This window comes from Abramis brama (assembly GCF_963993115.1).
Source record: "Abramis brama genome assembly, chromosome: 4".
Taxonomy (NCBI): Eukaryota; Metazoa; Chordata; class Actinopteri; order Cypriniformes; family Leuciscidae; genus Abramis; species Abramis brama.
The window spans coordinates 2871256-2938165 of NC_139966.1; the positions used below are offsets into that span (position 1 = coordinate 2871256).

Consider the following 66910-nt stretch of genomic DNA (forward strand, 5'->3'; position numbering starts at 1 on the left):
TTTATCCACCTCTAAAGTGCGTTTATCCACCTCCAAAGTGCGTTTATCCACCTCTAAAGTGCGTTTATCCACCTCCAAAGTGCGTTTATCCACCTCTAAAGTGCGTTTATCCACCTCCAAAGTGCGTTTATCCACCTCTAAAGTGCGTTTATCCACCTCTAAAGTGTGTTTATCCACCTCTACATTGCGTTTATCCACCTCTAAAGTGCGTTTATCCACCTCCAAAGTGCGTTTATCCACCTCTAAAGTGCGTTTATCCACCTCTAAAGTGTGTTTATCCACCTCTAAAGTGCGTTTATCCACCTCTAAAGTGCGTTTATCCACCTCCAAAGTGCGTTTATCCACCTCTAAAGTGCGTTTATCCACCTCTAAAGTGTGTTTATCCACCTCTACATTGCGTTTATCCACCTCTAAATTTCACGTTATGTGAGCGGACTTTGCTTTTCCAGTGCGTGATCGCCGATCGGCACATGATTCGAGCATTTGGGCCGTTAACTACAGAGCAGAATGCGCAGCGCGCAAACACGGAGCAGAGAGCGCAGCGCGCCGACACACACACACACACACACACACACACACACACGGAACAAAGAGAACGGCGCACACACGTAGCAGAAAACACACGCTCATGAAGTTACTAAACAAGCTGCGCGAGAATGAAACTTGATCGCAGCCGCAACAGGAAATCATTAAAATGATGCAAAAAAGGGATTTTTTAATTTCATCACAGGCAGCTGGTTTAATGTAGGAGCATGTCAAAACCCAACTGTTCAAGAGATTCAGAGGGAATCAAGCCTGCACCAGGTTTAAGACTTTTCCCTCTACAGGGAAACACTGATCCACATTTTTCTGATAGACCAAACAATCAATTAATCGAGGAAATATTCAACAGATTAATCGACTATGAAAATAATGCCAAATCCCTAATCATTATGCACAAGTGCATTGCATTGGAAGCCCTGGATATAAGCCTCCCTCTCTATCTCTCATAAATATTTTAGTTCTCTCTGTTTTGTCATTTAGTAAACTTCAATTTCAACCATATTATTCCTTTTTGAGTCTCTTTAACAAGAACTTAGATATAATGTATGAATTGAATAGTGATTGTGTGACCTATGATGAGGGAACAACCAGTGATACCCTTGGTAGTACCATCAAATGATAGCCTATAGCGATGTCATCAGGATACACATACACCGGAAGGCAGTGTCCCACCTTACCGGGTGACCACGTCGTGGTCCACCAGAATTTATAGTTTACCCACCTCTTTGTTTACCACTACACCACTGCCTGTGTCAGCTGTGTTGTCGATGCCTCGAGAGAAAAGAAAGTGCGGAGCGTGAAAGCAGGAAAGTGACTGAAGGATTGCCGTAAAGCAGTATCTCTGGTCGTACAATGTGTTTGAAAGGTGTTATCGATCTATGAGGAAAAATGAGGAGCCCCACACACTTGAGGTTATATGTAATATGCCTGTTGGCTTATATGAGTTAGTCAGATCGTTCTGATATCAAGTTACTGCGGTTGCAGATTTTTTTCCCTTTATTTTAGTTTCACCTGTCTTAAGGTTTACTTTGTTGGGTTTTAGTTATGTCTCTTTCATTGCTTCTGCGGTTGCAGACTACAGCTGTCTTTCTTGCTTTTGCTGCTGTTTGCAGCTTTCAATTAACAGCACTTAAAGGGATTTTTCTCTTCAAAATAAAAATTCTATATTTGTACATAGTTTGTTGATCACACATGGTGATGGGCTTAGGTGATGTCATCTCATTGGGTGTCTTAAAGAGCTACCCCATTAATATGTATCGTACAGTTGCAGGATCCAAGTTATGTCAAATACCCGCATTGCTTTTCCCTCCAGAAATGCATAACATTCAGCCTAACAAAGATTCATAGTTTATCCAAAAAGCAATTTTAAATCTTCAAAAGTGTCAGGAGGGAATTCAGCCTCACCACACCCTAAACAATGCATAAATATTTACAAGAGCACTCAAGATTCTGAAATGTAAGTTATTTTGTATACCATAAAAATAACCTAAAATTATAACTGAAAGTAATCAGAATTTGCCTAAATAAATCAAAATATGTAATAAAATTAGCTCTTTGAAATCTGAAAATGCCAAAAATGAAACCAGCATCCTCTAAAACCACTCACATATTGTAGAAATTGGCCATACAGTGTAAAATATCTGCTAAAAATGTACGATTAAGCTAATAATGCTAATTATGCAAATTGCTCAACATATGCGAATTAGCATCTGGCAGTTTCTGTATGCTGGGGACCCATACTTCACATTTCTGCAAAAAAACTTTGGTGTACTCAACATTTCCGGGTTCACCTAGTTGGCTACTAGACTATATATATACACACACACACACATATATATATATATATATATATATATATATGAAGAGTTCAGATGCAAAAGCCTCTAAGTGCCATCTAAAATTTTCTTCTAGAATGGTCATTTTTATAAAGCTTGTATATTTAAAGGTGCTGTATGTAGCTTTTTTACCAAAACGAATCCTTTTTTTACTGCCTGTGTGTGAAGGGGTTGTAGTCTCACATTCAAATTATCCACTTTGCGGGTTTTGCTATTACCTCTGAAAGCAAGTATTCTTATTTTTATGTAAAGGTCCCGGGTCGGATTTACCGCCAGTGACGTCACCTGCATGCGCGCTCCCGAGCCTCTCGCCTCGTCTAGCCTACTGACTTGCACTCAACAGCGACGACACTGCAACTTATGACATGGACTTACGACTTATGCAACTTATGACATGTTTGATAACACTAAGAAACGACCTGCGCCCAGCACAACACAGACTCCAACACAAACTCCACATATTGATAAAAAAAAAAAAAAAAAAAAAATTTCTGCCGAAGCTCGTAAGGCCAGACGTGAATCGGATGAACTTCGGGTGAAAAAACACGGATCAACATCGGCAGGGCATTTGAATCATGGAGAAACCTTATCTACAAACCTAGAATGTACATTTCCTGAAGAAAATGTGAAGTGGTGCTTGCAGTGGCAAAATTCGGCACGGTTGATAGGGTTTCATACTTATCATGGTACGAGCATGGAGCATTAGTTCAACGTCAAGCTGATAAAAGTAGCCTATTATTGTAACGTTGCAGTGGGAGTTTACCTGAGTTTCCAGCATGTTGTGTGATGCTTTCTCCGGTGTGTTGCGTCTCAGTCTGGAAGGTACCCAGTGCTCGCTCATAAATTCGAGCACGCGCAAGAGCACACGCTTGAAAAATTATTGGTTGCAATCTGAAACATCACCGCTAGAGGTCGCTGAAAACTACATACAGCACCTTTTTTTTTTTTTTTTTTTTTTTTTTTGTACTCAGTTTTTATTGTCTTGTTGGATAACAATATCAAAGAGGTATTGTGACAATACAGAGATACATAGCAATACATTCACCACCCTCCCTCCCACCCACCCACCCCTACCGCATGGGATACAACATAACTATTAGTGTAGCACAGTCAGTGTTATAGAACAGTCCATTTAGTGCCTTTCTAGTAAAATGTCCTGAACTCTGGCAATTCCATTGCTCCATGTTTGTATAGTCCGAGATGTAGCGCCGTTGATCTTGGCAGAAGAAAGTTCAAGAAAAAGAATCTCTAAAAAAGTATTCAGCCAATGCTTATGGGCTAAGTTGTGGGGTGGAACCCAAACTTGAACAATGATTTTCTTGGCTGCTGTAAGACCAGCTAGCCAAATTTTCCTAGATCTTTCATTCATGTCTTCAAGTTTAGAGTCATCATTGAGAAGGTGTAAAACAGGGTCCATAGGGAGCTGAATATCAATCAGATCAGACAATGATTGTAACACCTTGTTCCAAAAATCAGAAATCTTAGGGCAGTCCCACATTATATGCATAAAAGTTCCCAAAGCATTTTGTGAGCACAAAGTACAGAATGGATGAGGAACATGACCAATTAAGTGTCTGATTCTAGGAGTAAGATACGCCCTATGAGATATCTTCATATGAATAAACTGATGATTTGGATTATGAGAGGAGCTACATATATTATCCCAGCTTGTGTTCCAGTCTATTTCTCTACTTCTGAGTGCCATTGAGCGATCCCAAGCTAGCGTGCTAGGTTTAGGAGATAGATATGATAGAAATTTGGCATACAGAAAAGAGACGACACTTTTTGGGGCGACCTGTATCCAGCCGACTACTGGATGTTCCTTCATCTCTGAGCCCCATACAACTTTGTGTGCTTTGAGAGCTGATCTAAGTCTGAAGTAAAAGAATAAGGAATGTCTAGGGATACCATAACGTGAAACCAAGTCATTAAAGCTTAGTAAAGAGTCTTCACCATTCAAGTCTCCAATGACCCATATACCCTTCTCTGCCCATACATCATGAATGAATGGCTTGTTTCCAGATAGTAACTTGTTATTACGCCATACAGGGGATGATTTATGCCATTTTGACGTAAGACCCACTAATCTCTCAGCTTGTCTAATGATCTGAAGCATGTATGTCAACACTGGGCCATACCTCAATGTACAATGGTTAATGGAGAGACCAGAAAAAAGAAAATCCCTAAGCCTAATGGGAGCAACTATGTCTTGTTCTATTGTCTTCCAAGGTGATATACAGTTTGGATCCAACCACTGCTTTATTGGACGCAAGATAAATGACCAATGATAGTATTTAAAGTTGGGGAGTGCCCAGCCTCCTTCAAGTCTGTTATGCTGTAGTGTGGTCCGTTTAATACGTGGTCGCCTTCCACTCCATATGTATTTTGTGAGTAGAGAGTCAACCTTGGACCAGTAATCCTTCGGCGGAGATAGTGGTAGCATAGAGGAGATAAAATTAATGCGTGGTAATATATTCATTTTCACCACTGCTATGCGAGACGGGACAGATGCAGGGAGAGCAGACCATCTTTTTGTATCCTCCTCGACCTTCCTCAAAACATTTGTGTAGTTTAATTTAGTTAAGGCTGTAATAGATGTTTGAATTAACACTCCTAGACATTTGACCTCTTTGGTAATTGCAATATTAGTAGGTAAAACTAACTGACTTCTATCCCTGTTAACTAACATCAAAGCAGATTTAGAGAGATTAATTTTAAAACCGGATAGTGTACCAAACATATTTAATGTTTTAATAGTGTTGGGAAGAGAATTCTGTACATCTGACATATAGATTAATGTATCATCTGCATACATTGACACTTTGTGAGTAGAAGTGCCAATGTGAATAGGAGAAATAGTTATACTGTTACGAATATATTGCGCTAGAGGTTCTATGGAAAGATTAAAGATCAAAGGGGACACAGGACAGCCCTGTCTTGTACCACGGTTTGTAGTAAACAAATTTGAAATGACACCTCCTATACAGACTCTAGCAGAAGGGTTCGCGTACAGCACCTGAATCATTTTAATAAACTTAGGACCAAACTTGAATTCTTTAAGGACACGCCATAAGTACTGCCACTCAAGCCTATCAAAGGCCTTCTCTGCGTCAAGAAAGAGAAGGCCACAAGAAGAGGGGATTTTCTGCGCTTCACCTAAAATGTGAATTAGTCGCCTAATATTGTCTGCAGCCAAACGGCCCTTCATAAATCCTGTTTGGTCAGGATGTATTAAATCTGGCAATACTGACTCTAGCCTGCGAGCTAATACACGGGAATAAATTTTTAGGTCAGCATTAATAAGTGATATTGGCCGGTAACTTGCACAATCAGAGGGGTCTTTGTCCGCTTTGTGGATAACTGATATAAGAGCAGTGTTAAGGTCTTTGTGGAAATGCCCTTGTTCGATAGCGAAGTTTATAGAATCCAGCCAGAAAGGACCTAAAAATTCCCACAAAACTGAATAAAGCTCAACCGGCAAACCATCGAGGCCTGGGGAGCGCCCTCTCTTCATACTTTTTAGCGCTAATTGTAATTCCTCTAATGAGATAGGTGAGTCAAGATGTTCTGCATCCTCTATGGAAAGAGTAGGAAGATTCAAGTTGGAAAAGAAATGTGTATAATCGTTCTCAGAGGGCTGACAATCGCTAGAGTATAGTTTTGCAAAAAAGGATGTGAATGCCTCATTTATATCTAGAGTAGTTGTCACCGTTTCTCCTTGATCTTTTTTGATGTACGCTATTGATCGGCTCTTCTCCTGACGTTTCAGAGTAAGGGCAAGAAGATGACTTGGACGGCTACCTTGCGAATAATATTTGTGCTTAGTAACGTGCATTAAATACTCTACTCTATGTCGTAACAGATTGTTCAGTTCAGCTTGATGTGTCTTCAATTGAGATTCCATGTCTTTACTATAATTCCTTTTAAGTTGACTTTCTAATCGTTCGCATTTTTTCTCTAAATCTGAAATCTGACGTAGTCTATTATGCTTATTGTGACATGAAAATTTGATTGCATTGTTCCTGAGGAATCCCTTTATGGAGGCCCATAAGAACATTGGGTTTTCTACACTGCCCTTATTAATGTCTATGAATTCGCTAAGTTCAAGTTTTAGTTGATTAAGGAAGCTTTCATTCTGTAGTAATGAGGAATTAAACCTCCACCTAGAAGACTTATTGTTTCTGATATCTCCAAAACTAAAAGTTGCTTCAATAGGGTTATGATCTGAGATGTGTCTAGAAAGAAGATTTATTGAAGAAGATGTAGAAATCAATTCACTAGAAATAAGTAGGTAATCTATCCTAGAAAAAGACTTATGGCTTGAAGAGTAGAATGTGTAATCTCTAGATGAAGGATTATGTAGTCTCCAAAGATCCACCAAATTAAGGTCCTTTGCTAAATCTCCTAAAGCCTTAGAAGAGGTTATCTGAGTGCGAGTAGCGACAGCAGCAGACCTGTCTAGGGTGTTGTCAAAAACTGTATTCATGTCTGCCCCAATAACCAGGTGGTACTCATCTAAAGTTAACAACTCTTTTGTAAGGTTCTGAAAAAATGCACATTCAAAGACGGCTGGGGCATAAATACTAATAAAGGCTACTTTCCTTCCTTCAATAGAGGCACAACAAAATGCTAGCCTTCCTGAAGCATCTGAGCTTACTTTAATTATATTTATAGTCAAATTACGTCTCAATAACACAGCTACCCCCTTGGTGCTACTACCATCTGATGAAGCAGCTACCATTTTATATCTCCTGTTTTGTAGTCTTAAAGTATCATTAGGTTTAAGGTGGGTTTCTTGCAATAGCGCTATATCAACATTTTTACGATGAAGAAAATCTAAGACCTTGGACCTTTTGAATGGGGAGTTGAGCCCTCTCACATTAAGTGACATAACATTGTATCTATCCATTGTCCCTATTGAGGTATGCCAAAAACAAACTGTGAGTGATAAGGTTAAAGTAAACTGCCGATGTGTATAATGAAATAAGAGAATTTACTGTCATGAAACACTCGCCTGTGCTAAAACATATCAATCCCATGCGGAAAAAAAACCTGAACAGCCCTCCCCTCTCCCCCTCCCTCCCCCCCGCCCCCGTTTTCATCTGTGAGAACCACGAAGCGATGTCTAACAATGAACATATGCCTATTAGCCCCTAACTGGGATTGCATCCACTGTTTCCATAACTGAAACACAGTTGTAGAAGTAACCTTGGTTCACGAGATAAAGGAAAATACAAAACGGAAGATAACCGCGCTGATGGGTAAACTGCTTTTACATTACACCCAGTCCACAAGCTACTATTTAGCGCCCCCAATGCGGGATGATAAAACACTGCATACTAAAAAATAAAATAAAATAAAAAATCAAACTAAACGTGCATAAAAGCGTCATCATAATTCAAATAGAAAAGGTTTAAGTTCAAGCATCATATGTCTATACATGTTGACCTGTTTGTAGTCATTCCATGTCTGTGAAGTGCAAGGATTCTCTAGCAGTAGACCTGGCGTTATTTCCCTTCGGTTGAGTTGAAGGGGTGTCTTGTCCCGCGAAGAACATTTCAGCTTCCTCTGCTGAATCAAACGATAATTTATCCCCATTGTACGTGAGCTTCAGGATGGCTGGGTAGATCAAAAAAGAGTCGATGCCTTTCTGTCGCAGTTGGGCTCGGATCGTTTTGTACTTGTTTCTTCTCTGTACTGTTTCGGTACTGTAGTCAGCGTAGAATTCAAGTTGAGTGTTGTCTGATAGTTTAGGTTTAGCGTTGCGAGCTCCCTGCAGTATGGCTTGACGATCGCGGTAACGGAGCACTCTGAAGATCATTGTTCGCGGTCTGGAGGGGTTAGCAGAGAAGATTCGGTGGGCTCTGTCAATTTCTATGGATTTTCCGGCCAGTGTCGGGATCCACTGAGGTAACATTTTACAAAGAAATCCGACTGGATCATCTCCTTCTGCACCTGTTGGTAAGTTTACTAATCTTACATTGTTCCTTCTTGACCTATCTTCCATCTCGGTGACCTTCCTTCTGAGGCTGTCCAGCTCAGTGAGACAGTGGTTGGTATCTTTTTTATTCTGACGAAGCACTCCTTGCATTGTATCGACTTTAGCGGACACCTTTTCCATATTTTTGGCGTGCGTGTTGATGTCGCTATTCAGTGATCTCAATAGCGTCCCATTTTCAGCTATTTGACTTTCAACCGTAGTTAGTGCTTTCGTCAGAGTCTCACTCAGCATTTCGGTTACAAGGTCTCGTAGTGTCTCCCTCTCCGCCTCTACCGTCTGCTTGATTATCAAGGAGATTTCCTCAGGGAGTAAACTAGCCAACGAGGTTCCCGAGCTAATGCTAGCTTTGAATCGCTTGCCCGCGTCTTGTTTTGCAGGCGAACTTGCACTTTTCTTTGACGCCATTTCACGATATAAGTTTCAAAACTATCCAATATGTTAAATGAACGCCTGTATTGCAGGAAACAAGCAGTTTAGCTGCCAGTCAAAGGGCTTTTGGCAGGAGCTCAGTGTAGAGCGACCATCTCGCTGCGCGTCTCACCGGAAGTCCCTACATACAGCACCTTTAAGTTAAATTTAATTTCACTTAAATGACAATTAAAGGTAGGGTAGGTAGGAATTTTATAAAAAAACTTTTTTCCAAATTTGTTTAAACTTTCTATATATATCAATACATAATTAAAATGTAAGTACTCTGAAAAAAAGAGTATAAAAATCGAGTGACTCTAGACCGTTTAATCTGCATTAAACACAGCTCATTATTTCCATTCGGGACGAAACAAAGGATTGGCTTAGGCGACTGTCACTCTCTCTCGCAACCATGGCAACCACCCTGTTGATAAAGGATCTGCCCACTTGCGCGCACCCGTTTGATTTGAGGAATTCAAGAGGCACGGAACCTGGGAATAGCAAAACAATGGCAGAGAAAGAGCAATCAAAATTCACATTACCGGCATATGCAGTTAGCAAAGGCAAACAAGGCAAAAAAAGGAAGACAGTACTAGAAAAGGTAATGAACAAAAAGTCTTTGGATAAACAAAGAAATAAAACGCATGTCAATATCCTCGGACCCTAGTTGCACGGCCTCTTGCACGACCTCCTCTGCTTCGCCCTCGACCCCGGACCTGTCCTCGAGCTGACGATGCAGTACTTGTCTCTGGAGTGTAGTCCTCATCAGAGTCCACAATGCTTTCATCATGGAAACTCTTACATGCAGAACACCATATATGTTATGAATCTTACACGAAATTCATCTTCATCACAGTGTAACTGATGGTAATGGAAAAACGTGTATCAATGCAACCTGTTTTTAGCTTTGCCTTATAGATAACTAGCTCGTTAGCGAATAAAAAATATATATATTTTAAACTTTACCAATATCAATATGCTAGCTTGATAATGAGTACTAAAATACATCTTATTTGTTTATATTCATAATGATAAAGTTAGATTTTTTTTATTACATGTGATTCTGACATGATGTTACTACATGCACTGCGCTCCTTCCTCTCCACTCATCTCAGGTAAATAATGTGTCTTCAGCTCAGCGGTCGGAGTCTCGAGTTCATGTGTTTTGGGGGCGTGGCTTTGGAAGGACCCCAGAAGGGAGGGGGTGGAGTGAATGGAAATAATGAGCTGTCTTTAAAACAGTCGTGAGAGGTCTACATACATTCGATTTTTATACTTTCGTTTTCAGAGTACTTACATTTTAATTATGTATTGATATATAAATAAAGTTTAAACAAATTTGGAAAATACGTTTTTTAGACAATTCCTACCTACCCTACCTTTAATAGGTCATTTTCATTGCCATTTAAGTGAAATTAATGAACTTAAATATACAAGCTTGATAAAAATGATCATTCTAGAAGAAAATTTCAGATGGCACTTAGAGGCTTTTGCATCTGAACTCTTCATATATATATATTATATATATATATATACTCACACACACAGTCTACACAGTTATCACCGAAATACACAAGCAAAAGTCAACATAAATGCTTACCGGCAGGTGGGCGTGCCAGGTAGTATATGACTGGATTCATTGGGTGCATCTTCTGTGACCACCGGCTGCTCCCGAACACGTACATCCGCGCCAAGTCGAACGGCAGATCTCTCAAAAGCTGATAGTCTTTGAGGGAGTACATAGAAATTGTTCCAAGGGAAACGACTGGGAATGACACCAACCTTCAGCCGCGAACTTCCTGGAATGTAACGTTACTGTGCGTTCACACCGGACGTGAATAGCGCGTCAAATTCGCGCCTGCCGCGTCTAGTTATACGCGTGACCACTTTGTGTGCATTCGTGCATCAAGAGCGAAATTGACGCACGTAAAATCAAAAGTTTGAAGCGAAATTTACGCGCGTCAGAGGAGAAAGTTTCGAAACCTGTTGGCGGCCATCTTTTTTAGATGTTTATCGAGCATTAGCATTAGCATTAATTGAGAGAATCACCGCATATGCTCTGGAGAGCAGAAACAGCTGCGTGGGGGACATCGTCGCTGTACTCGGATCCACCAAACCCTCCGGAGGGTTTCAGGAGTTTCACAATTTGCTCCAGGAGGTAGGTTTGGTGGACCTAACGGTGAGGACGCTGACGAGGACAGCGTAGGCCGTATTCACCTTATTTTCCATGACAACAAGGGCGACGCCATTACGCTCATTTTGTCATCTTACTTCCGGCTAAGCGGGACTTCAACTTCCGGCTGAAAGGACCTACGCTAGTTTCTAGCGTAATTCTATAGTTGTAACGGTAAAATATGTTAAGTATTATATGCTCAGTTAGGGGCTGACATAACAATTGGATTAAGAGGATAGAACAATTTAACCAACGGTGTTACGAACACAATGTAGGCTAAAGCGATCGGAATGTTGTGGTGTACTTTACGATTTACACGAGGAGCACCTGAGGCAATGGCGGAAGGCGCTAAACTTGAAGTGCTCACCCAAGCGCTGTGTGTTCGTACCATGTGTGTTAGTAGTACCATGTGTGTTCGTACCATTTTATGGACGGGGAGCAGACTGACGAACGAACACCCTTACCCCGAGTAAAGGCTCGGCTACGATGTTCTGGTAAAGAAGTCCCGACGGGTGCTGAACAGGTTGTCAGATTCAGGTAAGCTAACTTACCTAACTATTGTTACCTAACTTACCTATCTATGTGCTTTTTAGCCTAACGTTAGATGAAGTCCGTTCTATGAATACATTTAAGATTAGCAATGAGCCGTTCACAAAATACAACGAATCTTGCATGATTACCATTGGCCAACTATATGTCATATTTCTTATATTTCGTTTACTTTGTGATATGTCGACCTAAGGGTCTGAAATAAAGAATGAATGATTATTCACGATAGTACAATATATTATGATACATTACAGTCTTACAATAGCTCACAATATTCCTGTAAGGAGGCCAGCTAGCTACATCTCTTATACAGATATTTATATTGACCTACATAGAGTTAGGAGATTGTGTGTATACTGTCTCGTTTTTAATGCATCTCTCTTTTTCACACTGTTCTAAGTATGAGTGCCATCATAAATTAATTAATTCTCATTTTAAGTACTAATTTAAATCTACATTTTAAGTACTAATTTAAATCTAATTTAAAAGTACTATTTAAATCTATTTTAAGTACTAATGTAAAAATGTTTATGGTTATATTATTTCCATAGATCATCGATGAGAGTCAGTGTTGCAGTGGACAACTGTGAGGAGGATCACAGCCACATGCCCCAGACCTGTGATGCAGAAACACAATGGGAGGATCCATCTGTCTCTGACCACAACTACGCTCCAAAATCTCAACTCTGCTGAGAAACGACCACCTTTGTCAGCTCTACACAGGGTCGACATTGATGCATTCCACTCAGTTACCTTACCAATTCATACACCAACAGCTTTCAGCTACACACTTGGTATCAGCTCCTGATGACTCTGATGAAGCTGCGTCTTAAAGGGTTAGTTCACCCAAAAATGAAAACTCTGTCAGTAATTACTCTCCCTCATGTTGTTCCAACCCCGTAAGACCTTCGTTCATCTTCGGAACACAAATTAAGATATTTTTGATTAAACTGAGAGCTGTCTCACTCCTCCATTTTTTTTATTATTATTTTTTTTTTTCTTAATTTGTGTTCCGAAGATGAACGAATGTCTTACGGGGTTGGAACAACATGAGGGTGAGTAATTACTGACATAATTTTCATTTTTGGGTGAACTAACCCTTTAATTTATTAATTTATCTTGCTGAAAGGTTTGGTGTTTCTCAGTCCACTGTAAGCAAGGTGATTTCGCGTTGGCTTGACATCATGGAGGAGAAGTGTTTCAGAGAGCAGTTTCCAAACACAACATGTAGAGCACAATATATCAAAATATCGCAAATGTATATATCGCAATATGCATAATTTTTTTTTGCTTTAATAAGCTTTAATCAGTTTATATAATTCATACAGTGAAAAACTAAGCAGTGTTTTACTTTTACATTTGATTATTCAGTTTCTGTTGTTAAATAGACCTAATGTAGGATAACCTGAACCCCGTGGTTTACACTGATGTTAAAATAACACATCTTATATACAGTAAAACACTGATGTTCACTTTCACAAGTTGAAGGGATGTTTTCTTGTTACAAAAAGAATGTGAAACACATATGTAGGTTATATAATTTTAAATCTAATTTAAGTTAATTGTATATACTTTAAGCATTATCGAATCGAATATCGCATTGTTAAATGAGTTATCGCATTTTTCTTCAATATCGTGCACTTAATAACCTTGTCCAGGTGATGAAGTAATGGCAGACAGATAATCACCATTACCGATCTCCTCTATGAAAGGAAGGTCAAACTTGTCCTCCTTGTGAATCTTGTAAAACAGATGTTACCTGTTATGAATAGTTATTTTTATAAACCTTTACAGTGTGAGCAGATGTTACCTGTTATGAATAGTTATTTTTATAAACCTTTACAATGTGCCCAGATGTTACCTGTTATGAACAGTTATTTTTATAAACCTTTACAATGTGCCCAGATGTTACCTGTTATGAATAGTTATTTTTATAAACCTTTACAGTGTGAGCAGATTTTACCTGTCAGTCATTTATGATAAAACAATATAATGTGAGCTCTGTAGATTCCCCTTAAAACTTAAATTAATTAAGTCTTCTAGTTAGAAGGAATAAGTCACGTCAAGTTTGCAAATGAATACCATCTTGGTTTATTACTTATGAAATTTAAATGGTGACATGTATCTACATGAAGGTCAGTAGAAGGTGTCTCTAGCTTCCTGAAAACATCAAACACTTCTTACAACTGATTTTATACAACTTATTTAATCGTTCATATTTAACCAATTACCTAATCTCCTATCCTTAACCCTAAATATTCTCATTCCTTATTATTTACAAATAATTTTTTATTGCTGCTCCATCAACTCCTTCTGACAGGACGTAGTTAAATATTCCCATAGGTTAACGTTACCTCTGGCCACGTTAACAATGACGATGAATGAGACAATATGAGACGAACTGATAGTCGTACGAAGTTTTCTCCGTGCTCCCAATTTAAAACATTTACGGTATTAACGTTATTTGTCATTTTGATAAAGTTTTGGCTAACTATAAACAATCTTCTAACTACTGAAATAGCTACCGGATGTGCCGTGTCAGTTTAGCGGAAGTCGGATGACAAAATGCGGAAGCGCGAAGTATTAAAAGTGGGCGGGGCGGAATAAGGTGAATAAGCCTCGGCCTCGAGTGGTCGCTGCCTGACGAGCCCGCGCTGTACAGCCCGGCGCTAGGTTCACCCTCTCCCGCACCTAATCGGTCATTTATTTTTGTTTTGATAATAAATGGAGCCAGCCTCCAAAAGTGAAACCTGTCCTGTGATTTTTTTTAAAAGTTTTAATACACTAAATTGTGTTTGTTGTCTTTACATTAGATTAATAAAGTTTCATATAATCTAGAATAGATATGGAATAAATGATTTCAATATGAGAGATACTCATTTTGTATTGAATGCTAAGTTTTTATGTGAAATATTTGCTTTATTGTGCATTTTAGTCATATTACAAAATAATGTATTGAGGCCAAACATAAAATAACATTATAAACTGTCAGTTCACCACGTGACAGCAGCAAGCAGGCTCCAGATTGGTTAAAGCGGCGCGAATTGACGCAGAAGTTCAGATTTTTCAACTCGGGCGGCAGACGCGAATTCGCAAAAAGCACTACATAAAATCATTCGTGCGTAATGGGCCTTTCACACAGGACGCGGTATGCGCGGCGCTTGCCGCTGGGTTCAGCGTTGCCCTTCAGATACAACGCGAAAAAACTGTTTACACACATTGACTACCTACAAGTTACATGAGTTTTAAAACACAACTATTTTTAATGAAAATCTGTCTGTCTATGAGACGATCGTTCATACCATACGATGTCTTAATATAATTTACTTTCATCCATTTTGATTTCCATGCTTGTTTGGACCCCCCGATTCTATTGGCCGCGCTGGTAATCGTCACATACCCCTTTTCCACCAACGCTAAACAGGTGCTGGTTCTGGGCTGGTGCTTATGCCAGTTCGGTGCTGGTTCTATTCGCCAATTATCTAAGAACCAGCTCGATTTTCCACTGACTGTAGAGCCAGAGTAGGGCTACCTCCGTTGTCCTAGCAACGCGTCATGACAACCATAACAGCAATGGAGAACTACCGGTACATATCAATACTCCTGCTCCTGGCTTTACAAATTAACACTGCAATTCAAAAACGCGCATTGACAGCTCTTCGTGACCGGTATGGACAGAGGATACGTTCAAAAAGAAAGGTAATTATCTCGCATGTTTTGACTGTTATTATTATATGTTTTGCTGGCTTGCGATGACAACATCTATAGCATATATCACTAACTAGCGGTAAAGTTCAAGTTCAAGTGTATTATAAGTTATGAAATGAATGTTGTGTGTTTAAAATAGGGTGACCAGACGTCCAGGTTTGACCGGGACACAGCCGATTTTGAGTTGCGTGTCCGACCAGAGAAAAAAACTCTCATGTCAGGACGCTACAATGTCCCGGTTTACACCAACCACTATGAAATTGTCCCGGTTGTCAGCGATTACATAGCCGACGTGGTCTAATTATAGCCCGATCACTAACTAAACCCATGTAGAAAGACTAATAAAGCGTCCAGCGTATGATTTTAACAATGTGTGTCAGTCAATCATTGCAGTCTGCGTCTGCATTATCTGTGCAGCCAGTGTTACAGTGTTTGTAAACATTGTTGCAATGCCTCTTCTTAGTTCTTATCAATGCCGTCTTGTTTTAACGGTTAGGCTATTTCGCTAGCCAGGGATGTGCAGAGACATTTTGGGAAAAAAATAGGCTTAGTTAATAGTTAATAAATAATTAATATTATTTATATGAAATTGTAATGCACATGCAATGTGCATGTTTTCTATGTCTTAGTTCCCAGAAATCTGGTCACCCTAGTTTGTGTGTGTGTGTGTGTGCGTGCGTGGGGGGTGGATGTAATACTGTATAATACCATAGCCTAACTTTAAACAAACCAAATGATACAGGATTTTATTTTTGCAGATTGTATTATGGCTGAGGGCAAGGCGGAGGAGGACACATGTTGTCTGGGCATACCACCGATCACACTATTGGTGGGACACGGTTGTGCCAGATTTCACCCCTACACAGTTTGTTGAAAACTTTCGAATGTCCCAGGAGTCTTTTGAATACATATGCGATCAAGTCAGGCATCCCATGGGCAGAATCAACACCAATTACCGTATGTCTGTTCCAGTGAAAAAACGTGTAGCAATTGCTCTCTGGAAGCTGGCTACCGGCATTGAGTATAGGACCATTAGCCACCTTTTTGGTGTAGGTCTAAGCACAGTGTTTAACTGTGTTCAGGATTTCTGTGACTCGGTCATAAAGGTCTTGCTCCCTAAACACATCACCACTCCAGATGCTGCTAAGCTGACTGAAATGTCCACCTTCTTCCATAACTGCTGGAGAATACCACAGTGTGTTGGTGCAATAGATGGAAGCCACATCCCAATCATTGCACCTGAGGAGTATCCCCGTGACTATTTCAACAGGAAAGGGTGGCACTCGATTATATTGCAAGGAGTTGTGGATGGCAGAGGCCTGTTTTGGGATGTGTGTGTGGGATATGCCGGGAGTGTGCATGACGCAAGAGTACTTAGGCAATCAAATTTATGGGACTAACTAAGAGATGGGGAATTATTTGGACAAAACAAAATGATCATCTCTGGCATTAATGTTGGATTCTACCTAATCGGTGACCCCGCTTACCCAATGCAGAAATGGCTTATGAAGCCCTTCTCCGACACTGGAAGACTGTCACCTGAACAACACACCTACAATTACAGATTAAGCAGTGCGCGTTCAGTTGTAGAGATGGCTTTTGGAAGGTTAAAGGGCCGTTGGAGATGTCTCCTCAAAAGAAATGACTGTAAGCTGGAGCTCAGCAAGAAAATGACGTTGACTTGTTGTGTGCTTCATAATATCTGTGAAAGGCATGGTGACAATTTCATTGAGGAGCGTGTGGACAGGCAGTTAAACGTTCAACCTCCAGGTCAGGCATTACCTGAGCATGGTGAGCCAGAAGGGGCAGATATTAGAGCAGCCTTAATCAACTATTTCAGTAGAGAGGAGTGATTGTTTTCAAACATCAATACTGCCAGTTACCGGTTTCCTTCAACATTTAACCTCTAAAAAGCATCTAACAGAAAAATGTATTCAAAATACATATTTCATGGTGTTTATTTGACTACACTTTGTCTATTTGAGTCTGTATATTTCTTCTAAATGCACCAAAAGTTGGCATTAGTAAATGCCTCATTTGCATACTTAGACATGAGACATTTTAGAAAACTTGTAATAGAAAAAAAGAATTGTCTTAATATCAGAAATCAACTGGGGAAGTTTCATGTGTTTGTTCAATGTTTTTACCTGTTTTGTGGTACATGTATCTGTTGATTATCCCTGTAATTTTGTATAGGTAGTTAATGTGGAATACATTTATCAAATTATATCTTTTAACTGGTTGTGCCTGTGTGTGTTGTTCCAAATGAGTTTGTTTGCACGGCACGTTCACATATTCAAAAGTGTTGTTTTTTTACATATTTTCAATTAATATCCAGTCTGGTATTGTGTTATCTGACTTGCTGGAATAGAGAAGGGTGAGAATGTTGATAAATATATAAGCATTTATTTATAGACAATCAAATTACAATACATAAATAAATAAAATAAATAACATGTTAATTAAATAGTCTAAAAGTCTATTTTTTTGCTTGCGCCTCCATCACTGCCACCATGCGGCCCATGAGCTCAAGCAGAGCGCTTGTGTCTGCCTCCATCTTTGCTGTCATGTCCTTGTTGAGCTGCAAGAACTTATCGTCAGCCTTCTCCATGTACTCCAACAGCTCCTCATTTTCACGCTTTCTTTTTCCTGTGTAGAAAACACAGGGAGAGGGAGGGGTTATAGTTGTTGTAATATAAATTCATCTTGTACCTCTGCACTAATAGTGCAAGTCCACACATTACTGTAGATAAGCAACAGTTTGTTTTATATTTGCTGCCATCGTATAATCTAACAATTTATCTGTAAACAATGCACCTGCATGTTGACCATATGGTTTCAATAGGACATACTGGCCCTTCATTTAAAGAGACTAGGTTAAATGCTTGTTGGACTATATGTAAGCTATGAGGCTATGTAGAATGTAAGCTGCAGACTGCATACAGAGCATGTATTATTTCATCAGTGAGCAAACCTTCAGCTGAATGTTGGTTTGGCTTTTAAAAGTGTTGCACAAACAGGACATTTTGTTGGTGAATAACAGTCAAATCAAAATCGTATGTATGGACTAAATAGTTGATGAGCACAAAAGACAAAGTTACTTTACCTGCCTGAAAACAGCGTGTAGTTTCGTTTTAGCATCGCACATCACACTTTTAGTCACTATAAGACCACTACTACGGTCAGAAACATTGTGCCAAAATATGAACAGTAACGTTAATAATAACGTTTAGCTAAGTTACTGTAAACAGCTAAGTTAAGTTTGCTAGCGGTAGCTTGCTACACTTTGCTTGTCATCACCAACTAATGTTAACCATGCGTATATAACATTAAAACACGACATAGCTGGTTAAAAAACACGGTTAAAAAAAGACATGATTGACATTGAAACATGAAATATAAGACCCACCTGAAGCATTGGAATTGTCTGCCTCTCCATTCACCATAGCCTCTAACAAGGCTGTGGCAGAGTTAAGTGCCCCGGTAGTTTGGCATGCCGGTCGGTCACCAAGTATGGAGTCCAGGATGTCGAAATGTGGGGATCTTCTTTGACGACCGCCGCTACCACTTCGCCCAAGCTCCTTTTTTTGGTCCCGATAATCTTTTTTGAATTTTTTTATTTTGTTTATCAGTTGGTCTACACTCCTCTGGTAACCCGCTATCGACATTTCATTCTGTAGCTTTTCAAAGACGGGTTTTGTCCGCACAGCTCCATCCAATTTATTTTGAATTTCTGTGGAGGACCACAAAGCCAGCAAACAGTTTGTTTCCTCCACAGACCACGGTTGTTTTTGTTTTCCGTCCATGCCCAAAGCTAAAGTTAACAGCTGACCGGTGTTTTAAAAATGGCGCCCCGAAGTTTTTGTTTTCGAACGTTACGATAACCCCGCCCCCAGCACCTGACGTAACCGGTTCTTATCTCTAGACCAGCCAGAGGTGTCAAGTAACGAAGTACAAATACTTCGTTACTGTACTTAAGTAGAGTTTTTAGGTATCTTTACTTTACTCTACTATTTATTTTTTTGCCAACTTTTTACTTCTACTCCTTACATTTAAACGTAATTATCTGTACTTTCTACTCCTTACATTTTAAAAACAAGCTCGTTACTCTAGTTTTTTTTTTTTTTTTTTTTTTTTCAACGCCAGATAGACTGATTTCGAGCGTCATTGGATGAGGCACAGACACCCATAACATTCAGAGATGTCATTGGTGTGTGGGCTGTCCATCTTTTCTGCGCATGGCACGAAACGAAGTGCACGTTCAAACCGCGGCAAATGTGCCAGAAAGAGATTCAGTTGGCAAGAGCATGTCTGTCGAAATGTCCGAAGCGTCTGAAAGCACAGAGAACGTTGGTAGTAGTTCTAGTGATGGCGACCAGCAAAACCTTCCACATCCCTGGCCTTACCTCAAAGAATTGTTCGAAATCGTCGGGAGCAAAAACGACTCGTGGAGAATGCACTGCAAACTTTGTGAACCAAAGAACCATGTGCTTTTGGCTTTCAAGAACTCGCCTTCCAATTTGAAGAAACATGTAGAGGTAAGCTGTTTTCTTTGTTATTATTATATTAATTCATTTTAGAGTAGGCCTAAGCTAATATTGGTCGATTTACAATGTTTGCTTTGGCTTGGCTAGCATGCCGAGACATGCTTTGGGGCTAACGTTAGCAGTTGCTTAACGTTACTGAAGAGTCCCAAGTTAGCAGGTAACGTTAGCCTGTATTAGTTCGGTCATGTTTGAAAATATGCTGGCGTGTGTTGCTGCAAAGTGCTGCGGGAAACCCTGTAATACTAAGCTATTAATATTCAGTATGTATTAGGGGTGGATTGTATTCGTATTGAACCGAAACGGTACGGGCGTCACGGGTCGGTGCATGAATATAATACACGGAAGAATACACAATATAAAAATAAATAAAACTCGCGTGCAAATTAATTAATCTAATGCGGACCTACTGTTAGATACGGGGGTTCTTTATGGACACCTAATCTGTAGCTCCGAGAGAGAGAGGCGCATTCGAAAAGTCGCCAAGTGTTTACTTATATTTGTGTGTGTGTGTGTGTGTGTCTGTGAGGCGCGGGCGCGATTGAACAGTGGAAACATTAGAACATACTCCATCACTTTGTTTAGGGCATCATTCAAACTGCAAAGTGTTTGTTACTGTTAATTAATTTTAAGGAAAACAAATATATTAATCTGAAATGTAGCAATTTAATTTTCAATTCATTCAGATACAAAATTACATATCTCAAGGTCTTTTTGTCTTTTTATTAATTTAATTAATAAACTAATTATATAAAACTATTGTCAGTGCACTACAAATAAACTGGTTCTATGCCTTTACTTTATTAATAAAACTTATTTAAAAAATACAAGGCTTAAGTAATTTATTTTCCTTTGGTGGTACAGCCTGAGACATGCACAAGCTTGCATTTTTCTTCTGCATTTTTGTTTTGCTTTTCCCTCCATTGTACCGAACCGTGATGTCTGAACTGAGGTATGAACCGAACTGTGACTTCTGTGTACCGTTCCACCCCTAGTATGTATCAGTGGTACCCACAAGAAATGTGTTAGTTAAGTTAGGTGCTATTCATATCAGCCCTTTGTCACATTTGTTTTGAGTGGCCCTGTTGGTTTCAATGCAGTTTAAATTCAATGCTTTGAGGTCATGCCTATTCTTTCCATTTCCTCACCCAACTTAATGCACTTTTTTTTTTTTTTTTTTTTTTTTTTTTACAATTTAGTCAAGATGAGAAGTGTGAGGAAAGGTGGCCGTCCTAATTGGAAAGCACAGGGAGAAATGTAGCTAGATATACAAAGTATATCAGGATGATAATGTGTGTTTTTGTAAATGATTCAACGATGCATATTTTTCCACAGAGAAAACACCCTAATCATCTGGAGAGATACAAAACTTTAACTTCAAACGCCCTAAGAAGAAAGCCAGAAGGAGCACCAGATGAAAGCCCACCATCCAAGCAAGCTAAGTTATGGGAAACCAGAAGAGTGTCCCAGGCCAGTTTGGATAAATCAGTCCTCCATTTTATCATAGAAGGCCTTCACCCACCTAATGTAGTTGAGCAGCAGGGTTTCATAGATCTTGTACATCTTCTCCAGCCCAATATTAAAGTGATTTCACGCAACACTGTTGTGAACAAAGTAGAGAAGGCTTCCCTGGAAATGAAAAACAATCTGAAAACCGCTCTAAGTGAACTTCAGTTCATTGCCACTACAACTGACTGCTGGACAGCTTACAGGCGTGGATTCATTGGTGTCACAGCACATTGGATAGACCCCCAGACTATGACGAGATGTTGCGCTGCCCTAGCCTGCAGACAGCTTAAAGGTTCTCATACTTTTTCTGTCCTTGCCAGTGCTCTGAACGATATCCACAGTGAATTTAATATTCGTGAAAAGATAACCCGCACCACAACTGATAATGGCTCAAATTTCGTAAAAGCTTTTAGGGTTTATGGTCAGACTGATGAAAATAACAATTTAGCAGCAGAGAGTGGTAAAGGAGATGATGATGATGATGGTGGTGGTGATGAATATGATGATGAAGAGCAGGATAACACTGAGAGCATGGAGTTTGTTGAAGCTGGAGCCATACTGGATGAGGACGACTGCCTGGAATATCAGCTTCCGAAACACCATCGCTGCGCCTGCCACCTACTCAACTTGGTGTCAACAACTGATGTTGAGGAGGCAAATAGTAACACGGTTTACAAAAGGGTCTCACGCTCAACATTCTCAAAGTGCTGGAGTCTGTGGAATAAAAGTGCAAGATCCACCACAGCAGCAGAGATCATTGAGGAGACTTGCAAACTCCAGCTCTTGAGGCCAAATGCAACAAGATGGAACTCCCTTTTCTTAGCAGTGGAAAGGATTGTGAGAATTGCCAGAGAACATGGAGAACGGGCCATTGCAGCTGTCTGAAGTGCACTGAAGATACCCATGTATGTACCTGCCCTTTTTTATTTTTTAAAAGCTGAACTAAATCTGGTTGGCTGCCAACATTTATTTATTTCTATATATGAAAAACTGTAAAACACAAATAGTCTCTAAAAGTAGTCTCTAATGATTGTTTTTTTTAATAATTAGACCCTTCCAATTGAAGCTGTTCCATGAAATAAATGTGATGATTTTTAATTTTTTTATTTGTTGTTTGTTTTACTCCTGTCGAGCTTGCCTTTCTGTCCGAATATGCAAAGACTATGAGCCCAGTTGCAAAGGCTCTTGACGTACTTCAGGGAGAGACCAATGTGCAAATGGGATGGTTGGTCCCTACAATAACCCTACTCAAGACTAAGCTCCAGAACCTTCACATTTCTTCCAAGTTCTGTAGGCCATTGATTGATGCACTTTTAGCAGGACTTGAAAAACGATTTGGACAAATGCTTAAAGATCCGGAGCTGATAGCCGCGGCTATTCTAGTCCCCAAATTCAAGACGTGCTGGACAAGTGATGAACAAATCATAAAACTTGGTAAGTGTTGTACTGTTTGCTTTATGCTATTAATAGAGGAAAGTTCTGCATTTGAACTGCAATTGATCTCTAACATACCAAGCAATCCAAATAGCAATATGTGTCCTTATGTAAGCCATAAGTTGATCAAAATCATTGAGCCATCTTTCAGTGTTGTAATTTCATTGTTGTAATCCAATTCCATGGTTCAATTTGGTCCTAATTTTGTTTTTATATTTCAAAGGCCTTGACTATATCAAAAGATACTTGAAAGACCAAACTGTGGAGAATCAAGGTGAGAGCTCCCATTCTTCAGAGGAGGAGGACTTCTTTTCTGCAATCAAACAGACCAGTTCTCAAGAAAGTGCTAAACAGCTGAAGACTTACCTTGGATGCCCAGGTGATACAGTAGATACACTTAAGTCTTTTCCGGCAGTATGCAACCTGTCATTGAGGCTTAACACAGCACTACCAGCCTCAGCAGCCTGCGAGAGACTGTTTAGTTCAGCAGGACTGATCTTCAGACCGAAAAGGGCACGTATTGATTCTAAGAACTTTGAAAACCAGCTTCTTTTGAAGCTAAACAGAAGATTCTGGTGATTTGTATAGGGTATGTCAATGTATTCTTTCTGTCATACACAAACACAGGAATACTGACGTACACACACACACACACACACACACACACACACTTACTTTCTTTCTTTCTTTCTTTCTTTCTTTCTTTCTTTCCCTCTCTTTTTCTCTCTTTCACACACACACACACACACACACACACACACACACACACACACACACACACACACACACACACACACACACACACAATCAACACAAACACTCTTTTTGTGTTCCACACAGACTGACATGCACATTTGTTCTCGTCCCAAGTCAAGCACTTCAGGCTACAGAGACTGTTTTGATATGTAGCATTTGTCCACTTTTATAGCCTGTTTTTTTAAGGGAATTATGGACATGTACATCACACAGGCATAATTACAATAATTCTCTCTCTCTCTCTCACACACACACACACACACACACACACACACACACACACAGACACAGACACACACACACAGACACAGACACACACACACACACAGTCACACCAACAGACACACTTTTTGTTCCACATGGACTGACATGCACTTTTGTTCTTGCACAAAGTCCCAAGTCAAGCACTTCAGGCTTCAGAGACTGTTCTGATATGTACCTAGGGTACGCTTTAGTAAGTTACTCCCAAGTTTTTGATGGGACTCAGGGAATAATGCACAAGATGTATACCACTGCCACAAATACACTCACTGCACATACAAAATGTACATTATTGCACTCTCCTACTCTCCTAGTGCCATGTGCAAAACTTTGCTTTTGTTTTTGGTAGTGTTTCTCTGTATACAGCATATGAGTTACTCCATGTTTTGAAGGGGTTTCTTTTGCATAGGTTTGCAATCTCAGTTTGAAGTCTCTGTCTCTCTTTTTGTCCACCCACACTCAAATGTATGCAGTATATTTCTCTCCTTAACACATACTGACAAGCACACTCCTTAATACACAGACACTCAAGTCACAGTCATTTGCTGCTAAAATAATGTTCTGATAGTTTTGCCGGCCAGGGTATGTCTTGAATATTACTACCTCAGTTTGAATGTCTATTTGCATTCCAATAAAGTTTGAGGAAAACATGCCCATCGAGTTTGTTGTCTTTGAGGGCATTGTTTTTGTTTGATATGTTTCACCGTGTCTTGGGATTCATGTAGCACTAATCAGTTGTTAAATTAAGCTTCTATTTCTAACAGTTGTCAATGATACGAGGTCCAACGAGTCTAGTGTTAAGCGTTTTTTTTTTTAGGGGTACTTTATACTTTTTTACTTTAAGTATGTTTTAGAGCCTGTACTTTTTCACTTTAACTTGAGTAAAGAGGTTGAGTTGATACTTCCACTTTTACCAGAGTCGTTTTAAACACCAGTATCTATACTTCTACTTGAGTAACAAAAGTGTGTACTTTTGACACCACTGGTGGCAAGTATACATGAAGTAGCCTAACATTTATCCACGATCTTTAAATAATGTATCTACTTAATTAAATAATGAAGTATGGGTAACGGGGTATTAACGGGGGATGGAGAAATTATCATGAAATTATGCAATGGAAAAAAAAAACATCTCGATGTCAATCGCGGTTAACTTTATTCCTTTATTTATTTACAGATACGCTTGAAGATGAATGTGATCCCTTTCATCCTGGTCGGAAGCCATATACAACATGTCCTATCCTACATAACCTAATGTAAAAAATAAAGAAAACCGTTTCTGTTCAAGTGTGTTTGTCCATGATTTATTAGCCAAAACTGCATGATTTAACAGCTCATCATTTTTTATAAATTGGAATATTATATGGTCAATGTATTACGTGAAGAGATGAACTGTACAATGAGTCATTTTAAGAGACTATTTAAAATTAATATTGAATGGATACGAAAATGACTCGAGGGGATAGTATATTGTATAGGCCTACTTACAGTATGGTTCCTTGGCTTATATAGTATTGTTTTGAATGGGTTATTATTCGGTTTAATGTAGATAGAGGGAAACGGAGAAGATGGAATTTTTTTGGTAAATGTGCTTTTTGGTAAATTTTTTTGAAAAAATTCAAATATGATTCAAATAGGAATTTTTGGAATTCAAATAAAAAAAATTCGATTTTTTAAAAAATCGATTTTTTAAAACACATGGTGTTTTAAAAATTAGACCCGTTTATGCATATGTGTGCATAAACGGGTCTAATTTTTAAAACACCATGTGCATCAATTAACATGTGCCCAGCACGTTATCTTTACCAATTTCTAATTGAATCGTGCTTATATGATATTTAAAATATGCGCTCCCTGGGCGGTTAAATAAATATGACTCATTTAACTTACATTCGACTTAAATAGCTGTTTCAAATGAATTACAAAATTTAACTAGCATTTAGTTAGCAATAATTAGCCTGTAAGTTACCTAGTATCTCCTTATGTAACGTTACCTATTGGGTAACTTACGAATTCATATCACAAGTTGAGGTCATTTAACTTCTTAATAGTATGCATTAACTTAATATGGCGTACTGGCATTACATTTTAAAAAAAAATAAATACTATGCAAAATGACAAAAAATAATTAATCAGAATATGCTTAATTATCACAGGTTCTATCATAACTTCTTAATATTATGCATTAACTTTAAAGATAGCGTAGGCTACTGGCGTTAAATTTTAAAATAAAGAAATAAATACTACGCAAAATGACAAAATAATTAATCAGAATACTTACCAAAATTTGCTGCTGTTCACGTTCGCCGTCTCTGCAAGATTCGGTGGGTGATTCAGATTGATTTCTCTTGGCACAGCTTTTAGAAGACTTACAATTGTCAGACGGGTTGCTCACGTCACTTCTACGTCATCAAGCTCAGTTTGAGTCTGCGCAGTACGCTGGACCCCCAGGAAGTAAGAGTTTCTAATGGGCTTCACTTTGTCTCCGTTGAATCCAATGGGGTCGCTGTGTCCATTTCTTTTACTGTCTATGTTCAATACAAGTCAATGGAGTTGGACAAAAACTATGATAAAACCTGTTGGAAAGCATATTTTGCAGTGATTTTTGTGTGAGCATATCAGTGAACAACCCTGACCACTCGGTGAGTTTCATCTCTTTGTAAACGAAAGTTTAATGCGTTTTAGGAAGGATATGTTCGAGTGCACCTATACACCCATTCTGGAGGTTTTGGGGGGGAAAGCGAAATAAACCTAAAATTCTCGGGACAGCAGCATGTGTCCAAATTTTAATCTTAACCGTTCTATTTCATCAGAAACGATCTGTAAACAGGGCTTTAAGTGTAAAATACCGAACTTGTCCTTTAACTTCCAGAAAAACATATTTTCCCACCTCAGGCATCAAATCCCTATTATTATTGGTAATTATTTGTAGGATATGGTCACTATTAGTCTTCAACCCCATTATGGACACTATAGGAGCTCTCTGAATATGATTATAAAATATATTTGTTATGAAATTAACATTTTCCTATTAATCAGTTGTCCCTCACACTAATTCACTAATTGTAGCCTAAATGTAAAATTTACATATCATTTTACACTTATCCTATACTAAAGCCTGAAATGAGCACTTTTTGTGACAGCAACCTTATCATTTTTGATCAAAGATGTGGTTTAACTTCAGAATTTGAACTAAAATCAGTATTCTTATGATTGCTCTGAACATTTCAGACTAAGTACAACAAACATTAAATTACTTTTTCATGAACTTCCAAAAATAATTAATAAAAATGTAGGTGTGACAGGGTTGAGACTAGGGTAACAGGGTTGAAGATGGTAATGGGGTTGAAGAGACAAATACAGTTTAACATTTACATAGTTGTTTTTTACTCAAATTCACTGTAAGATTTTCTATAAGCACTGTATTTCATTATGTAACCAAGAAAAATAACAGATATAAATTGCAATTGCAACTCAGTTTTATTAACCCGACTGCAGGAAAAAACAAAAATAAAGTAGTATACATTAGGACATTATAAACTGACTAAATAGGTCATTAAAATAAAACATATTACTTGTGTGCTTTTTTGATGTGTGCGTGTTTGTGTGGTTTTTTTGCATGTGCGCGCTCTTCCTGGCAAAAAAGTAACGGGGTTGAGTCTGACGGGGTTCAGGGCCGGATATAGGCATGGGCAAGGAGGGGCAATGCCCCCCCAAATGCCGTGACTGCCCCCCCAAACGTGATGGCATGCAAAGATCCCAAATTTAAAAAATATTTCAAGAAAAATGGTCAGAGTGAGCGCTCTCTGCTCTCTATCCCTCATTCAAAGTAGCTACTGATTGGTAGATGCATAGGGAGGGCGTGGCCAGTCGCTTCACCGGCTTGTGGTGAACCTGCTGAGCTTCACGTCTCAGTCAGTCACTGCAGAGCGGAGCACGCAGACACACTGTCGTCAGCTGAGCTCAGCCCCTGTTTTGAGTTTCCTTCGCCGTCAGTCACTGAAATTATTTGGTTACTCTTTCTGTAAGCGTGTTCTCATTCCCTCCATATCTCTCTATCGCTTTCTCTTGTAATTTGCACCGAGTGACGAGTCGAGTATGCGCCGATTTCTGGTTGCTAAAGCTAGCACTGGCAGCAGCAACGAGGCTGCTAGGGCATTAGCTGCAGCAGAGACCGAATCACCCGGCTCGTCAGGTGATACTGCTCCTCGACTCGCTACAATTTCTAACCCCCGTGCCCAGTCCAGTACCAGTACACCTAGTTCTAGTTGCACAAGCACCGCAGCCCCCATCGTTCCCAGCCCATCCGTGGCTGTTGCGGATGAATACAACATAGGCTTAAACACTGAAGCACCGTCACAACCCATAGCTCTGGTTTTCCCCAAACGTAATTTTGGCAAGAGCTCCCGCTCATTCTGCCCAGGTTGGTATCGTGGGAGACCATGGCTCGAATATTCAGCAAAGCTTGATGCGTGCTTTTGTTTCCCATGTCAGAAATTTGGGGGGAACAATGATAGGGATTTGGTTTTCACAAAACAAGGATTTACTAATTGGAAAACTGCATTGGAAAAGGACAAGGGACTCTCAAAGCACGCATCAAGTCAATGCCACATAAAAAATGCAAAAGCCTGTTCTGAAATGTCCCAAAGAGAGGCCACAGGGGAGACCATTTGTAATTTAATAGGGCCCACACAAATGGAAAAAAATAGGTATTATATTAAAACAATTGGAGAAGTAATTCTGTTCCTAGCAGTAAATGAACTTCCACTTCGTGGCAGTGTGGAAAGTTCAAATGATGATGATTTCTCTGCAGGAAAATTATTGAAACACTGGCCAAAATGGTATTAAATCAGATAAAAGGTAATTATGCCAAAGCAGATTATGCTGGGTTTTGCATCAAAAGTGACGGAACGAGTGACAGATGTAATGTGGAGAATCTGTCAATCATGGTTAGATTTGTCTGTAAAGGCATTCCAGAGGAACACCCGATTGGCCTGCTTGACCTCAGTCAGTTAAATGCTGAATTTATTACCACACAAATTCTTGAGCATCTTTCTGACTCAGGCTATAGTGCAGCTGAAATGATCAGTCAGTGCTATGATGGAGCTTCTGTCATGAGTGGGGTCAGGGGTGGGGTTCAGGCCTTATTGCAAAAGAAGGTAGGGAAGGATATTCCTTATATCCACTGCTATAACCACCAGCTGCACTTGGCCGTGGTCCATGCAATGCAAGGAGAGCCGTGTGCAAAAATCTTTTTTGATCTATCAGGATCACTGCACTCTTTTTTTCACCGTCATTATGTGTCACACATATAATGTTCCCTCCCTTAAACGACTGTTGGAGATCAGGTGGACAAGCCACCATGATGTGACCAAGTGTCTTGTGGAGAATCAGGATGCTATTCTGAGTATCCTGTTAGAGGTTACAGAGGACAGAGCCGCTGCTGTTGATATCTGTACAGAGGCATCAGGGCTGTTGATGATGTTAAGGAGGCATCATTTCTTTGAAATAGGAAAATTCCTCCTTAAAGTTCTGGGTTCCTTGAAGTCTGCAAATGCTATGCTGCAGGCTCATTCTGTTGACCTGTGCTGTGCTTCAGAAGTAGTCAGTGCATCTCTGCAGGCTCTGAAGAGATGAGAGATGAGGAGAGTGAGACATTAACCAGCATGCCTGCACCAGCTGCTAAAAGAAAAAGCACAATGAGCTCACTGCTCGTAGGTAGCGGTGTTACGTCCACTGTAGGCCATGCAGAAGACTCCATGACTCCTAGCCAGGCTCTGAAGAGAGCTCTTCTCAACATTTTGGACATCGCCATTGTAGAGATGGAGACAAGATTCTCCAAAAGCAATCTGGATCTCATGAAAGCAGTTAATTGCCTTCAACCACAATCTCCCTCTTTTCTGGATGTTGCCATGTTAAGTCCTCTGCAAAAAAATGGCAAAAAATGACAGTGACAAACTTTCCAATGAGATTCTTGTCGCAAAAAGACTAATGATGATGAGAACGTAGAGTTTGTAGACCTCTCCACCATTTGCACATATCTACACGGGTATAAGAATGCCTTTCCTCAGCTCCATCGCATGTATGTGACCTCACTTGTGATTGTAATATCATCTGCATCATGCGAGAGCTCTTTCTCCACTTTGTCTCGTGTTCTTACCCCCTTCCGCCGCACTATGCTACATGAGAGAAAAAGAAATTTAGTTATTCTGGTTCACGAGAAGGCCATAACAACAGGTCTAGATATGGACGCATTTGTTAGGACTTTTGCACAGAAAAGCAGACGACTGATGCTATAATGACTGATATAAGCCATGCTGTGTACAGAGCTAAAGAAATGAAAACAAAAAAAAACAAAAAAGAAATTGAAATAAAAAAAGATTGAAATAAAAAACGAAAGGACAGACAGACAAGACAGACAGACAGACAGATAAAAAAAAAAAAAAAAAGATAAATGCAGCCTCAACAGGGCACAAGCCAGTGTCCTATTTGTGCCGGTCCCAAGCCCGGGTAAATGCAGAGGGTAGTGTCAGGAAGGCCATCCAACATAAAACCTACAAGACAAATCAAATGGATCAAAGGAGCTGATAGATTAGAGCTGGGCGATATAGGATTTTTTCATTTCACAATATATTTTTTCATTTCTGGCCATATCGATATATATCACAATATAAATCAAATCACTATATTTGTCAAATTTAAATGTTCCGTTGCTCATAAGTGAGATGTGAAATCATCAGCAGCTTGTTTGGATTGAAATATTTCTTTCCTGTCATAGATTAAACATGACAGACGTACTGAAGGAACATGACAACTTTCAAAGCTTTATTCTGAGTGCTGAGAGATTGTTGAGAAGGAGCGACAAAGTGTGGTCGACACTTGTCATTTCATTTCCCTTCATTTATTGCCTCACAGCACAACTTTTTCAGATAACTAAAAAAAAAGTTACACATATTACAAACTAAACAAAAAGTGAAGGTTTTCAAGTTTCAAAAGATAATATTGTCAATATGAAATGAATTAGCTAGGAACTAACAACAAATTATCAGAATAATTGTTTTTTTAAAACAAAAAATCAAACAGAATATAGATACATTTTTGTTTAAATCCTTGGTGCAAATTAGAGCAGCTTTCAAAGACAACATAAACTAAATGAAATGCTAAGCTATTAGCAGTGTCAAGCCAGATGTTAATTATTTTGTGTAGAATCAGACCAGAATCAGGTGTGTGTGTGTGTGTGTGTGTGTGTGTGGGGGGGGGGGGGGGGGGGGGGGACTGCTAGGTTATATTCTGTGTGTGAAGGCTTATTTTATTTTAATGTTTAAATCTCTTTGTTTTTTTTTTCCCTCTTATGGTATAACGCTGGAGTTCTCTGTAAATTTTTCATCAGACGTAACATTAATGTTCTCCGCTGCCCGGTCGGCTCCTGCAGCCCAGACATCCACATGTGTACCGCTTGCTAATTCACAAGTGCTGTAGGTAACAGTGGGAAGTCTGGGAACATGGCTCTGTTCCCACAATGATTGGTTCGGCACAGCGCTACTAAATTCTGATTGGCTATTCTTATGTCTATTTAAAAAAAAAATTGGACAAATGAGTTCTATGCAATAGTCTCATATTTCTATCGAGAAAATGTTATTTCGCGATAGATATCGTTTTATCGCCTAGCCCTAAGATAGATGTATGAATAGATGAACTGATATGATGATAGTATAGTTAGTATAGATTTCCATGCATTTTAGGGTTTTGGGGGGATTTGACACCCCAAAAATGACTTGCCCCCCCTGATATTCTACCTGCACCCCCTAGTGGGGCTGGCTGAATCCGGCCCTGGTTGGAAACATTTGGGATATTGTAAGTAACCAATTTAACAAAATATATAACACTGGTCTTGTGATTTTGGGATATTTTAATTGTATTAATTGTATATATTGGACATACAAATTTTAACTGTAATGCAAAATAGTTATTAAAATATTTGCTTTATTTTAAAAGTGTGAGATTTATATTTATTTAGAAAATGTAGTAAACAGTTGAAAGTTAAAAAATTGTGTCTGCACAAGATGTTTCTGAAGTTTAAAGAAAGTAGTGACATGGAACATTGCTGTTGAACATTTCATTTTTCTTCAGAACAAGATTAATTTTGAACACATTAATTAGATCATTAAAGAACATTTGAATTATGATGTTTTAATAAATGTAAAAGCAAAGTGTTAAAGCAAAAAAAAGTGTAGTAAATATGAAGTGTTAAAGTGTAAGAATTAATGAGTGAACAAAAGTTTGTACATTGACAGTGTATATATGTAACGGAGTAAAAAGAGTTGCTAGTTAAATTATATTAAAAGTGATGCAACTACGCCATCTAGGGGCAGTTTGATTCAGTGTGACTGTGGGATTTGCGTTGCACTTACCCACACTGGAGATAAAGAGATAAGGGGTAAGTCACGCAATTTGGGAGGTCTGGGACAATCGATGTTTTCTTATAATTCTAAGTACATATGTCTCGTATTTTGTCACACAATGTACTTATAATGATTTCAGTTAACTATTTTGAGTTTAGTTGATGATTTATGTGTCTTGTAAAGCCATGTTTTAGAGATTTGCAACCAAGCATATTTTCATGTGAACTAGCGTGCTAATTGTCACTTGCTTTACATGCTATTTAGATTGTTGTCCCGAGATCTATTTGCTGAACCCACGATTCAACACTGTCATACTGTGTTCCAGGTAATAATCTTATGTTGTGTAAATGGTTTCATCGTCATGTTATTTGTTGTGTGCAAGTCGAGTTTAGCTATCTTGCAGACCAGCGCGGTAGTCTTGAGATTAGCCACACATGTGCTCGAGTGTTGCGTTTGCAATGATAATGTTCCTTATTTTGTTATTTCAATATAATGTAATTATTGTACTGCTGAAATGTACTGTATGTTGTATGTAGAGATTATAATTCAGCCTAGATATTCTAAAACCACTATACGATCACACACAGTTTTATTTTGTTTCAAAGACATACCAGTTATGCATTTTTGTTGTGAATATGCTTGATATCTAGATACAAAAGACAGGAGAATGCTGAGAGTGCTTCTTGGGTATAAAATTATATATATATATATATATATACCTCTGGTGCTCTTCAGTCAAGGGATCCACATATATTTTGAGATAAAGGTCTGAGGCACTCAGGAGGATGAAGATTAAAAAACCTTTATTAAAATAAAAACATGCATAAGACAAAAAAAAAAAAAAAAACCTTAAATGATTAAACTAATAAATCTGACTACAAAAAAAAACATATCTAAAAAAAAAAAAAAAAAAAACCCTTAAATGATTAAACTAGTAAATCTAACTACAAAGAAAAAACATTTCTACAAAAATTAAACTTATCTATAAAGCCACTCATCTTAAAAGAAGTTTAAATTACAAAAAAGGAACAAAATCTAGTTCTCCATTTAGACCAGGGAAACATGTAGCTTTCAAAGTGTAAATCCAAAATGATTCTCGTTGCAAGAGTTTCTTTAGCCTATCACCTCCTCTAATTGAGTTTTCAATATGCTCTATGCCTATAATTTTAAGGGAGTTACAACTTCCATGGTTTGCATCTTTATAATGTACTGCCATAGGATATTGAGGATTTCCAGATCTTATTGCATATTTATGCTCAGCAAGTCTTACCTTTAATTTACGCTTAGTTCTCCCGATGTAAAAGCAACCACATGGGCATACTAGTAAATTTAACAGAGATTTCTGTTAAACGGAAATTTAACAGAGATTTATCAGATTATAAGGATAACAAAGTTTATTGGTGGAAACAAAAACGAAGTTTCAAAACTCGGTTACAACAGAGAAGAACTGTCTCCTTTCAACTACCTAGCAGTGATGAAGACCACTCTGAGATAGAAGAGTCCTCCTCGTCTACTTTTTTAGGCACCAGACCTCAAAGAAACAACGTATCACAGAGACAACGAAGCGGAAGACAAGAAGAGGTAGAAGCAAGTCATCAAGGACCCATAAATTACAGCAGGCACACCAGAAGCAAAGGCAAGATGAAGATGAACAAGTAATTAACATTTCAGACGTCCCTCTTTCTACTTGTCAAATCTCTGTTTTGTCAAAAGGTCTAACATTTGCTTCTAAAAATACAGCAAGAGAGTTCCAAACAAAAATTGATCTGTTTAAGTTTCATCGCAATCTCCAATTGAAAGTTTGGCATCACATTATCCCTAGTCAAGCTGCCTCTCGAAGTCATATGCAACAAGAGGATATGAGAACTTCATTTAGACCCAAGTCTACCTTTACACCAAATATATGTAATCAGACTCTTAATACCTTCTACAAAAAGGTTACATATGAAGTTGATAAACTTTTTGCATCCAACAGTATAATGAGATACAATCTGACAAAAGAAGAAAATGATGCAATAAAGTGCTTGTCAGCTAATGAAAATATTATAATAAAAAGAGCTGATAAAGGAGGAGCTGTAGTAGTGTGGGGCCGAGATCAATATGTCACAGAAGCCAATAAACAGTTGGATAATAGAGAGTATTATGAACATCTCCAGTTTAATCCAATAGAGCAAATGAAGATTGAACTTATGGAAATACTCCTACATGCTAAAAATGAACAATGGATTTCACAAAAAGAAAATGATTTTCTGTTGAATGACCATCCAAGAATTCCTTCATTCTACATGCTCCCAAAAATACATAAGAATTTGGAGAATCCACCAGGTAGACCAATAATTAGTGGAAATGAATCAATCACCGAACCAGCCTCTCAATTTGTAGACTTCTTTATTAAACCATATGTATCAGAACTGCCTTCCTTCATTCAAGACACCACGCATGTACTGAACAAAATTAAGGATATACAGAACATTGGATCCGCACTTCTGGTTACCATGGACGTGGAAGCACTGTATACGAACATTGACCATACAGAAGGACTAGATGCGCTATCCCATTACTTGGAAAACAAGTAATGACATTATTTTGTTCTGGTCTGGTTCAGAAACCGAACTGCTTCAATTCCATTCATATCTGAACAACACTAACAGAAGTTTGAAGTTGAGCCTTGACTTTTCTTCATCTGAAATTAACTTCTTAGATCTTAAAATCACTAAAGAAGCTAATGGAGACTTACATACTTCTATTTTTCGAAAAACAACCGATCGCAATACAATTCTTAGAGCAGATAGTTTCCATCCATCATGGCTAAAAAATAATATCCCTTATGGCCAATTTCAAAGACTTAAACGTATTTGTGATACAGAAGAAGAATTTGAAAGAAATGCTCAAGATATGTGTCAGAGATTTAAAACAAGAGGATATCAAAAAAGTACTATACTCAGAGCGTACAACAAGGCAAAATGCCTCCCAAGAGAACAACTGCTAGTTTCGAAAGAGAAAAATCAACAAAGATCAGACAAAGTATACTTTGTGACACAATACAGTAATCATGCGAACAAAATTAAACGAATTATTGAAAGAAATTGGGATTTATTGAAAAGTGATAGTGTTCTTAGGGAAGCCCTTCCAGATGCTCCAACCATCAGCTTTAGAAGAGCACCAACCTTAAATGATAAACTGGTTCAAAATTATCTTCCCCCCCATACAACAAAAAACATGGCTCCCTACCAGAAAAGGTAACTATAAGTGTGGACACTGTAATTATTGCAATAATATGACTAATGCTAATTTTTTCATTGACATCTCCTCTGGACGTAAGTTTTACATAAATTCGTTCATTAATTGCAATACTTCATATGTAGTTTACAGACTAGTATGCCCATGTGGTTGCTTTTACATCGGGAGAACTAAGCGTAAATTAAAGGTAAGACTTGCTGAGCATAAATATGCAATAAGATCTGGAAATCCTCAATATCCTATGGCAGTACATTATAAAGATGCAAACCATGGAAGTTGTAACTCCCTTAAAATTATAGGCATAGAGCATATTGAAAACTCAATTAGAGGAGGTGATGGGCTAAAGAAACTCTTGCAACGAGAATCATTTTGGATTTACACTTTGAAAGCTACATGTTTCCCTGGTCTAAATGGAGAACTAGATTTTGTTCCTTTTTTGTAATTTAAACTTCTTTTAAGATGAGTGGCTTTATAGATAAGTTTAATTTTTGTAGAAATGTTTTTTCTTTGTAGTTAGATTTACTAGTTTAATCATTTAAGGTTTTTTTTTTTTTTTTTTTTTTTAGATATGTTTTTTTTGTAGTCAGATTTATTAGTTTAATCATTTAAGGTTTTTTTTTTTTTTTTTTTTTTCTTAGTAGAAATATATGCTTTTTCTCTGTAGTCAAAATTTAACAGGACTAATGATCGTAAGTAATTTTTGTGACACTAGTCATCCAATCATGTGACTTCTTACCTGCTCAACGTAAGCAGCTGTTATTGATTACTGGTCTTAATAAGGAAGTGAGCTGTTTGTCAAAACACTTCAAGCCCTGACGAAAGCCTTGTTGGCTGAAACGCGTAGGCATGTTTTTATTTTTATACTAGCCATGGATTAATAAAGGCTTTTTAATCTTCATCCTCCTGAGTGCCTCAGACCTTTATCTCAAAATGCTTGATATCTAATTTGATTTATTTCACATTAGTAGTATCACATACATTTGTAACTAACACAAATACATTCCTGTATCTGTATAGCATTTACCCACACTGGAGATAAAGAGATAAGGGATTGTTGTCCCGAGATCTATTTGCTGAACCCACGATTCCACACTGAATACTGTGTTCCAGCAATAAAGAAACCTGAGCCCAGTGGTTGTCCGTGGTGATGTGTAGCAGCAACAGTAGGATGGAGTGACCCGTCACATATATACAGCAAAATTACAAAAACAAAACAAAAGTTACAATAACTGTAGTAGTATAAGTCAAAAAAGTTGAACAATTCTAGTCAATTAAATTAGTAAATATAAATTAAATAGTTAATAAATTTAAAGAAAAAAATCTATACATATGTATTTTTCAGGATGTAAAATAATATAAATGAAAGTAGTAAAATTCTTCTAAAGAAAAGAAAAACCCACCATGTCTAAATGTAAATGTCTAAATGTTTACTCTGAATTTGTGTTAGGTTGTGTTTGTTTTGGTTCTTGTGCAGGTGAAGCGGGTCTCTTCTCACCAGGGATTTTTTGTTCTTTTGTTTGAGTCAGTGACACCGCTTCTGTGATTGTGCAGAGTTCACTGTCACTTTCTTGTGTTTCAACTGGGGTAAATTTTGTAATTTGTGTGACATGGTTGTTATCTGTGTGTGTCACAGTGACAGGCCCACAGGTGAGTAGGAACTCTTCGATATCCTGGGCGTCTAGAAATGTTATGTCTGCCTCAGTTTTTAAGAATTTACTTAAGACAGAATTTGTGATTGACAGTGAGATTTCTTCCACGTCTATTTTCAAAATGAGAGTCCCGTTACATTTAGTAATGTAGCTCTCCTGCCTCCTCAATTTTACAGGTGGTGCACCTGGGGAATTTTTCCTTTGTGCTGAAATCTGTCTGCGTGCTGTGACACTTGGGGCACAATTTCTTAACTGTGACTTTCTTAATAGAAGTTGTGCTGCCCTCTATTTCCTGTGTAACAGTGTTAGTCTGTGTTTGATGATGTGGTGGCTAATGTTACTGTGTTGGTCTGTTGCTTGATTTTTGTGTTTCTTGTGGTGGTTAAATTAATTTGACCATTAAACAATCTTGTGGAGAGATTTGTGAACTCATAAGTTCTACCAGTCAGCACCTGATCTATATGAGTGTCCCATAGGAACAGGGGAATGGTCCCCGTCACATCTCCAATTCTGCAGGTCTTCACCTCGCTCTCTGTGCCATGGGCAGTCACCATGGAGCTTGTGCTGCTGATGCTTGAAACTGTTGCGTTGAGTTTCAAAATCTGTAAAGTAGAGTAAATGGTTAATAATGTACTTATTAAAACAAAGGACCTCTATCTAGTGTGTTTGTGTAAAAAAATAAATAAATAGCAACACAGACGCACTACGCTAAAACACTACGTCACTACTGTCACACCATTTACATGCTGCATTAGCAGGACAAAAGCTACAATTAAACTAACCTTATGAGGCGCATGTTGCCATCAGTGTGCCAGAGACTGTTGGGACAGGGCACATGATAGACTCTTCTAGCCACTGTGCCTCTCCATCTCCTTGCAGCACTCCTTGACTCACTGACTGAGACGTGGGACATCGCCTGAGAGAGAGGTCTAGGCTAGCATTTGCCATCTAGTCATAGCCAATACATAGCCTACACTTAAATAGCCTGTGCTTACAGTAGCATTTCATCTTTTATAAAATGCGATTTTGGCCAAATGTATTTACAACAGGAAAAACTGAGCTCCCCGCCTATATAGCTAAGTTACAACAAACTAGTTTGTAAACTGTTGATGAAAATGTAATGTGATGCCGGCAGGCATTCGCTGCCAAAAACTATATATTGATAAGTAATACAACAACATATAATTTGTTTTTACCATCGGAAAATCATAACAGGTGCGTCCCGGCGCTGTTTCGTACTGGAACTTACACAAAGCGAAGAGTGATCCTCGTCACCTAGGTTAGGTAACATATATTTCTAAGACATTTCTTATTTGATTTATGATTGCTGATACACGTAATTTATTAAATTAATACCCGTATATACCCGAATATAAGACGAGGTTTTTTGTCCTAAAAATAGGCTGAAAAATGGGGGGTCGTCTTATATTCGCGATATAGACAAAATCGCGGGGGGAAAGGGAGAAAGAACAACGGAATTAATATGAAATAGTGACTGAAATGCAACCTATTAAGACAAATGATTTCGGCTATACTTGCATGTAAAATTAGAGAAGCAACATAATATCTGTGTTTAACTGAATTAAAACGCTGCTCCTCTCTGCCATGCGAGACGCAGAGCGAGCGAGAGAGAGAGAGAGAGAGAGAGAGAGGTGCGCGCGAGAAGCAGAGCGAGAGAGAGCGAGAGAGAGAGAGAGAGAGAGAGAGAGAGAGAGAGAGGTGCGCGCGAGACGCAGAGCGAGAGAGAGAGAGAGAGGTGCAAAAATAAGTCTGGAAAATGGGGGGGTCTTATATTCAGGGTCGTCTTATAGTCGGGTATATACGGTAATATTAAATTATGGTTAATTCAAGGCTGTTAATATGCACATATTCGCCATCTAGCAAATGTTTTAATCTATAGTATTCTGTACTCTCCGCTTGTCCTCACATGTATAAAATGTAGTAAAACATGGTTTTACTAGTAACTAAAACAATTTGACAGAAGATCACCGTGATATCTTTATATTTTATCATGCAGAATGTAATTCATGATTTAATTCATTCCAAGGCTTCATTTATTTGATCCAAAATACAGCAAAAACAATAATATTGTGAAATATTTTTACAATTTAAAATAACTGTTTTCTATTTGAATATATTTTAAAATGTAATTTATTTCTGTGAATAGTGGTTACTATATCCCAATGTCAAACAGGCTGCAGTCAAACTATTGTCGATGTCTGGGTCAACTTACATGTGTGAATCACTTTTTTCAACACTGAAACAAGTGAAATCAAAGCATCGCTCTGTCCTGACTGACACACACGTGCAAGAGTTACTGCGAGTGGCCACAACTGAATACAAGCCAGACTTCACACAAACTGTGGAAACCAAGGAGTGCCACTGAGTCAAGTAAAAGAAGGTAGGCTGATACAAACATTTAAATCCATGAAAACTATTGTGTTATGTAATTAGTAATTGTAATAAGTTATTGGGCCCTATTTTAACGATCTGAAACGCTGTAACTTTGTGGGCGGGTCTCGGGCGCTGTTGCTATTATACCGGCGGGATAAATGACTCCTGCGCCCGACGCTAATCTAAAATGTGTTGGATAAGATAATACAAATATAATTTCACTCACCAAGCCTGTCACTTGAAGCAAATATCCATCCCTTCTTAAATGTCCGCGCCAGCGAGCGCGTTGGGCCGTTTAGTGGAACTGACGCAGTTTAAATAAATAAAATAATGATTTAAACTATGTTTTACTTCTGATATAAACATTTAGATTAAATATGCCATTCAAATTAATGGAGTTAAACACTTAAACATGAAATCATTACTGAGAAGTTACAACATTTTTTATATTCAATCAAATATTTGTTGTGGATGCGATGTTTTTGAACACTTTTCCTGTGGCGTGCTTTATGCTGTGCTTTAATGTTTTAACCACAGAGATAATTGCTTATCATGATAGGATAATACCAGATTGTCTGAGAAAATAGTTTCGAGCAAATAATGCCCAAGGCCTATCTGTTTCCATTAAAAATATAAATCAATTAAAAATACAATTTGGCCAGTGGAAAAGATTGAGAAAAACTTTCTCTGAAATGTATTTTACACTGTTTGATTTATGTATTCAAAAACAAGGCAAGGATAGACAACTACTTGATTTTTATTAATGTAATACCGTTAAACGTTATCACGTGGATGAATAATCATATGCAAATAATATGCAGATGAGGATCTGCATAGTAAAACTAGGCGTTGTAAGCTCCATATATGGTTATTTCGGGGTGGAGACGCATGTGCGCACAATCTTCCGCTGACTGGGGTTTATAAAGTGAATTCTGCGCAGGTTCTGGCGTACGAACGGATTTATAAGTCTGAATATTTTTTTGCGTACGCCATTTTTGGCTTTCAGGCGCACGTACACTTTTAGTAAGGTTCCTACGCACAGTTTTATAAATGAGACCCCTGATCTTTGATGTATTAAGAGGAATGGTTGAGCAAACAGCTCTGCAAATTTGAAATGAATAATAAAAAATAAAAATAAGAGAGAGGTTTGAGATTTAACAATACCTTTATTTATACATTTTTACTTCACAATTATGAACAATATAACCACTACTATACATACATTTGTATTGTTCTTATTATAAAACCTCCTTTAAAACCTGATCCTCATGTAACATACATAACACTTCATTGTCACATTCTGTTCTGTCGTGTTTGCACCTGTTCTCATTATCCTTAATTGGTTTACCTTCTTCCACCTGTGTTCAGTTAATTATCATCACCTGTTTTCAGTTCATCAGTGTTAGTATTTAGTTACTGTTTTCAGTTCATCAGTGTTAGTACTTCAGTCAGTCTTTGTCCATTCATGTCGTTTATTTGTGTGACATTGTGAGTAAAAGTTTATATTGGAGCTCTTTGACTCTCTAGTCTTCTTCAACCTACACCCCACCGTGACATTTATCAACACACCATATATCACAAAAAACAAAAATTATTTGTCAACCTATAATATGCAAATTCAATCTTAAGCCTCCCTGCTACAAGCCACTTGCACAATTCTTCAGGATCTATAGTTGCCAATTGTAAATTGTTTTTCCGTGTTTTCCACACTGCCAGTTTAGCCTTTCCAATCAGGTAATTTAATAAACACATTTTTTTCCTTTTTGAAAATGTATATTTTATTCCTCCAATAAATGCCCTATCTGAAAACTTCTCATCAAATTTCCTATGTTGTGCCGAATTCCGACTCCCTGCCAGAATCTGACCGCCCTCGCGTGCACGTGCACAACGTCAATTCGTGCCGCCAGCTGCGGAAACAGAAATTACATGATAGCAATTTGTGTGTTGATCTTTGATCATGTATTTATTAGTTATTTGTCTTTGATCATGTATTTGACCAAACTCGTATGATTTACAACTTGGACTGTCTAGCTGTGATTTTTCGCTTATATTGTGTGTTTACTACAGTATTATAAAACAGTGTTTTTTGAAACACTACAGTGTTTTTTGTAGTAAAACAATGGTTTAGTTTCGTAAGGGTTGCCTACATCTAAACATGAACATCATTACTAAAGGGATGCAGATGAAATTTGTCATTTGACTTTACTGCCTGCACATTTTCTTTCTGAAAACAACAGCAGTGCTGCCAAAATCATACTCCCTTATGTAAAATACTTATTATTATTATACCATGGGCTGTTTAAATACTCGATTCTGATTGGCTGGAAGGTGTGCAGTAAAACCGTTTAATGCACAGGTAGTTCCAGTCAGTTTGATTACAGTTCAAAATTAATCCGCTACTATAAACATTGGTAACCATAGTAACACAGATACACTGGCAAGCAGAGTGAGAGACACATACACTCTAAAAAGCGCTGGGTTGTTTCCAGGCGCGGATTTATGGGTGGGCCTGGGTGGGCACGTGCCCACCCAGATTGACCGGTGGCCCACCCAATCAGATTAATAAAAACAATTTAAATTTTTAATTTTAATAATAATAATAATGAATTAATAAATAATTTCATTTTAATAGTTTCCTGAGGACATTTATGTACAATAGCTACGAAAAATAGCTACAAAAGAAAAATATTATGTCGGCATATCACGTGTCAGTCCAGTAATGCTATCACGCAACACCACTCTCTACTTGCGACTCGCGTGACAGACAGATGAACTTCAGGTTTAAAGCAGCCGCGGAGGGCTGACTGACATGAGTACAAGGTAGTTAAATTCACTACCTACGTACCGATCTGCTATACTTGACATATTTATCAGGCGTGCGTGTTACATAGGCGTAATTTGCGAGTGGGGCGGGTGGGACATGTCCCCACCACTTTTTAAAACATTTCGCGGCACGAATGTACCAATTCTACAAATAAACATCTCCAGTTAACCAGCAGAGCATTCATTTCGTTCGTTTGTTAAATAAGAGATGATCTAGCGCTGAAATGTGTTTTTTAAATCAAGTGATGAAAGTGCTTGTTGCCGCTGCGATCAGTGGCGCGGATACAGTCAGGGTTCGTACACTTTTTCCAAGGTCAAATTCAAGCACTTTTCAAGCACTTTACAGGTCCATTTTAAAGCTTTTTCCAGCACCTTACACTACCGTAAATTACATACCAATACATAGTTAAAATTATTATTTAGTGTTTTTATCACATCAAAAGAGATAAACAGCCAAATGTTTCATAATAGCAGAGGGCTGCACGATATTGAAGAAAAATTAGATATGCGATAACTCATTAAATAATGCGATATTCAATATGCGATACGATAATGCTTAAAGTGTGTCAAATTAACTTAAATTATCTTTAAAATATCTTTAAAATGATATAACCTACACATACATGTTTCACATTCTTTTTGTGATAAGAAAATATCCCTACAATTTCAAGACAGTGAACATCAGTGTTTTACTGTAGCATCAGAAGTGTTATTTTAACATCACTGGGGTTTAGGGGTTCAGGTTATCCTACATTAGGTTTATTTAACAACAGAAACTGATTAATCAAATGTAAAAATAAACACTGCTTAGTTTTCACTGCATGAGTAAATATACTGATTCTTATTAAAGCTACAAAAGTCAGCCAAAACCAGTGAGTGATTTTTTGTCTTTTGTTCATGATCCCAGTTATTGCAAGCCGTTGCGATATGCAATTATGCATATTGTAATATATACAGTTGCAATATTTCGATATATTGTGCAGCCCTAATATTTAAGCCAATCACAAGTTTTATTCTTCAAAATGTATCACTAAGTATATAGCCTAAAGCATATGATTAATATACTTTCCATTATATTAATGTCCAAATATTGCTTACCAGATAATGTGATTTATAGGCAGTAAAACTGAAATAATTTCAAATATGAAGACTTAGGATTTGAACAGAAATATTTGACAGGCCTTCCCGTTTTGGGACACATTCTTGATATAGACAAGGTTTGAACAATATCTGAGTGCACAGGCACCTGCCTGATAAATGTATTTCATTGCCAAGATGTCTTGGGCCAAGACATAACGTTAGCTTATACATTTACTGGAATAGAGCAGTGTAAATATTGCATAGGGCCATCCTAAACCTTACAGTAACAGTATACTACTTATGACACTGACTGATTTCTGTTTAGCAATCAACGACTGTTGTTATGCACTGGGCTAACGTTTGCAGGTTAATTTGCACGTTACACTTCTGTAATTTTGGCAATGTTCACTGCATATTCCACAAATGAACGTGACATAACGGACATGCAATACTTACATTACATTATCACACCAAGTACTCTCAGTCACTAACGGCCCTTTCAGATAGGACGCGGACCGCGCTGCGCTATGAAATGAAACCGATATATTTCAATGGCTTGCGCCGCGCGACTCGGACCAAAGCGGAGCTCAGCGAGCTCGCGCGCACGCCGCGGTCAAAGTTTAAAATAGTTCAACTGTTGCCGCTGCGTGGCCAATAAAAACGGTGCATCCAAACAACCGCGGAAATCAAAATGAAAACTCCGCTTACTTTTGCTAAGGCCAGCGTAACGCAAATCAATCTGATTCTGAAGGGCTACATTTTTTTTCTCCATTTAATAAAGAACTATTTCGTCAGAAAGATATTTCTTGTGAAAGAAATACAGTTACAAATTCAAGCATTTTCAAGCATTTTATCCAAAATTCAAGCACTTTTCAAACCTTGAAAACACAACATCAAAATTCAAGCACTTTCAAGGATTTCAAGCACCCGTACGAACCCTGTACAGTGTTTTCTCGTGTGGCTCGCGCACACACCGCACTGTCTTGACTCGACGCGCGCTTCAATCCGTTGCGGATACTCTCTATTCGTTCTGGTGAAATCACACATCATAATGCACACGTGTCCCTCCTTGATATACAACCACTGATGAACATAATCAGTTTTGATGAAAAAAAAAAAAAAAAAACTAGGCTGGTGCGGACTAGATCCCACAACCTCTGACACTGTTGGCGAAAGTTCTACCACTGGACCATTTAGGTGTACGTTGTTCAAATAAGCGAATCTATGTATTTTAGTCACACAACAAATCTATTATACAGCATATATTTGGCTACATCTCATTAAACGACAAATGTAGCATACTATTTAAATCGATGGACATCGTAATGTTATTGTACAATGTACATATATCTAATTTAGCAAAGTTACGCCACTGGGCGTGTATATAAGCTTAAAAAACCGAGGCCCCCCGTATATTCACCAGGCCCACCTATTAATGACATTCTGTATCCGCCACTGGTTGTTTCCCTAACCCAAATGTTGGGTTGAGGCAGTTGGATCTAGGGTTGGGTCAGTTTGACCCAACGTTGGTTTATAAATGTCAACCCAACGCATTGGGTTGTAGAAGTAACGGTTGGAGATGCTTCTGCGTGCCCGCCCTTTCAAGAGCTGAGGACGACGGACAAGACACACAACTTTGCCCTGCTCCAAGTAAGTTGATTTATATAACATCAAACGGTGAGATATAGCCTACCACATAAAGTTTTGTTTAATTGTCTTAGTTATAGGTAGTTAGCTTGATTACTGATGGGAACGCTATTTTGAGCCTGGGTCGTTTAAACTACATAATATATTCCTACCGATCGCAAATTAGAAATCAGATAACATTTTGAACCGCTGATATTGAGGTCGCCAAATATTTACGATTGAATTTGCATTGCTTAAGTAAATGGCACTTCGATATGTATGAAATGTTCCCTAACTATTTCAAATTTCCATGCGAAAAAAGTAGTTTTGAAACAAGCTATAGCTAACTATTAGCTGCTAATAGGCTATGGCCATACGTCCGGCTATAAGGACAGTCTGGTTTTTTTAAGGGTCTGTCCGCCGTCCGGCGCAGCTTTGAGACGGACGCTCATTTGTCATACAGCTAACCTAGGATTGTTATGGTGAGTTTTCTTTTAGTTATATCTTATTTTTGGAAATGTATGTGACGAGTTTACAAGCTAATTAAGTCTCAAACGCCGTCTGTAAAACAGGAAAAAACTTGATTACACGAGTAAATAACTACTTTGACCGAATATATCTGTGTATATATAAACCCCATGCATTTTATTTTACTGACATTAGCCTGTATTTGGCGATAATCGCCTGTTTTTGCACTCGTGAAGTTCAACATGAAAGCTTAGCGGCAGCCTCGTTACTCACAGTAACATGCCATGCAGGATAGAATTGCGAAACATTATTGGATAATTCTTATAATTGACATTTCTTTGGGCCAATCGGAATCTTAGCACTTTTTCTCTTGGCCAATCGGAGTCTTAGCACTTGCGTCAGAATCTTGAAGCACACAGCGTCAACTGAGCTCACCATGAGACGCGCTGGCTTCCGTGCGAGTCTAATGTAAACTCGCGCATGCATTTTCCTGCATTGAACTTGTTTTAGCGCCCGCCAAAGTCTTATTTGATCGGTGAGTAATGTAGATGAACAGCTGCGTTTGTGACGGCGTATGCTTAACTGAAAGAACCACCAGAGAGAGACGGTCGCGCGCGCGCGCACTCTGTGTAAACAAGACTTCACCGTCTCCAAACTAAGCGCTGTCTTGCTCTCTCTCCCTCGCACATATTAATCAAAATAAATCGACACGGTGGTAAAAGGTCGGAAGACCAAAGTTTCATGTGGAGCATTCGGAGATATTTTTTTTCCTGAATTACCGCTGGTGTGAATTGTGCTAAATAAGTTGTCTTATCTTCTCTAAAAAAAATTCCGGACATTCAGTGACATAAAACAACACTTTAATCAAACGAAAAAAACTATCCAGTGTTGAAATGTTTTCTGTGTTGACACAAATCTTGGATGTCCATGTCCTAAATGCTGGGATAATCACACAACGCGCATGACACGTCCAATTCGCGAACTAATGACTCCTTTGAACCGATTCATTATCATGAATGGTTAAAACAACTGATCTTTCCAACAGTGAACTCAGGAGACATCTGAATCAGTGTATAATCAGTAACACTTTACAATAAGGTTCTATGCATTACATAAATTACATAAAAAAGTACAGTTTGCTTACTCAAGCTTAAACTTTAAAATAAATAAAACCACTTGTTTTTTTTTTTAAAGCATATGACTAAATTTTTCCATACAGTGCTATTAAGAATCGATAAGAGAATCGTTAAAGAATCGGATCGATAATCAGAATCGTCAGTGGCATTATTATTGATAAAATCGTATCAATCTATGTGAAGACAGTAAAATTATAATCAAACATTAAAGAACATACATGTTTATTCATTTTTTTTTTCTTTTTAGAGTTAAAAGATTAAAACATTTTGCTAACATGAGGTCTTATTGTGTCACTGTCAGTCTTTTTACATCAGTGCAAAACCTGCTCCCCTCCATCTCTCCCCCCGCTCTATTCCCCTCCACACACCCCTCCCCTGCTCCTCTACCTCTCTCCCACGCCCCCCTCTCCTCTCTCAGCCTCATCCTACCATAGAGAGTTAAAGGAGGTGTTCAGGTGTTAATTTTTTTGCAACCTGGACCTTATTTCTAGCATGAAATAAGTTAATTTACTCACCTAAACAATTTGGTGTAACTTGCATTCATTCAGGAGATCTACTCACAATTGTTTGTGTGAGTAAATTAACATATTTCATGCTAGAAATAAGGTCCAGGTTGCAAAAAACAGAACTTGTCTTTTAACAAGTTCAAAACTCTAAGCAATCAACTATAAGTAATCAAATATTTATTGAGTGTCCTTTTTCTTTGTCTTTGTCTTTCTAATAGATGGATAACTTTGTGAAGGACAAACTGTCTGAGTGGAACCTTATTAATTTAATCCCTGCGTTTGAAGGTATGTAACAATCCATTTCATTGTTAGAATTAAACACCATGCCAATTTTCTTTCTCTTTCTCTCATGTGTAATACTGCATAGTATTGTAAGTACTGGTTGAATAAATGAATGTTGTGTATTTTGTATGTGTGACCCTGTTAAATATTTGTGCCCCATTGCTTACTAAATCATTGACTTTTCCTGCACTTTTCCTGGACTAGGGACTGTTCGTTATTTATTTAAGGGGCCACCGGAGGAGTTTTGAGATCTGTTGTCAAAAAAGACATGACCCTCCCTTCGCCAGCAATAATTTTTTCTATGACCCTCCAAAATAATTGTGAAAAAAAGCATGACCCTCCCCGATAATTTATTGATTAGCCTAATTCTGTACTAGTTTGCGCTTGGCAAAGATGTTCAGATAGCCATTGTTTGTTTGTTTTTTAAACCATAAACTCTTGCTTTCTCATCTTACTAGGGCTGTAACGATAGACCAAACCTACGATTCGGTTCATATCACGATTTTTGATTTTAGATTTGAAAAAAATCATGTTTTCGGTGCTGATGCGGTGTGACTCGTTCAACATGTGGGTGGCGCTGCCAACATAGCATCTAAAAGCTGTCACAAACAACCGGCAAAAGTAATGATTATTAATATGTCAAATATAGCAAGGAGACATTTTAATTGTTTATTAATAAACAAGTGTTTTCTGTGTCTACTGCAAAGATGAAGTTGACGATGCGTCGCGATCTTCTCAGAACGCGCCAGAGAGAAATGCACATATCATAAGGAGAAAGCAGTCTGTTTTCTTTCGTTATGAATTGTTCTGTTTAAAAGTAGACATTTCAAGCTTTCTATATATTTCTCCGGTCTGTGAGGCAAGTAGCATAGCCTACCTTACGCTGAGTTTCGGTTCATTTAGGCTATGAGACAAGATCCAGTTCACTCGCCCGCGCCTCCGTGTCATGATTATTATCTATTTTCTACTATATTTAGACTACTTCTTATTTATTAAATCCAGATGAAAGAATGATTAAAATTAAGATAAAATTAATAAAAAAACGAAATTCACTTTAAAGAAAGGCTTTGTGCTTTCTGTTTGAGGTTTCTGTGAAATTTTTAAAGTTGCTTCAGAGCAGTCATGTCTGCAATGGAGAACTGTCACGCCCGTAACATTGTTTTTTTTGTTTTTGTTTTTTTCACATAAATGCGAACACGAAAAATAAAATAAAAATAATAAAATATTTTATGTTCTGTGGAGGCCGATCTTTATTTATCCGGTGGGTATATATCTTTGGTTTGCACAGTGTAATTTATAGAATTACTAAAAAATATTTTGCCACCTAAAAGTTAAAGATTTTTTGTGTCACGTCACATGTGTATTTCCCTCATATTAAATATAAAACTCGTGTGTAGACTGATATTTGTCTAATGTCTTGACTCCTTTCAGACGTTTCAAAATATTGGTATTAAATGCATTTTCTGAGAATTTTTATTTTAAGTTTTGACTGCAAATGTCACGACCATAACACTGGAATCGCCCAATTTTAACGAATTTATCCTCAACTAGTTTTTGTGGTGTAGGTCTATGTATTTTATGTTACAGTTTTTCTGAATTGCTAAAACACTAAATCCCATTCTCTGAACCAAATTCTCAATAGCCTAAACCAAGCTGTCAATTAAATCACTCTTTCTGTAAAACATTAAACAAGTTCAGGCAGTTAAAACACTGTTTGCAAATCTCATGCACCCTTTTTGCAAAACTCTAAACACATTCTCGCTCACTAAAACACATTTCACACTGTGATGCACGTGTGTTTCAAAACTCTAAACACATTCTCGCTCACTAAAACACATTTCACACTGTGATGCACGTGTGTTTCAAAACTCTAAACACAGACAGGCAAAAGTTAAACACAACTACAACACTCTTGTCATCATTTACACACAACGACTCAAAATTGTTCACACTTATTTCTAATGATGTGACCAAACCAACTGTACATAATACAAGTCCGTTTAGAGAGCCAAAATTGACTCAAAATGTTGCACTGAATGTTGATACCTATATGGATTGAAAAGATATAAGAGAGAGAGGAGGAAGAGTGCGTGTAAGCGAGGTGGTGAACAAGGAGGAAGAGGATGATGATGATGAAGAGCATGTGTGGAGAACACTGTCAAGGCTGGATCTGGCTTTAGGGTTTTTCTCTTTGCCTCCAGAGATGACAGTGTGTCTGTGATGTGGACAAACTCCTCCACCAGAACATGAAGACGCGATGCTGAAGCAGAACACATGTAAAATCTCTCTCACTGACCTTGATTTTGCAGTTGCACAACTCTTTTGAGTGACTGTAACATGCTTTTCATTTAGAGTTTTTTACTGTAACCTTTATGGCTTTTGCAGTTGGGTCACTGTATTTTTACAGTATGCAAGTGCTGAATATCCAGACATTCAATACTATACAATATTCTGTACAATACTATACTTACAGTGCATACAGTAATTTATTCACCTTACTAATGTTAGTAGTCATTACTATACTTTTTTACGTAATTGCAAATTTTGTTTACTTTGTTACAATATACTTTTTTTCTTTAACTGCATGCTTTGGATTCTGTGTTCTCCATTTTTTGATGTAGTGTCTAATGAATGATCTGTAGTGTTTATAATATTGACTCGTTGTGTGTATGATCTGAGAGCATTGTTTGATTTTGAGCAAAGATAAAATGGTTTTGAGGCAATTGTTTAATTTTGCCAGAAGAGCCAGAGGTTCTCTGAATGTGGTGTGAAAATTTGGTTTTGTGTTTAAGGTTTTGAGAAAGTGAGTGATGGTTTCAAGAAATGTGTTTTAGCAATTCAAACTGTAACTTAAATAATACTAATAGTAATTTAAAGATGTGGTAGCCCTACATCTTACACATCGTGGAAACAAAATAAGAATGGAAACTAAAATATGCAGTATCGCCACATATCTGATAACGCGAAATCAACATGGAGCTAAATGAAAAAAAATTGCACCAAACAAGCCACTTTGAAATGTTGCTGTTTTCATGAATATAAAAGTTGGGTGACCCTCCCCCTAGACTAAAAAAAGTTGGATGACCCTCCCCTCAACAAAGAATAAAAAGACATGACCCTCCCCTATTTTCCTCCGGTGGCCCCTTCCATAAATACCGAACGGTCCCTTAGATATCCCAAGATTTTGTGATGCTGCAGCCCGAGGCCCCAGACAAATTGACAGCAAATTGGAACACACTATTCGCCCCAAGGATCATCAATCTGGCACAATAGGAAAAAACGGAGATCACAAAAAACTTTGATCTTCTTTCAGCAGGTAATGTTATTTGTAGAATGTTGATTTGAGATTTACGCTTGTGGGACACTGGGACTTCTCTTCTGCTTATACATTGTTTATTGTTACTGTATTGCAAACAATTAATAAATGAACACTTTTCGGTAACACTTTACAATAAGGTACAAAAAAATTCCTTGGTTACTAGGGAACTACCCATTAGTTCCTGATTAGTTCCCTAAGGAGTTCCCTAGTAACTAAGCATTCTTTGTGTCACTTATTGTAAAGTGTTACCAGATGAACTAATCAGGAACTACTGGTTACTTGCTAGGGAACTAATCAGGAACTGCTGGGTAGTTAACCAGTACTTACTGGTGAACGCCCAACTCAGCCTTATTAGGGGACTACTGGTTAGTTACCAGGGAAAACAATAAGTGTTACCCACTTTTCCTATATTGTGAAAAATCTTCCTTCCTCCAACCATAAGATACATTTACTGTTGTATTTGACTGATGAATCTATCATATATATTTTACAGAAAAACAAGGGGAGGTTGCGTTGCAGCTGCTCCCGGTGTTGCTGCCAACCGGGGTATACAAGGTTGGCAGAAAACTGTGCCGCCCCAGCCGCCTTGAGTTCAGAAGGGCTTTTATTGATGTTAAGCCTGTAAGTTACAATGATTTTTACCTGAATTTATTTTTCTTCCTTATTATGAAGCTAAGGCATAGCACGTAAATCATGACAACTCTGGTGATATTGCTGTTGCTGTTACAAGTACCTGACCTGTTCAAACAACTTCCTTTTGTTTTGTTTTTCTTACAGGTTGGAACTAACCTGGCGGAATACCTGACAAAGGCACCCACAGAGTACCCCTTTGTACTCATGTTGGGGGACGGGCATCAGTGCTCCCAGGCCTTTGTTGTCATCAATGGGACGGGTCTGGAGCACCCTTCCCTTCTGGGAGCTGTAGATGTCTGCTTTAAGGCTTTTTTTGTTTTTGACATCGCATACCCAAAAGTTTGCAGCAAAGTTTGGGAGTTTATCCAAACAGCGCTCTTTGAAATCCCTGGACAAGAGGCAAATGAGGTCAAAATTCTCCAGGCTCAATTTAATTCCATTTAAATCCTTGAACTTGAACTAAATGTTTAATGAATTGCTAATGAATTCATTTTAAATTGTAAATTCTTTATGAAATGAATAAATATATTTTTAAAGACCAACTCATGTCAATTGAAGATCTTTTAATTGGTAAATAAGAAATACAAACATGCATTGATAGAATAATGTTTTGAATATTATCTTTAATTTTATAAAAATAACTGTACAAGTTGCTTTCATAATGCAAAGGTTAATTGAAAAAAGTAATTTTTAATCCAAATGATACCCATGACCCATAATTTGGGTTGTATTCTTCAACCCATTGTTTAGTCAGTTCAACCCAACAATTTAGTAATTTCTACCCAACTTTGGGTAGAAAACATAACCCAACATGTTGGGTTAAAATAACCCAGCGCTGGGTGAGACCCTTTTTGACCCAGCAGCTGGGTTATAAAATAACCCAACTTGGGTTGTTTTCAACCCAGCAGTTTTTAGAGTGTATGAAAACGTTTATTTAGGTAGGCTAAATGGATGATTTTTGCTTTAATTTGTATGGTGACAATTTTGAGAAATGGGCCCAGGCACAAGACGAAATAGAAGACTTGGAGAAGACGTTGAATGACAAAAAGCGGCACAAAGAATTAACAATAAATAAATGACATGATTAGTTCAAATAAAGTGCTGCCAAAATCAATACTCCCTTATGTAAAATACTTATGGTGTAGATGTGGGGCTGGGGGCGGGGCTTTAACATTTCAAAGCCGCGATGTACAGAAAATCACACAAAGATATAGAAGAAAATGTATAAAAAAACTTTGGATCAATAAAACTAAGAAATAACATAAATAACTCCAGAAAGGCCACAGACAGGATTTGCATTTCACATACAAATCAAATTAAATCGGCTAAATTACCTGTGCGAGCAGGCTCTATACACCACAACATCGATAAACCGAAAAAATAAACAATTAATTTACTAAATTAAATTAGAACAGAATATAGCCTACCTTTCTAATTAATAAAAATACAAAACGAAATAAATCAGAATCAAGTCACAAGATGAGCAAATGTATAAAATGCCTAAAGTGCAGGGGAACATATATTCAAAACACAAGCCACAAATAGTTAGATTAGATAACCCTGACAGGTCAATAAATAAAATAAAAATAAAGAAACTATTAAAATAACGATAGTAGCCAGAATTTTCAACTTTGTCTTTGTAACTGCAGAAACAAAATGCTAAACTGGAGTGGCAGTCTTTTTAGCTAAAAATGTTCACACTCACAGCATCCAAAAATCAAATTAGAACCGGCTGAAAAGTTTTGAAGTCACTTGTACCCGTATAGCCTACCTGATCGAGAGAACAAGTCCAGTCTTTCACTCTGTCTGTGTCCGTTGGAGTCTTTTCAAATTGTGCGCGCGGATAAAATACATTCTAACGTGAAACTTGTTAGCGTTGGCCGGCAGAAGTGCGATCATGGTTTTCCTGTTGCTAAATCCAGCCTTGGAGAATATCCTTTCTGACGGTGTACATCCACACTTTATATTTTCTTATCCCAGACATTGTTATTTTAAAGATTTAAATCCTTGCCGCGAAGACGCTCCTCTGTCGGTTACGGATTGAAAGTGAAACTTAAATCTGTCACGCGGATGCGGGGTGTTTGGATTTATTCAAGCACATTAAAAAATATTTATTAAAAGCTTATTTCTTTGCACATTTTTATATACAGCATTATCATAATAGGCTGAATATTAACGTATTGACAGAAAACCGGTAGTTCTATGTGAAATCAGACACTGAGCGCCCTCATATAGCCAAAGTGGCATGATCCTCGTTTCATAACACCTCTGCGAAGATTCGACCGTGAGATCGGTAGTCGAATCCGGCTCCTCCAATCGAAGCATCGAATCTTCGACTATTTGGGGTCACCCCTAATTGGAACATCTATTTCTGATTTGGGTTTTTATTTACTATTTACATAAATTTTGTCGATTTGCAATAAAGATCTTTACAAAACCTGGCAAACAAATTGTATAGGTTAAGAAATGTACAATGTAGTTTTCAGGGAAAAAAAGGAAAAAAAGAAAATTAACTCAAACCTTACATTAAATAAAATGAATGGTCACAATAAATCATTGTGAGTATACTCCTCAAGGTTGACAAACTGGGCAGATGTAGTTTTTGTGTTTCCTTGAACATTGAACAGTTTGAATTCGTTCAGGGCTTTCTTTGTTTGTTTGTTGCCTAACCCTCTCCTGTGAAGCTCTTGTATTAGTATGAGCCTCAGTTAAAGCCTCACTCATAGCAATAACCGATTCTGTCAATTGTTCCACTGACATTGTGCCCTCCACACTCTTGTCAATCTGGCAAAAAGTGCAGGACAATACTGTTAAAAAAGTGCTACCTATTTATCATTAATGATATTTATTTGAAAATCATAACAATCTGCAGTTACCCGATAGTGCTCAGGTATTTCGGAAGGGTAACGGGCCTCCCTTCCAAACATTAAAAAGTACGGTGAGTACGTAGTGGTCACCTGCCGCTTTGCCCGAAGCCCAAACATTACGGCATCTAGGTGTTTATCCCATTCATTGGGCTTGTCTTTGAACAAGCTTGCAAAGGGATCCGGTAATATAATAACATTATTTTCAGGTTCAAAGCAAAGGTTGGAAAGGTTCAAAATTGTTGTCAGTGTGAAGAGAATTAGAATTAAATTATTGTTACCTCTGTATTGTCACATTCATTCGTTCCACAAGGCCGTTCATCTGTGGGTGGTACGGTGCGCACAAGGACCTTTTAATGTTGAACACTTTGCAGATATTACTGTTCAGCTGCAATTTATAAAAGAAAACAGACTCTTAAAGTTCTCAGGGAAAAGATGAAAGGTGTGTATATTGAAAAAAAGTTGACATTTAATAATTTTTGATCAATGTTTTAGAACATGTCTGACTCACTGTGTTTACAAACTCTTTCCCCTGGTCTGTGAGGACTCTCTTAGGTGACTCAAACTGATGCACACATTTTAAAAGGCAATCAGCAACCTCCCCGGCAGCCTTTGACTTGAGGGGATAAGCCTGGGGCCACTTGGTCATGTAGTCAATGATGACACAAATATACTGGTAACCATTTTCTGTTGGTGCTAATTTGCCAATTAGATCCATCCCCACAAGAACGAAAGGCTGTTTAACCTAGAGATCATTAAATAGAAGCAAAATAATCAGTTATATAACTTAATTGTTATTTCTAATTTAATTCTAACAAATAATAATAAATAAATGTGTGATGGAAAGGAATACCACAACTGGAATGATTTCATTTTGCTCCTTAACTGATGACCTGCTGGCCTGACGTGGTACACACTGTGCCACCTGTGATCAAAACAGTATAATGCTGGAAATCATTAGCATTTTATAATATTGCAAACATATTAATTCTGTACATGTTATTACCCAGGTGTCAATGTCCTGTGACATGCCAGGCCAGTAAAATCGTATAGATATTGCGTTTCGTGTTTTCTTTTGTCCAGTGTGAGCTCCGAGGCTGCTTGCATGAAACTCCTCAAGAAGTTTGTTTGCCTCTTCTGCCCCACACACAACTTTTAGTCTACTCTGTTGTTTTTTGCCTTTGTTCTTAAGGTAATACAATTCACCATCTATGAAAAGAAAAACTGGGATCTGGAGGGATTCTTGAGATTCTCTGAAGGATCTCAGAGCTGTTATCTTAGGGAAAGGAGGTTGAAAAAAGTATTTAATAAAAGGGGAAAAATAATTTTTTCCAAGGTGTTTTAGAGAAAAACATTTATTTCATTATAACCATATAACTATAGTTTTAATATCATAAATATGTTTTTTTTTTTTTTTTTTTTTTTTAAAAAGTTACATTTTTGTGATTACGAATGTGTCAGCTTTAAAATGCATGCAGTACTGTATAGTGACACCTAGTGGCATAAAGTTATGCATCTAAAAACTTGACTAATTTATACTTTTAGTGAATATAATGGCATAAATGGTAAATTACAAAAGAGTGGGTGATTACCTCAAAATTTCTAGTCCATATTTTACTATTTATGCTAATTATACATATTTTTTTCGATACAACTAAAAATGATTTGGATTTTTATTTATGGCGATTCAACTTTGCAGCGTTCATGATTTTTTTAACGTGTGCATTGTTTAATCATGCATGTCCTCACGTTGAATAACCTACGTTGCAGGCAACTATAAAGTAGTAGATTCTGTACTTTTTTTAACCTAAAAGTATGAACGCAAAAAGCAGGCCTAGCTTATGTTGCACGTGCACCTGGCCTCACCTTTAGCATATGAGATACAAATTTAAGATCAAACTTTAGACCATTTTTGAGAACTGATAACATGATTTAAAAAATTGTAAATATTAACATTTTTATGGCTCTTACATTGGAGGTCAAAAGTGTTGGCCTTTTTTCTAAAATTTGATTTCTCCGCTTTGGAATACCCATCAGGGTATGAACCATTTGTTTTATAATTTAATATTTTTTGTATATGTCAGGATCCATGTTAATCACCAAATTCAACAAGATAACCCAGTCAAGAAATGTCTGCAAGCTGGTGGGTGGGGTGAGTGAGTGGGTTTACCCGAGACACAAAACCAACACAAAAGACAGTTGTAAAAAAAAAGATTTTATTAACAAAAGATACTACAATACTACTAATACAAATACAATGAAACTGCTAAAGAGTACTTCAATGCACAAGGATGTAAATATGGAGTATTGAAAGCACTGAAAATACAAGTGAACTATGTATGGTAGAATGTTATCTGATATGTAATAAGGTGTAAAATATCTGATGTCTAATTTAAACAACAACTGAATAACAATTTGTAAAAAGAAATCTGAAAAACTTTCCACAGATTGACTCGGCTAATGGCTATGCGATGATACGTAACGATCTCATCTGCTTGTCTTTAGGATCCCCATAAGGTTTAACTCTGCCATATTGGCCACTCTGATGAAAAAGTGTATGTGTTTGAACCAGATCTTAGCACACCTGTGACCCTGCATCTCTGCATATTTCACATCCCAGTGCATTATTAGAAAGGAATATGAAAGAGTATTTGGTTTTAAAATGTGTTCATATTGGGCCAGAGTCCAACAGATTGGCAAACTGAGGGCTGATGCTACTTACCCTCTTTAGGGCTTTTCTACTAAATGCATAGTTCCAAACATCAACATTACTGACACTGCACAGGCTTACATCTTCAATCTCGATCATTCTTTTGATATGACAAACAATTGCAGCATTAACTTACCCCCCCCAAAAAAATCTTCCAGGGTCCGCTTCATGTTATAGATCAATGTTTATCAATGAACACAATCAGATTTTGTTTAATCTTTTTTTTAAGTGGGAGATTCTAAAACACATAATGTGAAAAAGCTTAGCGTGGTTTAATGTACCTAAACAACGATCAATAATCATCAAATGTCTCTCTCCGGAGCAATATGAGAGAGAAATGTGGTGATCACTGATCGTTGTTTAGGTACATTAAACCACGCTAAGCTTTTTCCTCACAATAGGCTCTAATGAAGCAGACACGCGTAATGTCAGATAACACTGCAACAGCGTAGACTTGTAAGACACTGTTCAGTCACTGCGAGACGACCTTCTGACACATGTTCTGTAACGCTAGATAGGCCTATATATAACCACCATTTAGCATTTAATGTTTTGAGGTTCATTTTGAATTAGTCAGATGTTAGATAATTATATACTTTTTAAATATTTTATTTTTAAATATCAAATTGGTGTAAAAAAAATAATTTTTGTAACTAGCAGAATTGTATTAGGTTTAGTAACAACAATTTATATTGTTTACATGGTACAGTTTCTGATAAGCTACTTTTTTTATTGCTTGACACAAATTTTATGATTTCATTTCAGTTCAGTGCTTGTGATTTCATTCAATATTGACTCATTTGTATAAATATTATATGCTACACAAGATAGGCATTCATTTTTCTCAAGACAAAAAAAAACTCACCTAATCAGCCCAGACATATAATGCGTTTTTCTATTTATTATAACAACAACTGTAGCTAGAGATCATCTGTTCACATGACAGTGTGTCGATTCTCGTATCGCACGGAGAAGGACAACACTATATCGCCATATCAATGTTTTGTCCCTCCCCTAGTTTTGTATATAATGCTGCATTGTGCATTGTGTTGTTAGTTGTATGTTTTTGACATTCCTCTGTTTTTAACAGGTTGGGACCAGCATAGTTGAATACTTGAAGGAGGCTGGGCTCACTGAACCCTTCCCCTCTGTCCTTGGCCTTGGGGACGACAGTCAGTGCCTTCAGGCCTGTGTAACTGCTGGCAAACAGGCACTACAGCAAAACACTCTCCTTGGTGCTGTGCACACATGCTTTAAACTGTGTTTTGGACGTCCATTTCCCGAAGCAGTGCGCACCAGTGTGGGAATCTGTGCAGACTGTTGTCTACTGACTCCCAGGAACAGAATCCCCTTCAGTGAGTGGATATGTGTCATGTGAAGCAGCACTGGAACCAAAACAACTAAAGAATATCACTCCGGTAAAATTACAATTAGGCCTATTCATTTTCAAATTTACCTTAGTAAAAGTACAAAGGTAATTCATTTTTAAAGTACTTAAAAAGTAAAAAGCAATGATCAATGTTTTCTTTTTTTATTTCTAGACAGTTTTAGTCCTTCTTCAGCACTAATAAGAAAGATAAGTGCAGACATTTACCTATAGGCTATATATTGATCTGCAAATAAGCAAACTTTTTATTTCATTAGCAAAACAATTATTTGATAATTAATTAATTGATAACAGAATTATTTGATAATTATTTATTAATTGTATTATTTATTAACAAGTTATATTATATAGTTATACCTATATTTTCAGTTTCCCTCAGTCGTTGCCTCAAATACATGAATTTACTCAATGGCATTCTATGCTGAGGAACACACACACACACACACACACACACACACAGTACTGTATAGAATATAAAAGCTAATCTGAGGTTAGTTAAGGCAAGGCACTTGAGTGCAGGGTTTCTTTCTGAAGTTGATTTCTCACAGAACACACTCACAAAACCAACATTTACATGTATTTGTTAAAATTGTATTTTCATAATACTACTTCTATTAATAACATTAGTAAATAAGGAAGGTCACAAATCAATGTAGTTTTGTATAACTGTTCATTAGTTACTTCTTAGTTATTTTTCTTGAACCTTAATTAGTAGTTATACCATGGTCTGGGTGAATACTCGATTCTGATTGGCTGCAGGGTGTCCATTAGAAAGTGATAATGTACACCTAGGAAAGGCGTCCCGTCAGTTTGCCTGATGGCAGTTATAAATGACTGCGCTGGCTCAAACTCACTGACCAACTGCTGCGGTCGGGTCGCTGTGGTTGCTTGGCAACGCCTGTATACGGGAGATATTAAATAGTGCGCTCGACTTAATAAATAAAACCCCTCACGATTTGTACTCTAAAACACATTAAAGTATTATTAATTGATTAAATATTTCTTTCTTTCGTAAGTGACCATGGTATAAGCGGGTTAATGCCCTTCGAGGTGTCCATTATCAGGTATTAATGGACTTCAGCGGAGGCAACCGCTGCGCGTCGGACGGTTCACGCCTCGCCGTCGTCCATTAATACCTGATAATGGACACCTCGAAGGGCATTAACCCTTACATAATTAATAGTAGTTCTTCAGGAGGTATGACAGAATTCATTAGTTATTGATTAACTAACTGTTACTTAACACAATCATAAAATTCTATTAAAATGTTAAGTGGGTGAAAAAAACAAACTCCTTAATCTTGTATTTGGGTCAAAAATGGGCACCCATAGAAATGAATGGGAAAAACTGTAATTTAGAGCATTCTTCTTGTTTTTTTGTAAAAATAAATCGATAGATCCAATACAATGCATATCTAACATACACACAAATGAAGGGCTGATCCTGTACAACATTCTCATCATGGCAAAAACTCACACTCAAAAAAAAAAAGCATAATTTACATAGAAAATATGGTACTTTTTGAAGTAAATAAATTCAAAAATACCCCCAAATTAAAAAAACACACCATAAATGGATAGACAAAATTTTATCGAAGACAGTGATATAACATTTATAATAAATAAAAAATAGGATCACATCTGAGTCCTCTGTGCCCACATTTGTCCACAATTACAGAATTAAGGGCTATAAAGTGAACACGGTTTGAGGGCTACGAGCAGAAATTTTACAATACCTAAACACAATATTGGGTTTGAAAAATAAGAAAGCTGCAAAGTGCGTTTCAATCCGTAAACATTTCAATTTTTTTGTTTAACTTTTAAGTTTGTCACTGTTTATGTATATGTCTTTTTATGTTTGTTTATCGGCTTTACTCTTTGTACCCCCCGACTGTCATTGTAATTCTTAAAATCAATTTTAAAAAAAGATTAAAAAAAGAGGGATTAAATAACTTTTTCTAAAGAGACAATAAATCCAATAAAGAATAAATAAAGACAATAAAGAATGAATATATTTCTGTATAAAAGGTTATATATAGGCTAATGGTGGGTACAATGGGGTTTTTTTCACGTGAATTTTATGTGAAAATCATTCCAAACACTATCGCAATTTCTTCCTGCATATCGTCCAGTGCTTATTCTGAAGTCTCGCGTGATTCTGCAAGAATTCCTGTGTTCACAGTCGAGACTCTGGTTGAAAAACTCCTCCTTTCATTAGAATTTCTGCATCGTTAAGGAAAGCAGAGCGATCAGGGAAGTAATCTTCAGCCTGAACTCCAGATAGGCCTTTAGTTTCTTTCCTCAGCTTTATATACTGTTGCCTGATCTTCATTATGCGATGAGAGATAAGAGCAATCAGAAATGTTAGGATCTGTCACTGTCATTATCTGAGACTAAACTTTCAGCCTTTTCCGATCGCGCTTAAAAATAAAACAATTGCGTTGTTCATTTTAGATGCAGAAACAATAATGTTGTAACCAGCCGCTAAAGCACATTCCTCTACACTGAGTTTACACACGATCCTAATGCCATGTGGCCGAGTTAGACCACACTACTCGCAACACCAGCCGTGCTCCCGGCAGAAGAAGGACAGCGGGAGCAAACTCTCTCCCACAACTCCCTCTCTAAGGAAAACTGCTCCCCCACACCACATAATACACTAAACACACAGACACACACTACAGACCAGTGAGAAATCAGACTCAGCACACGCTTCTCACTCGCTCCGCTAACGCTCGCACATGCGCACGGAGAGATACGCTTTAACACGAAGGCCAGGAATCCCCAACACTTGCTGATATATCTGCATATCCCAAGCCTAACTCGAGCGCTAACAGCACCATTCCCACATCCACACCAGGACACGTCTTGAAGACGCGCAGACACTCTGCCTGTCCCTATCTTCTTACTCTAGTAGTGAACCACTACAGAACCCATGATTCTCCGGGTCGATGTTAACTTTCAGCCCAGTCCCTGCGCAATCAGGACAAATGAACCCCCCGATCGGTTCCTTCAAACGCGCTGCGTGACCCATCAGCCACTGCTCTGATCACCGCCGCTGAACACTCCTGTCTTCCGGACGACAGCTTACGCATCGACGCTCTGTGTGACGGCATTTCATCATCTGCTGTCCTCGCTGGTGATGCCTTGTGTCTTCTTGCTGATGACAACTGTTCTCTGAGAGAATTTAACACGCATATATTTCAGCATTTTCAACCGCCGGCGCGGAAATGTCAGAGCGCGTCACGTGACGACTCTGAACGAATCACGTTGGCAGAAATTGGCATCAGCCAATGAGATTGTGCTTGCTGATAAACAGGAAATGACCATATTTGGATCCGACAGTGTTGTACAGGTGAGAGAGAGCTTTCCAGCGGTGTGTGTGATGACGGTTCCAGACAGCGATCGCGGAGCGGCGGGAGGATTTACAACGCCAACTCTTGATGAATTTATGAGAAATCTACACACTCAAACAGACAGTGTTGGAAAATAAAGACCCGAATGTGTATTTCGGACTTCTTTTTTAGCACAAGTCTGTACGAGACTTGAAATCTCAAAATTGACCAGTGAAAAACCCGATGTTTTTGCCCGCCGCGTCTCGCCTTAAATACGCAACTCCTCCGGCTAATGAGCGCATGGAAGGGACCAGCGGGATATACACTAATGCAGATAGATGGCAACGACTGCGACACTGGGGTCATTTGGGTCAGGTTTGCGTGTGCTTGTGTCACATTACAACAGTGCCTTTACAGTTATTCACATCATAAATACACTCACCTGTAGGTTTAACATTATAAATAAGGCACGTCTAATGTCCAACAGCAAATATTTCAGCATATAATGTACTTTATTATGTCTTTCAATTCAAACACAGTTACCATAATTATGCAAATATACAGTTCCTTTAAAGACATAATATTTCCCCCCAATAATTATTCCTTATATGTCCTTCTGCTTTTTTCCTTTGGTGATAATACCCACCGACACATAAACAACACATAATTAGAGGAACAATAACCAATAAGTACATAGTTAGACACTTTTACATGTGAAAAAAGTAAAAAAAGACAAAAATATATATTAATAAATATTAATAAAAATTCAACATTCACATAATTATATCAAACTCTTATAATGACACATAATTACTAATAAGTTATTCAAGTAATATTATTTAAATATCAAATAATAACAATATTAAATAAGTCAATAAATAAAATAACAAATAACTAGAATTAAAATGGAGGGAGGGTTATATATATATAAAAAAGTAATTTATGAAATATGTATTTTTATGTAATATTCTTTGATTTCAGAGTTGCCCATATCTCTTCAGAGTGTATAGTTAGCTCTTGATGTGGTGTTCTCCTCTCCATGGCGTACTGTATAAACTAAACCTAGCCAATCATTTAAAACTGCGGATCAGTGCTTTCTCCACCAGTCTAAACAAATATAACTCATCTTTATTAAATAGATTAAATAAAACTATATTTTGTATCTTTATTATATTTGGTTTCTTGAAAAAGTTCTTCCCTGCATTACTTTTGGTTTAATTTTACAAACTATAAAATATATGAGTGCAATGAGCTTCGCCGCAAATTATCCAACATCCTTAATATAAGTTATTATAGTTAGAAGATATTTCTGGTGTTATAAAATAATTGTAATTATATTAATATTAATTCTCCAAGCAAGATGTGTATTTTAGTCAGAATGATTGCGCTGCTGTTTCTGAGATTTACAGATGGAGAATACACACCTGTGAACTGCGAATTTTGCACTGAGGAAAACACCATGTCTCAAACGCATAAACAGCACAAACACATATAAACATGAACACACGCTGAAACATGTATATAAACACATATGAACACACGCTGTGTGCTGTGGTGGATATCGACCTGGGGGCTGTTCCATAAACCAAGATTAGAGGATAAGCCAGGCTTATTTCGGTTAGTCAGGCTTATTTTTGGTAGATTCGGTTTCATAAAGCAAACTTAAAATAGTTCAAACTCAGTTACTCTGGCAACTTATGCTGGGAAACTAGCCTGGTCCAGGGCAGGCTAACTGTCAGGCTAAGCCTCAGCTGTTACACAGATCCTCTAACACTGACCGACAAGAACACAATGATATTACCACTGACACTCTCTCATACCATTATTGGACTTTATCAACCACTATTAGTCCAAACATAAATACACAGTATACAGAAAATCAACTTAAATAAGGCTACAATGATAAATTAGACAATATAGACATATGAATACATTTCTCTCTGGTTTGTTTGGCAGCTGTAGTACATGTTTATGATTATTAGAAGAACATTAGAACACAATCTAAAAAAAAGCTTTGTAAAGCAGAAGTTAAAATCACAAAATTAAAAATAAATAATTACAAAAGCACAGTATGAATTTTAACTGGTAAGATGAATCTGAGCTTAGTAACAGTATATTAGCCTACATTTGAATATATCATAAAAATACACTTGTAGGTTTAAAACTCTAAATAAGGCACATCTAATGTCCAAATAACAAATATTTTAGTATATATATATATATATATATATATATATATATTTATTATGTACTTTATTATGTCTTTCAATTCAAACACATTTAACACAATTATACAAATGGACAGTTCCTTTAAAGACATCATATTTTCCCCCAATAAATATTCCTTATTTTTCCTTCTACTTTTTTTCTTTTGTGATAATACCCACCGACACACATGATTAGAACAATAACCAAGAAGTACATAGTTAGACACTTTTACATATGATTTAATGGGGAAAAGACAAAAAACAATAAATAAATATTAATAAAAATGTAACATTCACATATTTATATCAAACTCTTATAATGACACATAATTCCTAATAGTTATTCAAGTAATATTATTTGAATATCAAATATTCAATATAAAATAAGCAAATAAATAAAATAACAAATAACTAGCCTAGAAATAAAAGGGAGGGAGGGTTATATAAAAATGTAGTTAATGTAGGCTAATATATATTCCTTTATTTTATGGAATATTCTTTGATTTTAGAGTTGCGCATATCTTTTCAAAATGTATACATTTGCTCTTAATTTCATGTTATCCTCTTCATAATGTTAAGTACATTAAGAATATATTATATTATATGTATAATATATAAAAAATACATTCTAGAAACTAAATCTAACCACTCATTTAAAACTGGGGATTCTTGCTTTATCCAAAAAATTATTGCATTAAAAGCTGTAATTCTCAGCATTCTAAATAAATATACATCATATGTATTAAGTAGCAGGTCCTATACCCAAAACTATATTTTGTATCTTTATATATTTAGTTTCTTAAAAAAAAAAAAAAAATTCCCTTAATTAGGCTACTTCTGTTCAATTTTTTTTTATTAGAAGTATAAAATATATGAGTGTAATGAGCTAGAAGTTCACTGCAACTTATCCAACATCCTAAAGATACATTATTATAATTAGAAGATATTTCTGGTGTTATAAAATATGGCATATTAATTTGCCAAGCAAAATGTGTATTTTAGTCAGAATTATTGCGCTCCTATTTGGCGCGCATGCGCGCAGCAGCGCTCATTCAATATGAAGATTAGCAGTAAAATGGATACATTTGCACGACTTTTTAACATTTACAGATGGAGAATATAACTGTAAAATGTAAGTTTTACACTGAGGGGAAAAAAACATGTCACAAATCGCATAAAACAGCACAAAATATACACTGTTTGATGGTGGATCGATTTGATCCACGATCGACCTCTAGGGCTGCTTCAGAAACGCGTGCACACGCAATTATCTAGACTAGATAAACCTGGATCAAATTAGTGAGATTGCGTGAACTTCAATTACCTTTTATGGAACCACTTTAGCCCCAACTTATTTGTTAGGCTCATTCAAGTCCGGTTTTGGAGTTTAATCCCCGCTTTTCTAAGCGTCTTTTATGGAACAACCCCCTGATCCGCGATCGACCTCTAGGGCTGCTTTAACAACGCGTGCACGCGATTATCCAGACTAGATACACCTGGAGCAAACTAGTGGGATTGCGTGAACTCAAATCAGGTGTTGGAGGAGTTAAATCCCTTTATGGAACAGGTTCAGTTTCTACATGACTCTGTTATATTGTTTACCGTAAGCTGAGACGCGCTCAACATGTGCGGGCAGCTTTACTCACACAATAACACGAGCATTAGCCTCAGATACAGCACTGCAGTGTTACATCTAGTGATGCCTTTTACACCGTTTCTGGAAACTATGACACACAGAGAACGCTCTGCCTCGACTAAAACACTGTAAACAAGTAAAAACACCAACCTTTCTTCACTCTGAAGGGCGGCGCAGCCTTATGACGTCACACACCAGGGCAAAATAAAAGTCCTTCATCCTCTCTCCCATAAATGTGGGATTTTTAACCACCCACCCTTCCTCACTTTATAAATGAACTGAAAACTCCTGCTTCATCCCTCAGCACTCTCTCAAATGAAAAGAGCTATTACAGTAGACATTTTATCAACAAGATAAGTGCCTTGCAGCCGAACTATAGCCCTTATGCTGTGATTTATTTTTATTCCTTTTTCGGTTCAATTTATTTAATTTCTTAACTTTTATTTTTGGGATATTCTAAATCAAACTACTGTCAAGTTGTTGTTTTTTTTATTTTTATATTACGAATATGTTTGCCTTTTACGAATATGATCTTGTTTAATCATGCGAAGTGTAGTAATCTCACAATATCCCACAGCACCAGCTATGATGAATGCCCTAAAGTGCACAATATAATAACATACAACTAAGTTTCACTGGAGAAAAATGTCTCAAACTCTTGAGCCATTTGTGCAAATGATTTATAATATGATACAAACAGAGCAACATGTCCAGAGACCTCAGACAGTGTGTATAATCCAGCACGGGGGCTAATTACTGCAGCGGACACACACACATCTGTATCAAACATCGGCCTGCTTGTGTGAGTGTGTAAAGAGCGGGCCAGCGTGTGTGAGGAAACTCCTGCCAGGGCTCCTGCCAGCACACGGGATAAGAGCGCTGAGGGCCGACTGTTGAGGAGCACCAACAACCACACCGTGACGTCACTGTGGCGCTCGAAATGTATGGAAGGCGAACGGGGTCAAAGTCAGGCGCAGCCTGATGACATCACACACCCAGACCAAAATAAAAGTCCTGTTCACATGATGCTGTTTTTCCTTTGCATCCAAAATATTAATAACTGGCAATGAGAGAGTGAGAGATTCTGTCTAATAGGCAAAACTGTAATGTTTGGGTGCAGAAACCATTTATACCAGATATATTACAGTATTAATAAGCAAATAGCTAATGTTGTTAACAAGTTAAATATACATGTTAAAATAGTGTATGAATATATAAAGAAAAGTTTATCTTATGTGTCATTGTGGGATTGGCAATATGACCAGAATCATAGTTCAAGATTAGACATCTGATCAATAACAGCAGGTCTGTAACTCAGTTCTGTTCAGGAGGAGGTTTATTTAGAGTAAACTGGATTATATTACAGTAATTGATCAAGTGTTTACAGTATGATCAGTTTCTACAGAGAATCACGAGATCCTTCACACACACACACACACACACACACACTCATTGATCAACAAACTGTGATATTGATTCATTCTCTTGAATAT

The 66910-nt window shown here is 37.6% G+C and overlaps 1 protein-coding gene and 1 long non-coding RNA gene across 4 annotated transcripts; both read left to right on the plus strand.

Annotated features, from left to right (window-relative positions):
• The first annotated feature begins 10836 nt into the window (after window positions 1-10836).
• On the plus strand, window positions 10837-51805 carry LOC311081573. Of its 2 annotated transcripts, none has more exons than XR_014605921.1 (5): window positions 10837-10945; window positions 47264-47330; window positions 50499-50643; window positions 51140-51267; window positions 51424-51805. It is a non-coding gene; the product is annotated as an uncharacterized lncRNA (long non-coding RNA). The 2 variants fall into 2 exon arrangements; XR_014605922.1 differs by lacking the exon at window positions 10837-10945 and adding an exon at window positions 44777-44959.
• On the plus strand, window positions 19155-24372 carry LOC311081553 (E3 SUMO-protein ligase ZBED1-like). Of its 2 annotated transcripts, XR_014605913.1 has the most exons (3): window positions 19155-19755; window positions 21097-22704; window positions 22928-24372. XR_014605913.1 is itself a non-coding variant. In XM_084112105.1 (2 exons), the coding sequence occupies exons 1-2, from the start codon at window positions 19456-19458 to the stop codon at window positions 22153-22155; spliced, it is 1359 nt and encodes a 452-aa protein (XP_083968231.1). In that variant the 5' UTR covers window positions 19155-19455; the 3' UTR covers window positions 22156-24372. The 2 variants fall into 2 exon arrangements, 1 of the variants encoding a protein (XP_083968231.1); XM_084112105.1 differs by having other exon boundaries at window positions 21097-24372.
• Window positions 51806-66910: the final 15105 nt, after the last annotated feature.

Bases quoted from the DNA above. Each gene is read 5' to 3' on its own strand.
- LOC311081553 (XM_084112105.1), top strand. From the start codon at position 19,456: ATGGCACGAAACGAAGTGCACGTTCAAACCGCGGCAAATGTGCCAGAA. The intron at 19,756-21,096 runs GTAAGCTGTTTT...ATTTTTCCACAG, and splicing joins ATTTGAAGAAACATGTAGAG to AGAAAACACCCTAATCATCT.